The sequence below is a fragment of the Pygocentrus nattereri genome, chromosome 10, assembly GCF_015220715.1.
Source record: "Pygocentrus nattereri isolate fPygNat1 chromosome 10, fPygNat1.pri, whole genome shotgun sequence".
Lineage (NCBI taxonomy): Eukaryota > Metazoa > Chordata > Actinopteri > Characiformes > Serrasalmidae > Pygocentrus > Pygocentrus nattereri.
This window is the reverse complement of record NC_051220.1, coordinates 43,325,709-43,397,797: the sequence shown is the minus strand read 5'-3', so window position 1 is coordinate 43,397,797 and position 72,089 is coordinate 43,325,709. Positions and strand designations below refer to the sequence as shown.

The 72,089-nt window shown below is 41.7% G+C and overlaps 3 protein-coding genes across 4 annotated transcripts in view; 2 read left to right on the top strand and 1 right to left on the bottom strand.

Moving 5' to 3' along the window:
- emilin1b (elastin microfibril interfacer 1b) overlaps positions 1-9,742 on the top strand; it is a 55,163-nt gene extending 45,421 nt beyond the window's left edge. Inside the window, exons 3-8 of the mRNA XM_017686313.2 lie at positions 1,623-1,825; positions 3,933-6,119; positions 6,382-6,507; positions 6,715-6,732; positions 7,035-7,169; positions 7,827-9,742. Of these exons, the coding sequence (XP_017541802.1) occupies positions 1,623-1,825; positions 3,933-6,119; positions 6,382-6,507; positions 6,715-6,732; positions 7,035-7,169; positions 7,827-8,149 (2,992 nt within the window). The 3' untranslated portion in view covers positions 8,150-9,742. The remainder of the gene's footprint in view (positions 1-1,622; positions 1,826-3,932; positions 6,120-6,381; positions 6,508-6,714; positions 6,733-7,034; positions 7,170-7,826) is intronic.
- A 20,580-nt stretch (positions 9,743-30,322) lies between these two features.
- On the bottom strand, positions 30,323-50,698 carry khk (ketohexokinase). Of its 2 annotated transcripts, none has more exons than XM_037542302.1 (8): positions 50,467-50,698; positions 49,513-49,629; positions 47,759-47,893; positions 40,909-40,981; positions 39,627-39,773; positions 39,374-39,462; positions 31,582-31,739; positions 30,323-30,724 (listed from the first exon to the last, which is right to left on the bottom strand). In XM_037542302.1, exons 1-8 carry the CDS (start codon positions 50,562-50,564, stop codon positions 30,636-30,638), a joined length of 906 nt encoding a protein of 301 aa, XP_037398199.1. In that variant the 5' UTR covers positions 50,565-50,698; the 3' UTR covers positions 30,323-30,635. The 2 variants fall into 2 exon arrangements, with proteins under 2 accessions (XP_037398199.1, XP_037398198.1); XM_037542301.1 differs by lacking the exon at positions 47,759-47,893 and adding an exon at positions 46,601-46,735.
- Positions 50,699-54,651: 3,953 nt separating this feature from the next.
- ankef1b (ankyrin repeat and EF-hand domain containing 1b) lies at positions 54,652-68,028 on the top strand. The gene is made up of 10 exons (XM_037542235.1): positions 54,652-54,702; positions 56,730-57,099; positions 58,860-59,059; positions 60,185-60,334; positions 61,158-61,281; positions 61,387-62,224; positions 62,521-62,747; positions 64,898-65,058; positions 65,670-65,798; positions 67,539-68,028. Exons 2-10 carry the CDS (start codon positions 56,730-56,732, stop codon positions 67,695-67,697), a joined length of 2,358 nt encoding a protein of 785 aa, XP_037398132.1. The 5' UTR covers positions 54,652-54,702; the 3' UTR covers positions 67,698-68,028.
- The last annotated feature ends 4,061 nt before the right edge of the window (positions 68,029-72,089 follow it).

The window sequence follows — 72,089 nt, the reverse complement described above, 5'->3', positions numbered from 1 at the left end:
TTGACATGGCGTTGGCCTGTTGGGGTGTGTGTGTGTGTGTGTGTGTGTGTTTGTGTGCTGTTCTGCCGTCAGCAAGACCAACACATCATCACACACAGCTGGGCAGCAGATGGTTCTGCAGCACAAGTCCTACACAAACATAAAGAAGAATAAAGACTACACTGTATGCTGTTCACACAGGGAATTAGTTGAGAAATCTGTTTCCCGCTTGGCTTTCGGGGCAAAAAATTAAACTCTGCCTCCACAGTCCAGGCCAGTGGATGTGTATCAACAACATATTTGGCTGCTACGCTCCGTTTGGACAGACCCTGGGTTCTCAGAAAGGCAGCAGGGTCGGTTTATCTCAGAAGGGCTTTGCTCAAAAAAACTCAGAACAAAGAAATGGAGCGTATCAGTGTGGTGATAGCAAGGTCAGGTGAAAGGTGATCGGAGAGCATTTGAAAGGTTTGCGCTTCTTTTGGAGAACCGTGCGCTTCATGCTGGCACGGCATGCATCTGTCTTGTTCTTGAAGATTTTCAGATCCAAGGAAAGTACAAGAGCAACCTAAGAAGGCATGTTGTTGACCACGTGGCTAAAATTTGTTCTATGCTTGGGGTTTAACCTCTTTTGCTCTAAGCTATATTTTGGTTTTTCCATCTAAATTTACATGCTCAATAATAAAATAATAATGGAATAATAAAATTTGCCTTATGATATAAATGCAGTCGTGGGCTGGAGGTCAGGGAACCAGCCCTGTGATTGGAAGGTGGCCGGTTCGAACCCCTCAGCTGACAGTCCATGACTGAAGTACCCTTGAGCAAGACACCTAACCCCCAACTGCTCCCCGGGTGCTGTGGATAGGGCTGCCCACCGCTCCGGGCAAGTGTGCTCACTGCCCCCTAGTGTGTGTTCACTAGTATGCATGTATGTGGGTGTTTCACTGCTCGGATGGGTTAAATACAGAGGCCCAAACACAGTGACAAATGGTTGTAAATTCTATTCTATTAAATGTCAATTGTTTTTTTTTAAACTCCCCTCAAATGAGCAGAACGTGTGTTTTCTGATCTCCACATTTCACTACACGCTCACAATTTACTGCTAAAGTCCAAAAATCTGCGACGCTCTTTGTGTTGTTCTCTAAAAGTGATGTTTCCAGAGCAGATCACTGAAGAGACGCCGTCTGTTTATAGTTTAGAGCCCAGATTTGGGGAAAAACGGGTCGACTTTCAGTAGAAAAACAAACTGAGTTCAGCTTCTTTTATTATAAGGGTTTAAAATGACGTCACCGTCTATTAGACTGGAGAGAAGAGCTACAGCCTCACACGACGCCCAGCTTCTGAATGGAGCTTATGGAATATGAACGTTATGGAGAACATGACCAAGTGCGCTTTCGGACCACCGGTGGTCTCGAGGAGTTAAAAAGGTTAAATGGAATTATGGTCCCACTTTTAGATGACCCCCTGTAGCTTGTCTACAAATGCTCAAATTAGACTAAGATGTGTAATTAAGCATGAAGTTTAAAATATTACAGTGTCAAGATGAATTTAATGGCCGTTTAGATTATACAGGCATCTAATTAAGTGCCTACAATGTTGCCTGGTTGGCTTGCTTTTGTTCATACAGTACTTTCTGTGTGTTGAAGGTATCGAACTTACATGAGGCCCAGATATAAGGTGGCCTACAAAATGGTGACAGAAATGGAGTGGAAATGCTGCCATGGATTCAGTGGAGAGGACTGCAATGATGGATCTGCCACCCAGATATCCACAGCCAGACCATGGCCTAAGCCCTCAAACCCTGGACACACGGGTTCCAGCACAGGCACTGGGCAGAGCGGAGCAACTGGTAGGTATTTCCCACCCTGACTGTCTTCACAAAATACATAAATTAAGCAATTGAAGGTCTATTAGATTAGTATGCTGCAGGATAAACATTCTGGGGACACCATCTATCGGTCACCATTTAATTCTAATCCCATCTACAAAAGAAATCACCTCTTCATTTAACAACACTCTGTAATTGTTTGGGAGACAGTTCAGGGTCTCCTTTGTCATATATTTCATTTATACGCCAAATGTTTTCAATAGGCAGGTCAGTTTAGCACCCTAACTCTTACTACAGAGTCATGTAATACACGCAGAATGTGGTTTGACATTGTCTTGCTGAAATAATCAAGGCCTTCCCTGAAAATGCCATCATCTTGATGGCAGCATATGTTGCTCCAAAACCTGCATATATCGTTCAGCAGTAATGGAGCCTTCACAGATGTGCAAGTCGCCCATGCCATGTGCACTAATGCCCCCATCAATGATGCTGGCTTTTAAACTGTATGCTGATAATAAGCTGGATGATCCCACTCCTCTTTAGCTTGGAGGACACAGTATCCATGATTTCCAATAAGAATTTCCAGAACCGCCGGACACTTTTCCACTTCCCCTCTGTCCATTTTAAATGAGCTCCGGCCCAGAGAAGGTGGCAGCGTTTCTGGATCCTGTTTATATTTGGGTTCTTCTTTGTGTTTTAGAGTTTAACAGCGTTTGTGGATGCAGTGATGAACTGTGTTCACAGTCAGTGGTTTTCAGAAGTGTTTCTGAGCCCATGCAGTGATTTCCACTACAGAATCATGTCTGTTTTTAATGCAGTGCTGCCTGATGGCCCAAAGATCACAGCCAGCTAATATCAGTTTTCAACCATGTCCCTTGCACATAGATAATTTTCTAGAGTCTCTGAATATTTTAATGATATTACGTATGTTAGATGTTGAAAAGCACAAGTTCTTTGCTATTTTACTTTGAGAAACATTTTTCTTGAACTGTTGCACTACATGCCCTGCAGTCTTTCACAGAGTGGCGAAGCCCTCCCCGTCTTTACTTCTGAAAGACTCCGCCTCTCTGAGATGCTCTTTTAATACCTGAACTGTTGCCAATTAATCTAACTAGTTGTGAGATTTTCCTCCACCAGGATTTAGCATTAAGCAACTTTACCAGTCTTTTGTTGCCCCTGTCCCTACTTTTGAAATGTGTGGCTGGCATTAAATTCAAAATGGGCACATTTTTCAAAAAACAATCAAATTTCTTGGTTGCACTATTTTTAATTTAATTTACACATCACTGCATTCTGTTTTTATTTATAAATTGTACAGTGTCTCAACTCTTTTGGAAAAGAGGTTGGTAGTAATGTTCAAGGCCAGTGAATGTCTAGGAATGTACCGCTGTGGGTATTCTGGTCCTGGCCTGATGCTAATGCCCAATATTTTTCATACACATATCTGTTGATGCTGTTACATACACATTTATATCATGCAGGCATTGGGACCCATCTTACCTGGCTTAGCATTTCAAAGAAATGTACTATATTTTAAGGTTACAAATTCAGTACAGTGAATAAAATGCAGACATCTTAGAGCAGAAATCCAGGGATTTCAATAAGTATCTAAATCATCAAATATCAGTTTGAAATATTGGCCAAGTCTAAACATCTGACCGATACAGTTTTCTTTTTTAAAGCGATTATCTTCCCACATCTGTATGAGTCTGATATAATCAATCATCCCTACACACAACCCTTTTGTTCTTTGTTGTGATCTTAGCACTCAACCCTTTCAAAACCAGCTCCTTCTATCAAGGACTATGATGAAAATGAGGCTGTGTATGTGTGTGTGTGTGTGTGTGTGTGTGTGTGTGTGTGTGTGTGTATATGTGTGTGTGTGTATGTATATATTAGTATAGTATAACCAAACAGCTGTTTTTGTTCACAAGTCCTCTGCAGAGGTTTTTTGTCCCTCAACTGAAAACCGAGAGAAAATCAAGCATAAGTTTATATAAGAATATTACAAAAGAATGCCCCCCTAACTTTTCATGGACTGTATATCTATGAGTGGAGGAGAAACCTTTGTAAATCATGTATTACATGCCCTGTAAATAATGTAATGCTGGTTCTGATGTGTATTTAGGGAGAGGTGACAGTGAAAAGATGAAGCAGCTTGAAGACAAAATTCAGAGTCTGACAAAAGACCTCCACGACCTGCAATCAACTTTACGTGGCATGAACGAGAGGTTTCAGGAGGAGATGCGTAAGCCTGGCTTTGGTAACGGTGCCAAAACGCCAGCCGATGCAGCCCAGCCTGAGATGAAAGAGACCATTCACAACATCCAGACCAAGCTAGACCAGCTGGACAACAGAACTCAAGCTCACGATAAAACTCTGGTCAGCATCAACAACCACCTTGTGAATGGCAGAGGAGGAGGGAATGATTTGGATGTGGAAGGTGGTGAAGAAGGTGGTGGATTTAACACCATGAAGGAGGAGATTCTGCAAGAATTGGAGCACAGAGTCACTGTTTCATGTTCTGCTTGCCAGGCTGGGGTGGAAGATTTGAGGAAGCAGCAGCAGAGGGACAGAGAGCACATACTATCTTTGGAGAAGCAGATTAATGCCATGGACCAGCGGCACCGCCAATCTCTGGACAGCTTGCGTAGAGACCTGAGTCGATCTCAAAGCTGCTGTGATTCAGTCATGGACCTCAGAGAAAGACTTGGCGAAGTGGACAAAAAGCTAATCCAAACATCAGAGACTTGCGAAAGTCTGCAGGATCGCATGGACAAGAAGCTGAGAGAAACTGGAGTTGGTGGAAGTGTTGGAGGAGGAATAGGTGGAGGTGGGCTGGGGCCAAGAGTAACAGAGGACACCTTCAATGATTATTTGAGAGATCTAGAAAGGCGGCTTAACAACACTGTTCAAAGGACGGAAGAGAACTACGCCTACCTGGAGAATGACTTGAAGGATTTGTTCCACAATGAGCTGAGAAACCTGCGGAATGACATCAGCAATCGCCTTGATCACCAAGATTACAAGATTGCAGAAGTGGAATTGGACCTTGGGGTTGTCAAAGAGACTGTGTTTGATCTGGACAAGCGCTTGTCCCGGCTGGAGAATGTCACATCTCATCTAGACAGGAGGATAAGTGAATGCTCTTTGTGCTCTGGATCTGGGGGCGTCTCTGGAACTGGCACAGGTTCCAAACAAACCCCAGGAGGAAGTGGTGGCAGCAGCCCAGAGGATACAGTGAAGTCTCTGGAATGGAAGGTTATTGCCAATGAGCACGAGATCAAGAGGTTCGACACAAGACTAAAAGACCTCTCTGTGTCCGGAGACTCTCTCATGGACAAAATAATCGACCTCAGCCACGATATCCGCAAGATTAAAGCACTGACTGGGGACAACGGGGAACATTTCAACAGAATTGTAACTGAGATTGAGAACTGTGATCTTTGCAGGTCAGTGCAAGATGATGTGAAGAAACTGAAGAACATCACAAACCATGTTCTGGACAAGTGGCAAACTGATATGAACTACATAAAAGGGAAAGTCAATTCTGGACAGACAGTGTGCTCAGAGGTGTGCTCTAACCTGCAAGAGGAAGTCGGTAAACTGAAGGAAGAGGTACAGAAATGTGGAGGGCAGTGCAAGATTTCTTTGGAGACTCCCACTGGAACAGGAACCGAAAGTGGTCTGGATCACTCGCAGAAACCTCTCGATGGACATAGCGTCATCAGCAGCAACCATGGCAACCTCAGGTCTATCCAGGGACAGTTGTCTGAGGTCATCTTGACTTTTAGCTCCATCAATGACACTCTGAAAGGGTTGGAGCACAGCGTCCACAAACACGACAGCGTGATCACTGATCTGGGTAACACCAAGGACAAGATTATCTCAGAGATTGACAAGATCCAACAGGAGGTGACAGAGCACATAGAGGACAGCAAGCTGCGTTTTGACAACATGGACCAGGACGTGAAGCGCTTTGGGAACAACTTTGTGGTAGAGATGGGTGACTGCAAGAGAACCGGCGATGGCCTGGACAAGAGACTTTCCAAACTTGAAGGAATCTGTGGCCGGCTGGACTCTGTTTCTGACAACTTGCAGAAAATCAAAGAAGGCCTTAATAAGCATGTGTCCAGCTTGTGGAGCTGTGTCAATGGACTTAACGCTACAGTGACCTCCCACAGCAGTTTCATTGACACCATCCAGGACACCCATCTGGACGGCATCCACGGCAAGATCAAGCAGCTCAACTCTTCTCTGCTCCACATTCTCAAGCAGGTCCAGAGCATATACCTAACAGAACAAGACCTAACAGGTATGTCTCATCAGTATTATAACAAGCTGAATGCATATAGTTTTATAACAGCAGCAATCATAAACATATAGCCGCACTTTACTACTTGAAAAATCAAATGACCACATAGAAACAGCATTGTTCATCCAGCATCCCAAACTTTCTGCCCAATCCAGACAAAAATTCCCACATTACACTGGCTTCAAGTCTCTTTTAGGGTTGGGGTTAGGCTTCAGGATTAGGCCTCTGACAGACTAATTACCAGCGTGATGTCTAATTGCAGGTCTACCTGGCCCACCAGGCCCTCAGGGAGAAAGAGGATATCCAGGACTTCCAGGACCACAAGGGCCACCAGGAAAGGAAGGACCACTTGGTAAACCAGGTGTGGAAGGACCAAGAGGACCACAAGGTAACAGGCCTTCAGTACTCCGATAAGACTAACTTGTGGTGGATTAGTGCTTTGTTAACTTCACATATCATTAGTAAAACAACATTTTTTGGCCTCATATTATTGTCATATATCATTTTACTTTGCAATCTTTTAAGCTAAAATTAACTGACTTAAATGATCGTAATATAACAGACACACTCACCATTTGAACTTTCCTTTTTCCAGGTTCCACGGGGCCACAAGGTATGAGCTTTATTTTCCCCAAATTCCTCTGCCAGCTGAACTTTGGCTCGAGCCCTGAGGCTACTTTAAATCTAGCATATGGTGCCAATCTTATTACAACTGCTGGCGAGGGTCATTAGAAGCCAGTGGGATGTGGTTGCGTGTATTCAAAGGAGATTTGTTTGTGTGTGGCGGTCACTTAGTTCATGATCTGTTTGAACAGCTGTGTCAAACAGCTCGATGTTTTCATTTAGATGCCTGCATTGATTTATCAAATAATCTGCTATCATGTATTCACCTTTTGTGTTTTTGTAAATGTATAGGTCCTCCAGGTGAAGATGCCACCGTCCCGAGTATCTCCTTCTCTGCCGCTCTCACTAAACCCATGACTACTTCTGGAACTATAGTCTTTGATAAGATCTTTGCCAATAAAGGAGGTTTTTATGATCCAGAAACAGGTAAATAAGATAGTGGATTTAAATAACTTGGACAGGTATCTAACTATGTTATGATTGTGAGCTTGGTTTTTTCTGAGTACAAGGTCTGCCCTGAATCACTTAAATGCTCGCATATTCTTTTATTATTCTTTTTGTTCTTTTGTCATATTTGGGGGTTTTATCCTTTTTCAAGCCACAAAATTTCTGGCCTAAGTCCTGGGACGCACCAAGCCGTTGTTTATGAACCAACACTAACAAATGTCTATGTTTAAGCTAAAAAGTAAACCAGCATTAGTGGCAAGATATGGGTGAAACAGCTACTCAACCATTTGAACACAATTACGTAACAAAAAGTCAATGACACGCGTGTGTATTCCATGCTTTATTTTACTACGTGTTATATTTATTTATATGATATAATGCAATAATATATGATCATCATATTCCTTACCAAAAAATATTAGAGTAATACAATTTAAATAGAACAGTGATTGCAAATTCTATGTTTATTTTAATAACACCTTTGATTTTAGAGCACTTCATATACCAGTGGCAAAAAATGCTTTACAGATGAGCCTAATAGCCTATTAATAACAATAATAATAATAACAATAATAGGGGAATTTGACTATGTAATTAAAATCATGTAATGAATGTCCTTGTCTTTCCATCATGCAGGCATCTTCACAGCGCCTCGAGACGGGTACTACTTCTTCAGCGCCATCCTGACGGGCCACAAGAACGAGAAAATCGAGGCCGTCCTGTCCAAGGCAAACTACGGTGTGGCGCGTGTGGACTCCGCAGGATACCAGCCCGAAGGCCTGGAGAACAAACCGATGGTCGAAGCCAAACCGACGCCCGGCTCTCTGGCTGTTTTTAACATCATCCTGCCCCTGCAGGCGGGCGATCCTGTCTGTGTTGACCTGGTGATGGGTAAACTAGCCCATTCGGTGGAGCCTCTCACCATCTTTAGTGGGGTTTTGCTCTTTGAGGACAAGTAAGAAGCTCTGAACTCCTGGCTGGTAGGAGCAGAACTGCCTGCGTGACACAGAGGTGAACGACGACCAGCCAGAAAGAACGACGGGGCCAGAAAACGACCCACAGAATGACGTTTGCCAGCTGGAGATGCAGATGCACACTTGGTACTCTGCTTTTCTTCCCACTGAACCCTGTGAACTCCTTGGAGACAGAATATAATTTTAAAACAGAGGAACTTTCTCTTGATATGTTATCCTACCCCCCACCCCACAAGCTGGAGAAGTGTTTTATCAGATACTACTGCGAGTTTTTTCTTTCTTTTTTTTTTTTTTTTTGATGTTATTATTGATACGCCTCCATTTTATAGGACTCACGGGCATGGGTTATGAATTTGAGCTCATGCACCAAATCCTTTGACCATGAGGTCTGTTTGACTTCCCGTGTACGCCGCTGCCGACTACAGTATTCACCTGCCAAAGTGCTAAACTCACAGTCAAGGTTTAGGGCTAAGCTAACAGGGAGGTTTGAAGAGGTTAATTTGTTCTGATGAAGAATAAAGTCATATTGTGTTGTGAACGTTATTAATACTGTGTGCCTTTCAGACTGTACCTGTGCCTCAGTGACTTTTTTGGGGTAAAAGCTTTAAACCTGCACCTGCTTTATGGACCATGAGTCCCCTGTCTCGACACAATAAACCAAAACATTACTCAACGTTGAGTAACAGTTAATCCATTAATAGTTCAGCAATCAAAGCTGACCTACCTGCACTCCAGAAGGTGTTCTCTGCTGTGAGGTTGGACTAGTTTTACAGAACGCTGGTGTCAGTGTCAATATCCCATATGATCCATGTACATATCTGCTTTAAAAATCATAGGAACCATTAAAAGGTTCTGTTGGAACTGGTGGTGTCCAATAGTCAGTAATGGTATTCTGTTTTCCTGATGGGTTGATGTCACAGTGTAAAGATGCTCTGATTCCAGATGCATTTGATGGTTTCCTAATGAGATCTGCAGGTGTCCTTTAGCCAATTCCCATTAGAATCAACAGCATGAGGTTTAATCCTAGTGGATCTAATGGTCTTTTTTAGAAGGGCATGTCAATACATAAACATCTACAAAATGTAGGAATTGGGACCAAATCCTGGTTTAGCAATACAGAGAATATAACGTCATGTCTGCAGGTTTACAAGTGCAGTAATATGAATAAAATGCAGATATTGTTCTGCAGCAGCCCATAAACCTAATATTTCTCCTGCTGATTGCTGTAAGTTTAATTAAAGATTATTTAACCCATGTCTAGACACTTTTACTTGTTTTTAGTCATTTTATTAAGTAAAATGATCTCATTGTGTTGGCAGATTGTTTTGCTTGTTGCAAGAAATGAGCTTGAAACCAGCAACATTATTTATCAGTACAGTGAAATTTTCCATTTTACTTAATAAAATGACCCAAAACAGGTTAACAATGTCTAGAAATAAGCTAGATAGTCTAATAAGTGCACAACCAGCTCAAAATGGTAAATATGAGACATATTGACTAGGTTTAAGATCATTTCACTTGACAATATCAAATTTTTTGCAGTGTATTGGATTGAAATAAAGGTCAAATGCAATCATCTGTTCAGTGCTGATATGTATTTTTTAAGCAGATCTCAGACAACACCAGCGTGAGTCCAGTATCACTGTGAATTGCTAGTGAAGATCCCGTTCAGTATGAGAGAGTATAGAACACGGTCAGGACAGACTGTGTGGATGTCTGTCTGTTTTTAGGGATAAACATCCTGTTTACAGACGGTTCACTGGCTTTAATTGGTTTCACATTGCTAGCTACCAAAGCGTAGCTGAAGTAATCAAGCTACACGGAACTGAATCCTGAAAAGATGCAAATCCCTTTTCCTCTATTGTCACTGAGGAGCTTGACTTTATAGCTTGAGGCAATGCCACTATCTGTTTCTGACTCTAAATGTAGGCATTGTGATATAAACCGAGTCCGTTCTACAGTTTCTCGTTAGACTGAATGAATAACCGACTCTAAATGTAGGTATTGTGATATAAACCGAGTCTGTTCTACAGTTTCTCATTAGGCTGAATGAATAACCGACTCTAAATGTAGGTATTGTGATATAAACCGAGTCCGTTCTACAGTTTCTCATTAGACTGAATGAATAACCGGCTCTAAATGTAGGTATTGTGATATAAACCGAGTCTGTTCTACAGTTTCTCATTAGGCTGAATGAATAACCGACTCTAAATGTAGGTATTGTGATATAAACCGAGTCCGTTCTACAGTTTCTCATTAGACTGAATGAATAACCGACTCTAAATGTAGGTATTGTGATATAAACCGAGTCCGTTCTACAATTTCTCGTTAGGCTGAATGAATAACCGGCTCTAAATGTAGGTATTGTGATATAAACCGAGTCCGTTCTACAGTTTCTCGTTAGACTGAATGAATAACCGGCTCTAAATGTAGGTATTGTGATATAAACCGAGTCCGTTCTACAGTTTCTCATTAGGCTGAATGAATAACCGACTCTAAATGTAGGTATTGTGATATAAACCGAGTCTGTTCTACAGTTTCTCATTAGACTCAATGAATAACCGGCTCTAAATGTAGGTATTGTGATATAAACCGAGTCCGTTCTACAGTTTCTCATTAGACTGAATGAATAACCGACTCTAAATGTAGGTATTGTGATATAAACCGAGTCCGTTCTACAGTTTCTCATTAGACTGAATGAATAACCGGCTCTAAATGTAGGTATTGTGATATAAACCGAGTCCGTTCTACAGTTTCTCGTTAGACTGAATGAATAACCGGCTCTAAATGTAGGTATTGTGATATAAACCGAGTCCGTTCTACAGTTTCTCATTAGGCTGAATGAATAACCGACTCTAAATGTAGGTATTGTGATATAAACCGAGTCCGTTCTACAGTTTCTCATTAGGCTGAATGAATAACCGACTCTAAATGTAGGTATTGTGATATAAACCGAGTCTGTTCTACAGTTTCTCATTAGGCTGAATGAATAACCGGCTCTAAATGTAGGTATTGTGATATAAACCGAGTCTGTTCTACAGTTTCTCATTAGGCTGAATGAATAACCGGCTCTAAATGTAGGTATTGTGATATAAACCGAGGCTGAATGCCAGCGTCCTGTAAAACCTGTACAACTTCACAACAGTTACTGTGTAGCAACACATTTGTGGGTGGAGCCTGCATGGACCTCATCACTTAGGCTCTGAAGGGAAACCCTAGCAGAAGAGGAGAAGCTGCAGATGCAGTCTGTCCATCCAGCCAAAAGAAGAGAATTCCCAGACTTTTCCGCTTCTTCTTACTCCGGCACACGATAACCTGAAACTGTGCCAAGAACAACAAGAAGTGATCTTATCATAAACACGGCTTTCTGCTTTCTTTAAAGGACCGGATGCCATCATTGATGAAGAGTCACTACAGTGTTTACAAGAGACAGTATAAAACAGCCGCCGGACAATCAGGTTTTTCCTGCTTTTTTCCAGCTAATAGAGGCAATAAAGCCGAAGCTCAGACGGAGGAGTGTTTGATTATAATCAGAGATAATTGTCCTTAATGTGGATCAACTTCAAAGTGCCTATAAAGAGTAACAGCATGAAGAATAAATAGAGTTCTCTCTTATGACCAGGTATGTTTGATGGGCCTTGGGAAAACGGTGACTGTAGAAATGCCAAAGAATGTTCTGCTTTGCTAAAAGCTTTAAAAACTTGGTGAAAACACGGAGATAAAAATTTCTTTGGGAAGCAGATGGAAATCTGCTCTTAAAAACTGAACAGATTATTCGTGGTATATATTGAGGCTGCCATCTCAGCGCAACAAGCTGTTTTTTTCCCATTGGCCCATACTGCAAGGACTTTTAATTTGTAAAATAAAACCAGACCAAATGAGTGAATAAACGAACCAGCACCACCTTGGCTCATGTGAACTTCCTCTTCACGGTTTAACCTGTGACCTTGAATGTGATTGTTGGCAACACGTGTTTTAAATAAAGATATTTAATTTTACACATCTCCGTCTGTCCTCTGGTTCTGCTCCCAGTAGCAGCCAAAATGATTTGGATTGTAACTACACATGGCTCTCACATTTCACTCTGTGGAATTTCCCTCCAATTCCATGAATTTTATACCAGTTTCTCGGCTCTCGATTTCAAACATCACTTGAAGGACCCATAAATTCCAAAACCAAATGTTTCCTCATGTGTTTGGAATAAGAGAGTTTGATGTAGTATGTAAACAAAATTAAAGTGTCAAAACATACGGTTCATGATGCTTATACGGAAACTAGGCTGCAGGAACAGCAGAAGAGTTTGTGGTTTTTGTGATGCCATGAAAATTATTTATATGTACACTATATCCAAAAGTCTTCACTCCCCCATCCAAATCACTGAATTCAGGTGTTCCAGTCTCTTCCGTGGCCACAGGTGTATAAAGCCGAGCCCCTCGGCCTGCAGACTGCTTCTACAGACATTAGTGAAAGAATGGGTCGCTCTCAGGAGCTCAGTGAATTCCAGCGTGGTACCGTGATCGGACGCCACCTGTGTAGCAAGTCCAGTCGTGAAATTTCCTCACTACTAAATATTCCACAGTCCACTGTCAGTGGGAGCGATTGGGAACGACAGCAGCTCAGCCACGAAGTGGTCGGCCACGTAAAATGACAGAGCGGTCAGCGGATGCTGAGGGGCATAGTGCGCAGAGGTCACCGACTTTCTGCAGAGTCAATCACTACAGACCTCCAAACTTCATGTGGCCTTCAGATCAGCTCAAGAACAGCGTAGAGAGCTTCATGGAATGGGTTTCCATGGCCGAGCAGCTGCATCCAAGCCTTACATCACCAAGCGCAGTGCAAAGCGTGGAATGCAGTGGAGTAAAGCGCCGCCACTGGACTCTAGAGCAGTGGAGACGTGTTCTCTGGAGTGACCAATCACGCTTCTCCGTCTGGAAATCCATCGGACGAGTCTGGGTTTGGCGGTTGCCAGGAGACGGTACTTGTCTGACTGCACTGTGCCGAGTGTAAAGTTTGGTGGAGGGGGGATCATGGTGTGGGGGTGTTTTTCAGGAGTTGGGCTCGGCCCCTTAGTTCCAGTGAAAGGAACTCTTAAAGCTTCAGCACCAAGAGATTTTGGACAATTTCATGCTCCCAACTTTGTGGGAACAGTTTGGGGAGTTTGGCCCCTTCCTGCTCCAACATGACTACCCACCAGTGCACAAAGCAGGTCCATAAAGACGTGGATGAGCCAGTTTGGTGTGGAAGAACTTGACTGGCCTGCACAGAGTCCTGACCTGAACCCCATAGAACACCTTTGGGATGAATAAGTGCGGTGACTGCGAGCCAGACCTTCTCGTCCATCATCAGCGTCTGACCTCACAAATGTATGTCACATATACTGTTTACTGAAGTAGGAATATCAGCATCTTATACAGTCGACAGCTGAACATCAGACCAAATAAAGTCCAGTTCGGTCAGATTTCAACAACATTTACTGAACATCAGATCAAATAAAGTCCAGTTCGGTCAGATTTCAACAACATTTACTGAACATCAGATCAAATAAAGTCCAGTTCGGTCAGATTTCAACAACATTTACTGAACATCAGATCAAATAAAGTCCAGTTCGGTCAGATTTCAACAACATTTACTGTGAGTTTCCTCTTTTTAGATCACGTCATGTGGAATAACTTCCCTCTGACTCACTTTCTTCTCTGACTGCTGTTTCTCTCCTCATCCCTCCTGTGTGGAGCCACTCACTCGAGTCTCAGAGCTCATCGTAATGCACTGATCTGATTGGCTGAGCAGCGTCACGTGTGATATTTACAACATGCGATTGGTCTGAGAGTCTCCCGGGCCGCTACAGCTACCATAAAGGCTAGAAAACCTATGGCCAGTAAAGCAGGACCACCCCATCGAAATTAAATAATTCTCCATAGTTTATCTGTTATCGGTCCAGGTCAGCATAGGACAGCATCTGGGTCTGGACTCGGACCGCAGTCCACCTATTGCTGACCTTTGGTCTAGAAGATGAAGTATATTTAAATCCTTAATTTCCTCAAGCATGTAATCGATCTCGGAAGTCTCGGAAGTATTTTGCTGCGTCTCGCGGCGACGCTGCTGCTTATTTCCAGGACCGCCGTCTGTCTTGTACATGCTCAGACTGAGAAATCCGAAAGAAATCAGAGTAAGACCTCAGAGCACTGAGAAATCCGATCACTGAGCTAAAATCCAGCCTCTTGATCAGATTTCTAGACTTTACTCCGACCTAAGAAATCAAAGTGAGCTGTTCACACGACCGTTTGAGTAATCGGGTAACTGCAGAAATCCGATCATGATGGGATTATTAAGTGCTTTTAAATGCACTCAGTGATATCTAAGCTGAACATTTCTGTAGCACCTTTGTTTTGAGTTTTCAGGTTTCACGAGTGAGAATGTCACCCATGAGTATTTTGTGCATGGCTGTAGAGAAGCCGTGATACCTTCCCGAGTTTCCACACATGGTTGCCCCTGTGCAAAAGCAGAAAAGCTTAAAGTGAGGCTTTTTTCCAAAGATATACACTCAGTTTAGTAGAAATGCTATACTAATCCTGGGGTGACACTGGGGTGGGGCCTCTTTGCTCTGGATTCTACAAGATATTGGAAACATTCCTTTGAAATTCTGGTCCACACTGATGTGATTGCACCCTAAGCTGCACCGTTTCATCAGTTAATTCTTGTTGTTCAGCTAAAGCCAGAACAAAATGCTAACGCTACAAAAAATCCCTTAATCTTTAAGCTCTTTCTGCTCATCTTCTCTTTACCCCGTTGTTTAGTTCCAGATATGTACGTTCTGTTTTGACACACGATGAGAACTAGTTTTGTTTTTTCCCTCACTTGACTTAGACAACATAACGATACCGTAACAACCAGAAGTTGTGAGGAGGCCCCCTGGTGGCTGCGGGGGCCCTAAGCTGCTTATGTCGTTTATTAGGTAGAGCACTGGATCCACTAGTCCTATTGTGTCAGTCCATCGTCTGTATTATCATGGAGGAACTGCGTTTCTGCTCAGTAGATCTTCACCCTGAATGATGGACGAGTTTTGCAGCTTTCAATGTGCCTGTTTTTGTTTTAAGTAATGGAAAAATCCATATGAGCCTGTGGTTTGTTTGCTAAAGCATAACATGATTGAAAACATGTTTTCCATGGAAAAAATGTCTGGCTTGCTTTTTTCAGAAAGTGTTTTTGAGTTGTATGTTCTCGCAGACTCGTGTGCAGCGGTGAACGCAGCCCATTTTTCCGGTTTGCAGGCCAGGAGAGTTTTTCTGAGTTCGAGCCGTGAATTAATGGAAAGAGAAACATTGCTGGACGATTATCAGTCGACATGCTGGGATTTCATTTATGATCAACAAAGACTTTTTTTTTTCTCCTCACTGAAAATCTTTGACTACAGTTTGACTTTCAAAGTCTAGACGAGGCGTTTAAGCTCCTCTGCTCTGACGCTCTGGGGAGCTTTACTCGTTTCTCCAGACCTTTACAGACAGGTTATTCTTCAGCTCATCTTACCAATGAGCCCAGAGAGGAGAACAACAGTGTGGCTTTGGTTCCAGAAGTGGAGGGTTAATAAAGTTGGAGCCCCAAATAACCTCCTATTAAAAACATGATAAAAATATGATGATTTAAAAAACATCGATATTATGCAGTTGTATGTTACATATGGAGCAAAATTATAGAACTATGCATATCATAACCATTAAACTGGGTGTGGAATAACTGGGTGTAGCATTACCATGGAAAAGGCAGTAGTATAACTATGGAAATAAGTGTAGCGTAACCATGGAAATGGATGAAACGTTGGAAATAGAAGTAGCATAACTATGTAAACCATAGAAATGGGTGTGGCATAACAATAGAAACGGGTGTAGTGTAACAATTGGAAATAATGGTAGCGTAACTATGGAAATGGTAGTGTAACCATGGAAATGGGAGTAGCGTAATTATAGAAACAGGGGTAGCATAACCATGGAAATTAGTGCAGTGTAACCATGGAAATGGGTGTAATGTAAACATGGAAATTGGAAGAGTGTAACTATGGAAACGATGCATATGGCTGTAGCATAACCATGGAAACAGGTGTAGCGTAACTATGGAAATGGAAGTAGCCTACCTATAGAAATGGATGTAGCGTAACTATAGAAACAGGTGTAGCGTAACCATGGAAATGAGTGTAGTGTAATCATGGAAATGGGTGTAACGTAAGCATGGAAATTGGAAGAGCATTGTTGGCGACTGTCCAAAAACTTCAAAGTCGCCGAGCAGCTGAACAGGGGAAACTAATGCCCGACGCGCTAGCTGTTCAGAACGTAAGTCCAAGCTTCCGTTATCGTTTCTTTATTCTGTATCAAAAATCAAATATCCAAGCATTAAAAACTTCAGTGTCCACAGACACCTACCATCCACAGACAGCATAAAAGTCCAAAGGCAAGCGGTTCATAGGCAACGTTCACATCAGTAACTTACAGCGGTTAACGGTCAGCAAAAAGTCCCCCCCACCCACTCACTCTCACCTAACAAGTGAACAGGTGATATTACAAATCATTACCGCCACCAACACCACGTGACCTACATCGTGCACGTCATTACCCAGGTGCACACAAAACCTAAACCCAAGCCTACGCCTGTCTGCAACAAGCATAACTATGGAAACTATGGAAATGGCTGTAGCACAACCATGGAAACGGGTGTAGCGTAACTATAGAAATGGGTGCAGCACAACCATGGAAACGGGTGTAGCGTAACTATAGAAATGGGTGCAGCACAACCATGGAAACGGGTGTAGCGTAACTATAGAAATGGGTGCAGCACAACCATGGAAACGGGTGTAGCGTAACTATAGAAATGGGTGTAGCACAACCATGGAAATGGCTGCACTGCAAAAAATACTATCTTGTCAAATTAAATTATCTTAAATATAATCAAAGGTTTAATATTTCTCACGCTGAGATTGTTGTAAACTTAATTTAGGATTGTTTTCCTTACTTCTATCAATTTCTTACTTGTTTTAAGTACATTATCTCGCTATATTGGCAGATAATTTTGCTTAATTTAAGAAATGTGATTGAAACCAGCTCAATGATCTGCCAGTATAGTGAGAGAATTTACTTCATAAAATGACCTAAAACAAGTGAGACGTGTCTAGAAATAAGCTACATACTCTATAATAAGAGCACAACTATCTCTAAATGGGAGATATTAGATACTGACTACATTTTAAGATCATTTCACTTGACAAGATACTGTTTGCAGTGTGTAGTGTAACCATGGAAATGGCTGTAGCGTAATCTTCATGCTTCGGATGGATGTTAATCAGTCAAACCATGATTCTATTTCTATTATCATCACTAGGTGAGCTGGGCAGTCAGAGTAGATCTGCACTAGTTACAATTTCCCCATAAAAGTTTTGGGGGCAGTCGTGGGCTGGAGGTTAGGGATCTGGCCGTGTGACCGGAGGGTCGCTGGTTCGATCCCCAGGGCCAACATTCCATGACTGAGGTGTCCTTGAGCAAGACACCTAACCCCCAACTGCTCCCCGGGCGCTGTGGTTAGGGCTGCCCACTGCTCCGGGGAAGTGTGCTCACTGCCCCCTAGTGTGTGTGTTCACTAGTGTGTATGTGTGTATTTCACTGCACAGATGGGTTAAATGCAGAGGTGGAATTTCCCCGTTGTGGGATCAAAAAAAAAAAGTATCATTTAATAACCTCAGTTTGAAAGTTGGTGGACAAAACGAGTCCCTCAACTGTCACCAGTGGAAACTACAAGTCCAGAAAAGACAGAAGAGCCGCAACTGAGGCTAATAAGAATGTAATGCAATAAAAGCTGCGATTTTTCTAGCAGCCACAGTAAATCGCAGTGTTCTCTTCTCTGGAGAACGAATCGGAAACCTGATGATGTTCTGCAGAGGGAAAAACGGACCAGCTTGATTTCTCATTCTTTGATCTACAGGTTATATTACAGAATTAGTTTCTGTGTTTTTGATAAAGGCAGAGTTCAGAATGCAGTGGGAGAGCAACTTCCAGAAACAGCTTTAATAAACCACATCTGTGTTACTGTAAAAATGAAATTATTCAAGCAGATTAAAGGTTAGTGCTGACAAACACTGGGCGCGTGTTAGTGTCCAGCTGTCAGGCAGAGTTTGGGTGGGATAATGTCACGTATCCTGTTTACCTTTTATCTGGACTCACTGTTACTCTGTTCACACAAACATGCTGTGCGGCGACGCTGCTCAGCGAATCACACCCCAACATCACTCCTCACAAACACAATCTACTCACACTAATTTTGTAAAATCTCAGATGCTGTACTGAATGGAAGACATTTCTGAGCCCTATTGGAGCTGGATTAGTTTCACCTGGAGTGTTTAAAGCGTCTGGATCCTACAGCGTCACGCAGTTTAATTATTTTTCCTCTTACGTAGCTGCAGTGTAAATGGGCAGGGTTAAACTACTGGTGTATGTAAATGTTTTGGTTTTAGATATAAAGATTCGAAGATCATTTCAAAACAACTATGATTTTAATCCAGTATGAATCTGCAGCGTGTAGTTTTACAGTCTGACTGTAATAATTGTGGAGTGATTTTAATCCAGTGTGAATCTGCAGTGTGTAGTTTTACAGTCTGTCTGTAATAATTGTGGAGTGATTTTAATCCAGTATGAATCTGCAGTGTGTAGTTTTACAGTCTGACGGTAATAATTGTGGAGTGATTTTAATCCAGTATGAATCTGCAGTGTGTAGTTTTACAGTCTGACTGTAATAATTGTGGAGTGATTTTAATCCAGTATGAATCTGCAGAGTGTGTAGTTTTACAGTCTGACCGTAATAATTGTGGAGAGATTTTAATCCAGTATGAATCTGCAGTGTGTAGTTTTACAGTCTGACTGTAATAATTGTGGAGTGATTTTAATCCAGTATGAATCTGCAGTGTGTGTAGTTTTACAGTCTGACTGTAATAATTGTGGAGTGATTTTAATCCAGTATGAATCTGCAGTGTGTAGTTTTACAGTCTGACTGTAATAATTGTGGAGTGATTTTAATCCAGTATGAATCTGCAGTGTGTAGTTTTACAGTCTGACTGTAATAATTGTGGAGTGATTTTAATCCAGTGTGAATCTGCAGTGTGTAGTTTTACAGTCTGTCTGTAATAATTGTGGAGTGATTTTAATCCAGTATGAATCTGCAGTGTGTAGTTTTACAGTCTGACGGTAATAATTGTGGAGTGATTTTAATCCAGTATGAATCTGCAGTGTGTAGTTTTACAGTCTGACTGTAATAATTGTGGAGTGATTTTAATCCAGTATGAATCTGCAGTGTGTGTAGTTTTACGGCCTGACTGTAATAATTGTGGAGTGATTTTAATCCAGTATGAATCTGCAGTGTGTAGTTTTACAGTCTGACTGTAATAATTGTGGAGAGATTTTAATCCAGTATGAATCTGCAGTGTGTAGTTTTACAGTCTGTTTGTAATAATTGTGGAGTGATTTTAATCCAGTATGAATCTGCAGTGTGTAGTTTTACAGTCTGATGGTAATAATTGTGGAATGATTTTACTCCAGTATGAATCTGCAGTGTGTAGTTTTACAGTCTGACAGTAATAATTGTGGAGTGATTTTAATCCAGTATGAATCTGCAGTGTGTGTAGTTTTACAGTCTGACTGTAATAATTGTGGAGTGATTTTAATCCAGTATGAATCTGCAGTGTGTAGTTTTCCAGTCTGACTGTAATAATTGTGGAGTGATTTTAATCCAGTATGAATCTGCAGTGTGTAGTTTTACAGTCTGACTGTAATAATTGTGGAGAGATTTTAATCCAGTATGAATCTGCAGTGTGGAGTTTTACAGTCTGACTGTAATAATTGTGGAGTGATTTTAATCCAGTATGAATCTGCAGTGTGTAGTTTTACAGTCTGACTGTAATAATTGTGGAGTGATTTTAATCCAGTATGAATCTGCAGTGTGTAGTTTTACCGTCTGATGGTAATAATTGTGGAGTGATTTTAATCCAGTATGAATCTGCAGTGTGTAGTTTTACCGTCTGATAGTAATAATTATGGAGTGATTTTAATCCAGTATGAATCTGCAGTGTGTAGTTTTCCAGTCTGACTGTAATAATTGTGGAGTGATTTTAATCCAGTATGAATCTGCAGTGTGGAGTTTTACAGTCTGACTGTAATAATTGTGGAGAGATTTTAATCCAGTATGAATCTGCAGTGTGGAGTTTTACAGTCTGACTGTAATAATTGTGGAGTGATTTTAATCCAGTATGAATCTGCAGTGTGTAGTTTTACAGTCTGACTGTAATAATTGTGGAGTGATTTTAATCCAGTATGAATCTGCAGTGTGTAGTTTTACCGTCTGATGGTAATAATTGTGGAGTGATTTTAATCCAGTATGAATCTGCAGTGTGTAGTTTTACCGTCTGATAGTAATAATTATGGAGTGATTTTAATCCAGTATGAATCTGCAGTGTGTGTAGTTTTACAGACTGACTGTAATAATTATGGAGTGATTTTAATCCAGTATGAATCTGCAGTGTGTAGTTTTACAGTCTGACTGTAATAATTGTGGAGTGATTTTAATCCAGTATGAATCTGTAGTGTGTAGTTTTACAGTCTGACGGTAATAATTGTGGAGTGATTTTAATCCAGTATGAATCTGCAGTGTGTAGTTTTACAGTCTGACTGTAATAATTGTGGAGCGATTTTAATCCAGTATGAATCTGCAGCGTGTGTAGTTTTACAGTCTGACGGTAATAATTGTGGAGTGATTTTAATCCAGTATGAATCTGCAGTGTGTAGTTTTACAGTCTGACGGTAATAATTGTGGAGTGATTTTAATCCAGTATGAATCTGCAGTGTGTAGTTTTACAGTCTGACGGTAATAATTGTGGAGTGATTTTAATCCAGTATGAATCTGCAGTGTGTAGTTATACAGTCTGACTGTAATAATTGTGGAGTGATTTTAATCCAGTGTGAATCTACAGTGTGTAGTTTTACAGTCTGTTTGTAATAATTGTGGAGTGATTTTAATCCAGTATGAATCTGCAGTGTGTAGTTTTACAGTCTGATGGTAATACTTGTGGAATGATTTTACTCCAGTATGAATCTGCAGTGTGTAGTTTTACAGTCTGACAGTAATAATTGTGGAGTGATTTTAATCCAGTATGAATCTGCAGCGTGTGTAGTTTTACAGTCTGACTGTAATAATTGTGGAGTGATTTTAATCCAGTATGAATCTGCAGTGTGTAGTTTTACAGTCTGACTGTAATAATTGTGGAGTGATTTTAATCCAGTATGAATCTGCAGTGTGTAGTTTTACAGTCTGACTATAATAATTGTGGAGTGATTTTAATCCAGTATGAATCTGCAGTGTGGAGTTTTACAGTCTGGCTGTAATAATTGTGGAGAGATTTTAATCCAGTATGAATCTGCAGTGTGGAGTTTTACAGTCTGACTGTAATAATTGTGGAGTGATTTTAATCCAGTATGAATCTGCAGTGTGTAGTTTTACAGTCTGACTGTAATAATTGTGGAGTGATTTTAATCCAGTATGAATCTGCAGTGTGTAGTTTTACCGTCTGATGGTAATAATTGTGGAGTGATTTTAATCCAGTATGAATCTGCAGTGTGTAGTTTTACCGTCTGATGGTAATAATTATGGAGTGATTTTAATCCAGTATGAATCTGCAGTGTGTGTAGTTTTACAGACTGACTGTAATAACTATGGAGTGATTTTAATCCAGTATGAATCTGCAGTGTGTAGATTTACAGTCTGACTGTAATAATTGTGGAGTGATTTTAATCCAGTATGAATCTGTAGTGTGTAGTTTTACAGTCTGACGGTAATAATTGTGGAGTGATTTTAATCCAGTATGAATCTGCAGTGTGTAGTTTTACAGTCTGACTGTAATAATTGTGGAGCGATTTTAATCCAGTATGAATCTGCAGCGTGTGTAGTTTTACAGTCTGACGGTAATAATTGTGGAGTGATTTTAATCCAGTATGAATCTGCAGTGTGTAGTTTTACAGTCTGACTGTAATAATTGTGGAGTGATTTTAATCCAGTGTGAATGTGCAGTGTGTAGTTTTACAGTCTGACGGTAATAATTGTGGAGTGATTTTAATCCAGTATGAATCTGCAGTGTGTAGTTTTACAGTCTGACGGTAATAATTGTGGAGTGATTTTAATCCAGTATGAATCTGCAGTGTGTAGTTTTACAGTCTGACGGTAATAATTGTGGAGTGATTTTAATCCAGTATGAATCTGCAGTGTGTAGTTTTACAGTCTGACTGTAATAATTGTGGAGTGATTTTAATCCAGTATGAATCTGCAGTGTGTAGTTTTACAGTCTGACTGTAATAATTGTGGAGTGATTTTAATCCAGTATGAATCTGCAGTGTGTAGTTTTACAGTCTGACTGTAATAATTGTGGAGTGATTTTAATCCAGTATGAATCTGCAGTGTGTAGTTTTACAGTCTGACTGTAATAATTGTGGAGTGATTTTAATCCAGTATGAATCTGCAGTGTGTAGTTTTACAGTCTGGCTGTAATAATTGTGGAGTGATTTTAATTCAGTATGAATCTGCAGTGTGTAGTTTTACCGTCTGACGGTAATAATTGTGGAGTGATTTTAATCCAGTATGAATCTGCAGCGTGTGTAGTTTTACAGTCTGACTGTAATAATTGTGGAGTGATTTTAATCCAGTATGAATCTGCAGCGTGTAGTTTTACAGTCTGACGGTAATAATTGTGGAGTGATTTTAATCCAGTATGAATCTGCAGTGTGTAGTTTTACAGTCTGACTGTAATAATTGTGGAGCGATTTTAATCCAGTATGAATCTGCAGTGTGTAGTTTTACAGTCTGACTGTAATAATTGTGGAGTGATTTTAATCCAGTATTAATCTGCAGTGTGTAGTTTTACAGTCTGACTGTAATAACTGTGGAGTGATTTTAATCCAGTATGAATCTGCAGTGTGTGTAGTTTTACAGTCTGACTGTAATAATTGTGGAGTGATTTTAATCCAGTATGAATCTGCAGTGTGTAGTTTTACAGTCTGACTGTAATAATTGTGGAGTGATTTTAATCCAGTATGAATCTGCAGTGTGTAGTTTTACCGTCTGATGGTAATAATTGTGGAGTGATTTTAATCCAGTATGAATCTGCAGTGTGTAGTTTTACAGTCTGTCTGTAATAATTGTGGAGTGATTTTAATCCAGTATGAATCTGCAGTGTGTAGTTTTACAGACTGACTGTAATAATTATGGAGTGATTTTAATCCAGTATGAATCTGCAGTGTGTAGTTTTACAGTCTGACTGTAATAATTGTGGAGTGCTTTTAATCCAGTATGAATCTGCAGTGTGTAGTTTTACAGTCTGACTGTAATAATTGTGGAGTGATTTTAATCCAGTGTGAATCTGCAGTGTGTAGTTTTACAGTCTGACTGTAATAATTGTGGAGAGATTTTAATCCAGTATGAATCTGCAGTGTGTAGTTTTACCGTCTGATGGTAATAATTGTGGAGTGATTTTAATCCAGTATGAATCTGCAGTGTGTACTTTTACCGTCTGATGGTAATAATTATGGAGTGATTTTAATCCAGTATGAATCTGCAGTGTGTGTTGTTTTACAGTCTGACTGTAATAATTATGGAGTGATTTTAATCCAGTATGAATCTGCAGTGTGTAGTTTTACAGTCTGGCTGTAATAATTGTGGAGTGATTTTAATCCAGTATGAATCTGCAGCGTGTGCAGTTTTACAGTCTGACTGTAATAATTGTGGAGTGATTTTAATTCAGTATGAATCTGCAGTGTGTAGTTTTACAGTCTGACTGTAATAATTGTGGAGTGATTTTAATCCAGTATGAATCTGTAGTGTGTAGTTTTACAGTCTGACTGTAATAATTGTGGAGCGATTTTAATCCAGTATGAATCTGCAGTGTGTGTAGGTTTACAGTCTGACTGTAATAATTGTGGAGTGATTTTAATCCAGTATGAATCTGCAGCGTGTGCAGTTTTACAGTCTGACTGTAATAATTGTGGAGTGATTTTAATCCAGTATGAATCTGCAGTGTGTGTAGGTTTACAGTCTGACTGTAATAATTGTGGAGCGATTTTAATCCAGTATGAATCTGCAGTGTGTGTAGGTTTACAGTCTGACTGTAATAATTGTGGAGTGATTTTAATCCAGTATGAATCTGCAGCGTGTAGTTTTACAGTCTGACGGTAATAATTGTGGAGTGATTTTAATCCAGTATGAATCTGCAGTGTGTAGTTTTACAGTCTGACTGTAATAATTGTGGAGTGATTTTAATCCAGTATGAATCTGCAGCGTGTAGTTTTACAGTCTGACTGTAATAATTGTGGAGTGATTTTAATCTAGTATGAATCTGCAGTGTGTAGGTTTACAGTCTGACTGTAATAATTGTGGAGTGATTTTAATCCAGTATGAATCTGCAGTGTGTGTAGTTTTACAGTCTGACTGTAATAATTATGGAGTGATTTTAATCCAGTATGAATCTGCAGTGTGTAGATTTGCAGTCTGATGGTAATAATTGTGGAGTGATTTTAATCCAGTATGAATCTGCAGTGTGTAGTTTTACAGAGTGACTGTAATAATTATGGAGTGATTTTAATCCAGTATGAATCTGCAGTGTGTAGTTTTACAGTCTGACTGTAATAATTGTGGAGTGATTTTAATCCAGTATGAATCTGTAGTGTGTAGTTTTACAGTCTGACTGTAATAATTGTGGAGCGATTTTAATCCAGTATGAATCTGCAGTGTGTGTAGGTTTACAGTCTGACTGTAATAATTGTGGAGTGATTTTAATCCAGTATGAATCTGCAGCGTGTGCAGTTTTACAGTCTGACTGTAATAATTGTGGAGTGATTTTAATCCAGTATGAATCTGCAGTGTGTAGTTTTACAGTCTGACTGTAATAATTGTGGAGTGATTTTAATCCAGTATTAATCTGCAGTGTGTAGTTTTACAGTCTGACTGTAATAATTGTGGAGTGATTTTAATCCAGTATGAATCTGCAGTGTGTAGTTTTACAGTCTGACGGTAATAATTGTGGAGTGATTTTAATCCAGTATGAATCTGCAGTGTGTAGTTTTACAGTCTGACTGTAATAATTGTGGAGTGATTTTAATCCAGTATGAATCTGCAGCGTGTAGTTTTACAGTCTGACTGTAATAATTGTGGAGTGATTTTAATCTAGTATGAATCTGCAGTGTGTAGGTTTACAGTCTGACTGTAATAATTGTGGAGTGATTTTAATCCAGTATGAATCTGCAGTGTGTGTAGTTTTACAGTCTGACTGTAATAATTATGGAGTGATTTTAATCCAGTATGAATCTGCAGTGTGTAGATTTGCAGTCTGATGGTAATAATTGTGGAGTGATTTTAATCCAGTATGAATCTGCAGTGTGTAGTTTTACAGACTGACTGTAATAATTATGGAGTGATTTTAATCCAGTATGAATCTGCAGTGTGTAGTTTTACAGTCTGACTGTAATAATTGTGGAGTGATTTTAATCCAGTATGAATCTGTAGTGTGTAGTTTTACAGTCTGACTGTAATAATTGTGGAGCGATTTTAATCCAGTATGAATCTGCAGTGTGTAGTTTTACAGTCTGACTGTAATAATTGTGGAGTGATTTTAATCCAGTATTAATCTGCAGTGTGTAGTTTTACAGTCTGACTGTAATAATTGTGGAGTGATTTTAATCCAGTATGAATCTGCAGTGTGTAGTTTCACAGTCTGACTGTAATAATTGTGGAGTGATTTTAATCCAGTATGAATCTGCAGTGTGTAGTTTTACCGTCTGATGGTAATAATTGTGGAGTGATTTTAATCCAGTATGAATCTGCAGTGTGTAGTTTTACCGTCTGATGGTAATAATTGTGGAGTGATTTTAATCCAGTATGAATCTGCAGTGTGTAGTTTTACCGTCTGATGGTAATAATTATGGAGTGATTTTAATCCAGTATGAATCTGCAGTGTGTGTAGTTTTACAGAATGACTGTAATAATTATGGAGTGATTTTAATCCAGTATGAATCTGCAGTGTGTAGTTTTACAGTCTGGCTGTAATAATTGTGGAGTGATTTTAATCCAGTATGAATCTGCAGCGTGTGCAGTTTTACAGTCTGACTGTAATAATTGTGGAGTGATTTTAATTCAGTATGAATCTGCAGTGTGTGTAGGTTTACAGTCTGACTGTAATAATTGTGGAGTGATTTTAATCCAGTATGAATCTGCAGCGTGTAGTTTTATAGTCTGACGGTAATAATTGTGGAGTGATTTTAATCCAGTATGAATCTGCAGTGTGTAGTTTTACAGTCTGACTGTAATAATTGTGGAGTGATTTTAATCCAGTATGAATCTGCAGCGTGTAGTTTTACAGTCTGACTGTAATAATTGTGGAGTGATTTTAATCCAGTATGAATCTGCAGTGTGTAGTTTTACAGTCTGATTGTAATAATTGTGGAGTGATTTTAATCCAGTTTGAATCTGCAGTGTGTAGTTTTACAGTCTGACTGTAATAATTGTGGAGTGATTTTAATCCAGTATGAATCTGCAGTGTGTAGTTTTACAGACTGACTGTAATAATTATGGAGTGATTTTAATCCAGTATGAATCTGCAGTGTGTAGTTTTACAGTCTGACTGTAATAATTGTGGAGTGATTTTAATCCAGTATGAATCTGTAGTGTGTAGTTTTACAGTCTGACGGTAATAATTGTGGAGTGATTTTAATCCAGTATGAATCTGCAGTGTGTAGTTTTACAGTCTGACTGTAATAATTGTGGAGCGATTTTAATCCAGTATGAATCTGCAGCGTGTGTAGTTTTACAGTCTGACGGTAATAATTGTGGAGTGATTTTAATCCAGTATGAATCTGCAGTGTGTAGTTTTACAGTCTGACTGTAATAATTGTGGAGTGATTTTAATCCAGTGTGAATCTGCAGAGTGTGTAGTTTTACAGTCTGACGGTAATAATTGTGGAGTGATTTTAATCCAGTATGAATCTGCAGTGTGTGTAGTTTTACAGTCTGACTGTAATAATTGTGGAGTGATTTTAATCCAGTATGAATCTGCAGCGTGTAGTTTTACAGTCTGACTGTAATAATTGTGGAGTGATTTTAATCTAGTATGAATCTGCAGTGTGTAGGTTTACAGTCTGACTGTAATAATTGTGGAGTGATTTTAATCCAGTATGAATCTGCAGTGTGTGTAGTTTTACAGTCTGACTGTAATAATTATGGAGTGATTTTAATCCAGTATGAATCTGCAGTGTGTAGATTTGCAGTCTGATGGTAATAATTGTGGAGTGATTTTAATCCAGTATGAATTTGCAGTGTGTAGTTTTACAGACTGACTGTAATAATTATGGAGTGATTTTAATCCAGTATGAATCTGCAGTGTGTAGTTTTACAGTCTGACTGTAATAATTGTGGAGTGATTTTAATCCAGTATGAATCTGTAGTGTGTAGTTTTACAGTCTGACTGTAATAATTGTGGAGCGATTTTAATCCAGTATGAATCTGCAGTGTGTAGTTTTACAGTCTGACTGTAATAATTGTGGAGTGATTTTAATCCAGTATTAATCTGCAGTGTGTAGTTTTACAGTCTGACTGTAATAATTGTGGAGTGATTTTAATCCAGTATGAATCTGCAGTGTGTAGTTTTACAGTCTGACTGTAATAATTGTGGAGTGATTTTAATCCAGTATGAATCTGCAGTGTGTAGTTTTACCGTCTGATGGTAATAATTGTGGAGTGATTTTAATCCAGTATGAATCTGCAGTGTGTAGTTTTACCGTCTGATGGTAATAATTGTGGAGTGATTTTAATCCAGTATGAATCTGCAGTGTGTAGTTTTACCGTCTGATGGTAATAATTATGGAGTGATTTTAATCCAGTATGAATCTGCAGTGTGTGTAGTTTTACAGACTGACTGTAATAATTATGGAGTGATTTTAATCCAGTATGAATCTGCAGTGTGTAGTTTTACAGTCTGGCTGTAATAATTGTGGAGTGATTTTAATCCAGTATGAATCTGCAGCGTGTGCAGTTTTACAGTCTGACTGTAATAATTGTGGAGTGATTTTAATTCAGTATGAATCTGCAGTGTGTGTAGGTTTACAGTCTGACTGTAATAATTGTGGAGTGATTTTAATCCAGTATGAATCTGCAGCGTGTAGTTTTATAGTCTGACGGTAATAATTGTGGAGTGATTTTAATCCAGTATGAATCTGCAGCGTGTAGTTTTACAGTCTGACTGTAATAATTGTGGAGTGATTTTAATCCAGTATGAATCTGCAGCGTGTAGTTTTACAGTCTGACTGTAATAATTGTGGAGTGATTTTAATCCAGTATGAATCTGCAGCGTGTAGTTTTACAGTCTGACTGTAATAATTGTGGAGTGATTTTAATCCAGTATGAATCTGCAGCGTGTAGTTTTACAGTCTGACTGTAATAATTGTGGAGTGATTTTAATCCAGTATGAATCTGCAGTGTGTAGTTTTACAGTCTGACTGTAATAATTGTGGAGAGATTTTAATCCAGTATGAATCTGCAGTGTGTAGTTTTACAGTCTGACTGTAATAATTGTGGAGAGATTTTAATCCAGTATGAATCTGCAGTGTGTTTAGTTTTACAGTCTGACTGTACTAATTATGGAGTGATTTTAATCCAGTATGAATCTGCAGTGTGTAGTTTTACAGTCTGATTGTAATAATTGTGGAGTGATTTTAATCCAGTTTGAATCTGCAGTGTGTAGTTTTACAGTCTGACTGTAATAATTGTGGAGTGATTTTAATCCAGTATGAATCTGCAGTGTGTAGTTTTACAGACTGACTGTAATAATTATGGAGTGATTTTAATCCAGTATGAATCTGCAGTGTGTAGTTTTACAGTCTGACTGTAATAATTGTGGAGTGATTTTAATCCAGTATGAATCTGTAGTGTGTAGTTTTACAGTCTGACGGTAATAATTGTGGAGTGATTTTAATCCAGTATGAATCTGCAGTGTGTAGTTTTACAGTCTGACTGTAATAATTGTGGAGCGATTTTAATCCAGTATGAATCTGCAGCGTGTGTAGTTTTACAGTCTGACGGTAATAATTGTGGAGCGATTTTAATCCAGTATGAATCTGCAGTGTGTAGTTTTACAGTCTGACTGTAATAATTGTGGAGTGATTTTAATCCAGTGTGAATCTGCAGAGTGTGTAGTTTTACAGTCTGACGGTAATAATTGTGGAGTGATTTTAATCCAGTATGAATCTGCAGTGTGTGTAGTTTTACAGTCTGACTGTAATAATTGTGGAGTGATTTTAATCCAGTATGAATCTGCAGTGTGTGTAGTTTTACAGTCTGACTGTAATAATTGTGGAGTGATTTTAATCCAGTATGAATCTGCAGAGTGTGTAGTTTTACAGTCTGACGGTAATAATTGTGGAGTGATTTTAATCCAGTATGAATCTGCAGTGTGTGTAGTTTTACAGTCTGACTGTAATAATTGTGGAGTGATTTTAATCCAGTATGAATCTGCAGTGTGTAGTTTTACAGTCTGACGGTAATAATTGTGGAGTGATTTTAATCCAGTATGAATCTGCAGCGTGTAGTTTTACAGTCTGACGGTAATAATTGTGGAGTGATTTTAATCCAGTATGAATCTGCAGTGTGTAGTTTTACAGTCTGTCTGTAATAATTGTGGAGTGATTTTAATCCAGTATGAATCTGCAGTGTGTAGTTTTACAGTCTGACTGTAATAATTGTGGAGAGATTTTAATCCAGTATGAATCTGCAGTGTGTAGTTTTACAGTCTGACTGTAATAATTGTGGAGAGATTTTAATCCAGTATGAATCTGCAGTGTGTAGTTTTACAGTCTGACTGTAATAATTGTGGAGAGATTTTAATCCAGTATGAATCTGCAGTGTGTAGTTTTACAGTCTGACTGTAATAATTGTGGAGATATTTTAATCCAGTATGAATCTGCAGTGTGTAGTTTTACAGTCTGACTGTAATAATTGTGGAGAGATTTTAATCCAGTATGAATCTGCAGTGTGTAGTTTTACAGTCTGACTGTAATAATTGTGGAGAGATTTTAATCCAGTATGAATCTGAGAAGGTTGGTGGTGTGCAGTGATTAGCAACATGGCTAATACATTTTGTTTATTCGCTCATGTAATTCACACTTTTCATTTCTTTGCCACGTTTGAATAAAGACATGTTGTTAATTACAAAATCCACCTTAATTATCTAGACATAAACTCAGTGTTATTCAATCACCTACAGCTGCTGATCAGCTGAGAGAGGAATCTGGAATGTTAGGCTTCCACAGAAAGAGGACTTTTAACGGCCACTCTTAACAGCCACGTTTCCCTCATTTAATCAGCCGGTCCTGGGTTTAGGATCTGCTCTGCTTCACTGTTCTTCTCTTTTGCACCACGTTCACGGCAGAATCCCATCGTATCCATGGATACCGCACTTTTTGCCGGCAATCTGGCAACCAAATGTGAGCGCTTCCTGTAGAGTCCCACCTGCAGCAAGGAGAACGGAGCAGATTTGAGCTGACGCTTCACAGTTATATGGCACAAAGTCAAAGGCCTGCTTTAAGAGTGGAAAGATTTTGGTAGTTTATTAACGCCACAGTCAGGAAAAGCTAAAGCCGAGCTTCACGCAGGACCTGCTCTGAATACAGCAAAGACAGGAACTGTGTGTTAAGCAGGCCGGTGTGGTTCAAAAAGGCTTTAAACACACTCGTAACTAGAAGTGTGTGGTATGGACAAACATTTAAATCATAGTATAATTCAAATTACGGGCACTTTTGGATTATACTAGAGTATATATTTACAAATAAAATCATTTTAGATGATTAACTAACCCTATTTTTGTAGGTTACTGTCATATTTGTAAACAGCGCGAAACGACTCTGCATAACCGCAACAGGACTGACACGCCAAGTCTCAAGTCTCCGTCTCTGTCATGCAGTGTAACCACATAATCAGGTCTGTTAGGGAGTTCTGAACAACACACTGTTTGAAACTAGCGTATCACTGCTGTCGACAGAAAACCTAAAATCATCTCCAAAACGGGAACTTTACAGGAGAAGGAAAAACATGCTTTACTTTTAATGGAAGTCAATGGAACCAGACGTCTTTCCAAGCCATTTTGGGCCGTTTCTTTTGGTCCATTCATCATGAAATTTCCACACAATGTAAAGGACAATAGACATTTTCACATTATGACAAAAACTGAAAAACGTTTTCTTCCGACAGCAGCGATATATCGTATGTGTGTGTGTGTGTGTGTGTGTGTGTGTGTGTGTGTGTGTGTGTGTGTGTGTGTGTGTGTGTGTGTGACGGACGTATATATCATACATGACAGGCAGGATTACCCCTTGATAGACTGTAGATGACCGATGCATTAAATGTGTCCCCTGCGCCGAGTGTGTCTACAACTTTCTCAGGGGGAAAAGCATCAGAGTGGACCACAACTCCATCTGGACCCATCGCGTCCGCACCCTTTTCTGCCCAGGCACAGATCAGCACAGCCCTGGAAGATTGATATGAAACTTGCATGAATGTTTATCTCTGCAGAGCAAAAAGGAAGAAAAGCAAAGTCAACTATCAATGTGGCGGCACTGAAGTCTGAGATAAATCTTGTAGAGCAATGGCGTCATCTAGTGGCCGCTTCTATACAGAGTCCATATGCTTGCATGCATAGTGTACATGGTTAAGGTGTATAAGTGGCCACTTAGTCAAAAACACTAACCCTGGACATTCACTCACTGGCCACTTTAATAGAAACGCTAACCCTGGACATTCACTCACTGGCCACTTTAATAGAAACGCTAACCCTGGACATTCACTCACTGGCCACTTTATTAGAAACGCTAACCCTGGACATTCACTCACTGGCCACTTTAATAGAAACGCTAACCCTGGACATTCACTCACTGGCCACTTTAATAGAAACGCTAACCCTGGACATTCACTCACTGGCCACTTTATTAGAAACGCTAACCCTGGACATTCACTCACTGGCCACTTTATTAGAAACGCTAACCCTGGACATTCACTCACTGGTCACTTTATTAGAAACGCTAACCCTGGACATTCACTCACTGGCCACTTTATTAGAAACGCTAACCCTGGACATTCACTCACTGGCCACTTTATTAGAAACGCTAACCCTGTATATTCACTCACTGGCCACTTTATTAGAAACGCTAACCCTGTATATTCACTCACTGGCCACTTTATTAGAAACGCTAACCCTGTATATTCACTCACTGGCCACTTTATTAGAAACGCTAACCCTGGACATTCACTCACTGGCCACTTTATTAGAAACGCTAACCCTGGACATTCACTCACTGGCCACTTTATTAGAAACGCTAACCCTGGACATTCACTCACTGGCCACTTTATTAGAAACGCTAACCCTGTATATTCACTCACTGGCCACTTTATTAGAAACGCTAACCCTGGACATTCACTCACTGGCCACTTTATTAGAAACGCTAACCCTGTATATTCACTCACTGGCCACTTTATTAGAAACGCTAACCCTGGACATTCACTCACTGGCCACTTTATTAGAAACGCTAACCCTGTATATTCACTCACTGGCCACTTTATTAGAAACGCTAACCCTGGACATTCACTCACTGGCCACTTTATTAGAAACGCTAACCCTGTATATTCACTCACTGGCCACTTTATTAGAAACGCTAACCCTGTATATTCACTCACTGGCCACTTTATTAGAAACGCTAACCCTGGACACTCACTGGTCACTTTATTAGAAACGCTAACCCTGGACATTCACTCACTGGCCACTTTATTAGAAACGCTAACCCTGGACATTCACTCACTGGCCACTTTATTAGAAACGCTAACCCTGGACATTCACTCACTGGCCACTTTATTAGAAACGCTAACCCTGTATATTCACTCACTGGCCACTTTAATAGGAACGATAACCCTGGACATTCACTCACTGGCCACTTTATTAGAAACGCTAACCCTGTATATTCACTCACTGGCCACTTTATTAGAAACGCTAACCCTGGACATTCACTCACTGGCCACTTTATTAGAAACGCTAACCCTGGGGGGGCGCTAGTGAGCAGCGTATGGAGTAGACGTGATTGAGGGAGCTCCTCTGCGCCAAACCTTTAAAAATTCTTTTTTTGCGCCATCTGTCAATAAATTATCAGTATTTGTTTAGCTCACGTTGAAAGTGAACATCTGCTGCTCTACGGAACTAAAATGCCACCAAAAGCTTCGAAACAACCGAAAGAATCTCTGCAGTCGGCTACAGGCATGGAGGACTCCATTAGCCGCGAAGCTAGCCAAGCAATTAGCGACGAGGCTCTGCCTCTGGTCTGGGAAAAAGTGTCTAACAAGATCTTGAAGACAATAAATGAGAGGTTTGATAAACTTGAACTGTCCTTCCAGACTTTGCAAACCACGCTACAGACAGTCACGGAGAAGATGAATGCCGCTGAGGAGCAAATTCAAGAACACGAGGCTCGCATTAGCTCGCTTGAAACGGCACTGACGGAGACCCAGAGGAAGAACGAACTCCTCAGGTTAAAACTCGACGACTTGGAGGGCCGGTCACGCCGTAATAACATCAAAATAGTCGGAGTGCCAGAAGGAGAGGAAAAGGGAAAGCCAGTGGAGTTTGTCGCCGGGCTACTCCCCAAGTTGCTTGGAGCTACGCACTTCGCGGAGCCACTCATCGTTGACCGGGCCCATCGTGTGCTCCAGCCCAAACCCCCAGAAGGAGCAAAACCCCGCACGATCATCGCTCGTGTTCATTTCTACACCGAGAAGGAGCGGATTTTGCGACTTAGAGCCGGACGCAACCTCGACTACAACGGTCACAAAGTATACATCTTTCCAGACTACACGGCGGAGGTGCTGAGCCAACGGAGGAGCTTCAGGGATGTCATGCAAGCGCTTCGAGCGCTACAGGTGACTCACACGCTCCGTTTTCCCGCAAAACTCTGTGTCCAGCATAACGGTCAGCTCAAGAGCTTCACCTCCCCTGCTGAAGCGGCTAGATTTGTGGAATCTGACCTTAAACAAGTCTGAACAAGGACTATAATACTATAGTCACTGGCTGGTTTCAGCGGTAATGCCGTTTAATAGCGCTTTTCGGGGTTCATTATAGATGGTGCTATTTTATTTTCTTTACATACTTAAATAAGGCGCGGAGGAGCTGAGGAGGTAGTGTAACTTAGCTGTAGCTTCATCAGAGATTTGTTTAGGTCTCTGTGCACTTAGTGTTCCTGTCTTCAAGGGTTAATACAGTGCTGCTCCTCTGCAGGAGCTTACTGAGTTGGGGTGGAATGTTTTACTGGGTGTTGACGTTGGGTTATGTTATTTTTCCCCTTTCATTCCTGTTTTGTCCTGTTTTTTTTTTTTTTTTTTTTTTTTTTTTTTTCAGGCTGTCGCCCTACTTTTTCTTTTTTTATCCCTTAGACTTAGATGTCTGTAATTAACAATGCTGGGGCGGGGGTCACTATTGCCTCTTGGAATGTGAGGGGGCTGGGTCACCCAATTAAAAGAGGTAGGGTTTTCTCACATTTGAAATCCCTTAAGGCTGACATCATCTTCCTCCAGGAAACCCATATTGCTAAGACACAACAAAGTAGACTCAGAGTTAATTGTGTGTCCCAGGTCTATCAAGCAACATTCACTTCCAAAGCTAGAGGTGTTGCTATTCTCTTCCGTAAAAACATCCCATTTCATCTAGAAGCTATAGTTTCTGATCCTCAGGGTAGATATGTTATAGTCTCGGGTCACATTAACTCTTTTCCGTTGACTTTGGTTAATGTTTATGGCCCAAATTTTGATGCACCTGATTTTTTTTGTAAATTGTTTGATGCTGTTCCAGAGGATAATTTTACCAACATTGTAATGGGCGGTGATTTTAATTGCTTCCTGGATCCTTATATGGACAGACTTTCTCAAAGGCCACCACCTGTGCTATTGTCAGTTAATGTGTTAAAAAATCTACTGAATTCTAGGAACCTGGTAGACATATGGAGATCGCAGCATCCAACTCAGAAAGAATTTTCTTTTTATTCTCATGTACACAAGTCATATACCAGGATTGACTATTTTTTGGTGAATTCTGAACTTATTTCTAATGTGGAAGACACCAAGTGTCATAATATTTTGATTTCAGATCACTGTCCAATTACTCTCCAACTTAAATGTAATATAGCTAAAGAAAAATATAGTTGGCGTTTCAACCCTCTTTTACTTAAAGATCCACTATTTAATAAATATATTATGTCAAAACTAAACGAATTCCTAGAAATTAATGACAACGGTGAGGTTTCAGATTGTACTCTCTGGGAGTCCCTGAAGGTAGTCATGAGAGGTTATGTTCTCATACGAAGCACAAAAAAAGAAAACGAACAGCGACAGACTTTTAGAAATACAAAGGGAACTTACATTAATTGAACATGCACATAGATCATCTCTTGCACAGTCAGACTACAATAAAATATTAAAACTAAAAGATGAATATAATTCAATTCTTAGTAAATGTGTGGAAACTTCTTTACTTAAAATGAAACACAAATATTTTGAACTGGGAGATAAGCCTGAGAGATTATTGGCCAGACAATTAAAAGGAATACAATCCAAACAAGCTATTCATAGGATCAAAGCGAAGTCTGGTGACGTACTTACAGATCCAAAGCAAATAAACAGTTGTTTCAGGGAGTTCTACTCTAATCTATATTCTTCTTCTTTGGAGGTAAATGAGGAAGATTCTAACCTTTTTTTCGATAAACTTGTAATACCACAGTTACCTGAGTTCTGCAAAATTGAATTGGATGCTCCAATATTAGAAACTGAACTTATGGAAGCTATTCAGGCTTTCCCTTCAGGCAAAAGTCCCGGCCCGGATGGATTTGGGTCTGAATTTTACAAGGCTTTTAGTAAACAACTTGTCCCCTATATGCTAAGGATGATAAATGATTCGGTTAGGAATAAAAAGTTGCCCAGCTCCCTGTACGAAGCAAATATTATCTTATTGTTGAAAAAAGGAAAAGAAGACTCAGACCCTGCTTCTTATAGACCAATAGCACTCTTAAACTTCGATCAAAAAGTTCTAACTAAGGTTATGTCGATTAGACTTGGAAAGCATATCTCTAAGATAATTCACACAGATCAGACTGGGTTCATACCAGGTAGATTCTCATTTGCGAATACACGTCTCCTCCTCAACATTTTATACTCTGACAAAATTAAAGATAAAGAGGCTGCAATTATATCACTGGATGCCCAGAAGGCTTTCGATCAGTTAGAATGGCCCTATATGTTTGAGGTGCTCAAAAGATTTGGATTTGGTGATTTTTTCATTTCACTGGTCAAGATGCTTTATCTTTGTCCTGTGTCAACTATATCTACTAATAGGGAGCGCTCCAGTCCATTTGAACTACACCGTGGGGTCCGGCAAGGGGACCCTTTGTCCCCTCTTCTTTTTGATCTAGCTCTCGAACCACTGGCAATAGGGATCAGGAATCATCCACAGATTCATGGCATTAAATGTGGAGACACTGAAAGTCTTGTGAATTTATATGCAGATGACTTGCTGATTTTTATATCTGACCCAGAGCTGTCTGTTCCCAACTTATTAAATTATATAGATGCTTTTAGTAGACTTTCAGGTTATTCAATCAATTGGAACAAGAGTGAATTTATGTGCATTACTAATAACCTTAGTCCTAGTTTCTTGAGATCATTGCCATTTAAAATAATTGATGATCATTTTACATATCTAGGCCTTAAGATATCAAGAAATCCTAAACACCTCTTCAAACTAAATTTTCTACATATGGTTGGTAAACTAAAAGCGAATATTGAATGCTGGAAGCTACTTCCTTTATCAATGATTGGACGTATTAATGCTATCAAAATGGTGACTTTATCACGATTCTTATATCTCTTTCAAAACATACCAATTTTTCTCCCTTCATCATTTTTTAGGCAATTAGACTCAATTATTTGCTCATTTGTCTGGGCCTATAAGCCCCCTCGTATTTCAAAAAGACATTTGCAAAGGCCGACAGCACTCGGGGGCCTAGGCCTGCCGGTGTTTAAGCAGTATTACTGGGCAGCCAATGCTAGGGTTCTTACCTATTGGCAGAAGGGAATCATAGATCACTCACTACCTGATGGGGCTCCACTGTGGTTAAGTATAGAGGCACAGTCATTAACTAATACCTCTTTACCAGTTTTACTGTTTTCCACGACGAAATCTCTCAAGAGAACAATTGGTAATAATTTTATAATTAAAAATTCCTTAAGGATTCTGAATCAAATTAAGAGGTTTCTTTCTCTGCCTCCAGTCTCCAGCTATACTCCTATAGCTCATAACCATTTTTTTGTTCCAGGCCAGTTAGATAATGTGTTTCTTACATGGAGAGAGAAGGGTTTACAATGCATCAAAGATTTTTATTTTGACAATAGCTTTGCTTCCTTTACTCAGCTTAAAATTAAATATAGTCTTCCTTCTTCTCACTTTTTTCGATATTTGCAGGTTAGACACTATGTTCAAAAAAATGTACCCTCTTTTTCAATTAAACCAAAAGAACCTGTTTTATACGACTTGCTATTTTCTCCGCCTGACGCTGGACACTTGGTGTCCAAATTTATTGCTGCATTATCGCCATCAGACAATACTACCCCCCTAAAGGTAGGGTGGGCCAATGAGTTGGGTGCTGCAATTTCTGATGATATGTGGGAGGAATGTTTGTCCAGTATTCATCGTTGCTCAGTCAACTCCAGGTATAGACTCATACAGTTTAAAGTATTACACAGGTTTTACTTTTCTAAAATCAGATTGAACAAAATCTACTCCTCTGTCTCTCCTTTGTGTGATCGATGTCAAACCTCCGAAGGATCCTTGTCTCACTTAATCTGGTCCTGCCCTGTATTGCATGACTATTGGGTTCATATCTTTCATTGGTTCTCTGAAGCATTCAAGGTGGATATTGTTCCAGATTACAAACTTGCTATCTTTGGTTATTTTGACAGTTCTGTTTCTCTTTCATTTGCACAAAAGCAAGCTCTTTTGGCGGGTATGGTTGCAGCTTAAAAAGTCATACTTTTATCTTGGAAATCTCCAGTGGCACCATGCTTTAAGAGGTGGTTAAATGAGATGTTATTCATTATACAAATGGATCGGTTACATTGTAATGACACTAAATCATGTAAACGCTTCCAGAGTGTTTGGGGAATGGTTTTGAATAGTCTGGAGGGGTCCTAGTCTGACACCAGTCCCAGTCTGATATTGGATATACCCCAGCTTGATCTATTGTCATTTAGTCTTTGTAATGCTTGAACTCGACAGCCTGTATTGTATTTTTATTTATTTATTTATTTTTATTTTTTATTTATCTTTATTTATTTTCTTTTCCTTTTTCTTTTTATCTTTCCCTTTATTTGTTCTTGATGCTTTGGTGCTAGTTATTATTTCTGATTGCGTATTGTCATTATTAGCATGGGTTGTGTTTTTCTGTGATTCCTTATAAATAAAGTATATAAAAAAAAAAAAAAAAGAAACGCTAACCCTGGACATTCACTCACTGGCCACTTTATTAGAAACGCTAACCCTGGACATTCACTCACTGGCCACTTTATTAGAAAAGCTAACCCTGGACATTCACTCACTGGCCACTTTATTAGAAACGCTAACCCTGGACATTCACTCACTGGCCACTTTATTAGAAAAGCTAACCCTGGACATTCACTCACTGGCCACTTTAATAGAAACGCTAACCCTGGACATTCACTCACTGGCCACTTTAATAGAAACGCTAACCCTGGACATTCACTCACTGGCCACTTTAATAGAAACGCTAACCCTGTATATTCACTCACTGGCCACTTTAATAGAAACGCTAACCCTGGACATTCACTCACTGGCCACTTTATTAGAAACACTAACCCTGGACATTCACTCACTGGCCACTTCAATAGAAACGCTAACCCTGGACATTCACCCACTGACCACTTTATTAGAAACACCCGCCGTCTAGCTGCACTATGTAGGTGAACATTTACAGACTGCCCATCTGTTGATGTACAGTTTATCTTTATTTGAATGGTTTAATGCAGCTTTAATTGACTTTCTCGTTTGTCAGCGAGACTTACCCCTTCCTCACTCGGCTATAAAAACCCTTCAGAGCGCTGGCGGCTGACTGGAACCCAAAGTGTATAGCCACATCCTTACTGACAAAAACCTGCACAGCAGAAGCATAAAACTCTTTCATCTATGTAGTAAATCACAAAGCCACACGACTCAATCTGAAGCCATGAAAGCCACAGAACAGTGTTTCAAACCAGTGTGCATAAATAAAATGTCCTTTAATAAATTTCTCTCTCTTTCAATAACATTGTGTCCTACCAGGTCTCCGTGAGGGAAAAGCTGGTAGAGCGGCTCTCGGGTTTTCTCTATCTCCACCGAGATGGTGATCTGGTTGCTCTTCTCCTGCTTTCTGTTATACTCCCTCACCTTTTCGATCATCTTCACCTGCTCCGCTGCATTACGACCCTACAGAGGCACAAACAACGAGCTACGGCTAACCAGCTGGGTCAAAGTACAGCGCAGTCAGTTTTGGATCCAGGCCTAATTAATAGGGATTTACCAGTCTGTTCATCTGACACAGGGTTGTGCACAAGGTCTAAAGTTGCCCCAGCAACAGCCCATCTGCCCTCTTTTGCTGGGCTGCCCCCCTGGACGACGATAATATAAAAATACTAATGATAATAATCAGTTCTGCTGTTGGGACCGCAGGAACACAAGTAGCCCATAACTGGACAGAGATGAGGTGGCCCAAAGACATGAAAAGAAAGTAAGCAAGAAAAGGCCCAGTCCCATTTCACCCCTCGGCCCTACCACTGTTCTCGTCTGGGTGTAGGGTCTCCCGATTCCTGTTGAGATAGAGGGGTGGGGTGCAGTGTTGGGGCTACATGACCCTCCAAACGGAGGTTTTTCAGAGACTCCAGACAGAGAGATGAGAAAAAAGAGAAACCGGTGAGACGGAGAACAAGAGACCAGAGAAATGTGAGAATTTACCGTTAAAAAATTACAATAACCCTGTTTTATCTCAAACAAGAATCTGGAGAATCTCTGACTTCAGCTTCATATCACTGAAGAATTAGGGGGGGTGATAATAAATAACTGCCCCCCTCTTTGAAGGCGTATGATCCCTAAATGTAACTAAAGCCCAGCAGTGAGGAGCTGAACTTTCCCCTCCTCTGCTGTCCCTGCAGACGGGCAGGGTCGCCTACAGAGCGGCGCTAGTAGCTGTTAATGAAGTGATGCTCTTTTATTAGAGGGGCTCATTTCAGAGGGAAGATCTCAACCACTGCCCTGTAGCTCAGTTCAGAGGGGTTAGAGTGACACTCTAAATGAGGGGTAGGAGTAGAAATAGGAAATGGGACGGGGCCCAAGTGATACTTTGATGAAGTTTTTTGGTCTTAAAATCCATTCATGGTGGAGGGATTATTATTGTTATAATTATTATTATTATTTCAGATTTTCCACTATTTTCCCACCATCCACATTCCATATAAACAGTCAGCAGACACGAGTAGATTCACTAGTGGTTTTGATGTTGAATAACTGGCTTTGACTGCAGGAATATGTGAACGTTTCTAATTAAAAGCTCACGCTCTGCTCTCACCTCCCAGTGAATCCACTGATACTGGCTCAGGTCCAGCTTTGAGAAATCCTCCGCCGTCACATCCGGCAGGTTGCTGATCAGACAGAGAGCAGATAGGAGCAATTACATTCAGCACTCACTCCGCACTCAGCACTCACTCCGCATTCAGCAGACACTCCGCACTCAGCACTCACTCCGCATTCAGCACTCACTCCGCATTCAGCACTCACTCCGCACTCAGCACTCACTCCGCATTCAGCACTCACTCCGCATTCAGCACTCACTCCGCATTCAGCACTCACTCCGCACTCAGCACTCACTCCGCACTCAGCACTCACTCCGCATTCAGCACTCACTCCGCATTCAGCAGACACTCCGCACTCAGCACTCACTCCGCATTCAGCAGACACTCCGCACTCAGCACTCACTCCGCATTCAGCACTCACTCCGCACTCAGCACTCACTCCGCATTCAGCACTCACTCCGCATTCAGCAGACACTCCGCACTCAGCACTCACTCCGCACTCAGCACTCACTCCGCATTCAGCACTCACTCCGCATTCAGCACTCACTCCGCACTCAGCACTCACTCCGCACTCAGCACGCACTCAGCAGACACTCCGCATTCAGTACTCACTCCGCACTCAGCACTCACTCCGCACTCAGCACTCACTCCGCATTCAGCACTCACTCCGCACTCAGCACTCACTCCACATTCAGCACTCACTCCGCATTCAGCACTCACTCCGCACTCAGCACTCACTCCGCATTCAGCACTCACTCCGCACTCAGCACTCACTCCGCACTCAGCACTCACTCCGCATTCAGCACTCACTCCGCACTCAGCACTCACTCCGCATTCAGCACTCACTCCGCACTCAGCACTCACTCCGCACTCAGCACTCACTCCGCACTCAGCACTCACTCCGCATTCAGCACTCACTCCGCATTCAGCACTCACTCCGCACTCAGCACTCACTCCGCATTCAGCACTCACTCCGCACTCAGCACTCACTCCGCACTCAGCACTCACTCCGCATTCAGCACTCACTCCGCACTCAGCACTCACTCCGCACTCAGCACTCACTCCGCATTCAGCACTCACTCAGCACTCACTCCGCATTCAGCACTCACTCCGCACTCAGCACTCACTCCGCATTCAGCACTCACTCCGCATTCAGCACTCACTCCGCACTCAGCATGCACTCAGCAGACACTCCGCATTCAGTACTCACTCCGCACTCAGCACTCACTCCGCACTCAGCACTCACTCCGCATTCAGTACTCACTCCGCACTCAGCACTCACTCCGCACTCAGCAGACACTCCGCATTCAGCACTCACTCCGCACTCAGCACTCACTCCGCACTCAGCACTCACTCCGCATTCAGCACTCACTCCGCATTCAGCAGGCACTCCGCACTCAGCACTCACTCCGCACTCAGCACTCACTCCGCACTCCGCATTCAGCAGGCACTCCGCACTCAGCACTCACTCCGCACTCAGCACTCACTCCGCACTCCGCATTCAGCAGGCACTCCGCATTCAGCAGGCACTCCGCACTCAGCAGGCACTCCGCATTCAGCAGGCACTCCGCACTCAGCACTCACTCCGCACTCAGCACTCACTCCGCATTCAGCACTCACTCCGCATTCAGCAGACACTCCGCACTCAGCACTCACTCCGCATTCAGCAGACACTCCGCACTCAGCACTCACTCCGCACTCAGCAGACACACCGCACACAGCAGACACTCCGCACTCAGCACTCACTCCGCACTCAGCACTCACTCCGCATTCAGCAGACACTCCGCACTCAGCACTCACTCCGCACTCAGCACTCACTCCGCATTCAGCACTCACTCCGCACACAGCAGACACTCCACACGCAGCACTCACTCCGCACTCAGCACTCACTCCGCATTCAGCAGGCACTCCGCACTCAGCACTCACTCCGCACTCAGCACTCACTCCGCACTCAGCACTCACTCCGCACTCAGCAGACACTCCGCACACAGCAGACACTCCACACGCAGCACTCACTCCGCACTCAGCACTCACTCCGCACTCAGCAGACACTCCACACGCAGCACTCACTCCGCACTCAGCACTCACTCCGCATTCAGCAGGCACTCCGCACTCAGCACTCACTCCGCACTCAGCACTCACTCCGCACTCAGCAGACACTCCGCACACAGCAGGCACTCCGCATCCAGCACTCACTCCGCATCCAGCACTCACTCCGAATTCAGCACTCACTCCGCATCCAGCACTCACTCCGCACTCAGCACTCACTCCGCATTCAGCACTCACTCCGCACTCAGCAGACACTCCGCACTCAGCACTCACTCCGCATTCAGCACTCACTCCGCACTCAGCAGGCACTCCGCACTCAGCAGACACTCCGCACGCAGCAGGCACTCCGCACTCAGTAGGCACAACGGCTCAGACTCTCTGATAATCAACACCAACTAGGCCATAAATTATACTTATGTAACTTTATTGCGCCAAGAAGCAAAACATTTCTGTGTTCGTTGCATAATCCTGACTGTGATTCTTCTCTTCTATTAGAAAGAAGTGCAGTGAATCTCACAGTCAGAATAAAAGAGAACACAAAGTCTGAGAGAAGCTTAAATGGCCCATATATATTAATATACAAACCCAATTCCACAGAGAATTTAAGTCCGTGTGTGAAACGGTAATGAAAACAGTGATCAGTAAATTCTGCTTGAGCTGTTTTACAAAAACACAATATTTGCCTGTTTTATTGCATGAACAAATTTGATGCCTGCAATATGTTCCAGAAAGGTTGGGACAGGAGCGTGTTTACTTCTGTGTTGCATTAGCTTTCTTTTCAGCAGCACTAAAATGGGAACTCAACTGATTTGGAGTTCTAAATTCCCCCATAACTCAGTGTGTGAGGTGTTCAGAGGGTCTGGTGTGAAACGGTTCAGACGTCTTTACAGTGGTGGTGATGGGAACCAGGCGTCACCATGACTACAACACAGATACATACAATTTATTTACCATCCAGAACCACCAGAGAACCTACACGAGTCTTCTGAGCTTATATGGAATGTTGATGCTGGAAAAATAGTGGAAAATCTGGAATAAAAAGTTTTCTTTTATTTTGCATTAGATCATGTTTCATGTACCTTTCTACCATGAATTGATTTAAATAAAATGAATGAATTTCTTAGACCAAAACTTTCACATACCCACCATAAAACAATCAGACATCAGGCAGTGCATTCATAACCACTTCATGCAATATGTTTTTGTGAGGGAGCTTTTAGTTAAAATCCTCAGACGTCTGGTTCCTATAACCATAAACTGATGCGAAGTGTGACGAGTGATGCTGGACACTGTTTTACTCAGTTTAAATGAATAGAGTGTAGAAATTAACTTGAACCTGGCTATTATCAACTCTCTCTGCCGGCGTTCTATAGCAGCGCAGCATCGCATTGCGTGGTTCGTCCGGTGTGCCGTGGCCTGTACAGGTCCTTCATTCTCATATTTTGAGCTTAATAAGACGATGTGTTTTTAATGGGAGACAGTTTTGGACTCCATGCAGGTCAGTCTAGCACCCACACTCTCTGATTACGCAGCCATGCTTCTGTCACACGCGCAGGACGTTTTAAATAAACTTGGATATCTCTGAAAAAGACGGCGTCTAAAAGGCAGTATTATGTTGCTTCGAAATGTGATCAGCGTTAATGGTGCTTTCACAGATATGAGAGATAACCCACTCACCACCCCCCCCCACCCCCCCACACACACACACAGGATTCTGAACCTTACGCTGGTAACAGTCTGGATGGTCCTTTTCTTCTTTGGTCTGGAGAACACAACATCTGAAAGGTCGACTCGTCAGACCACAACACATATCAGTCCATTTCAGATGAACTTGAGCCCAGAGGAGTCGGCGGCGTTTCTGGACGTTTCAGCTGATATACGACGTTGACATGACTTTCACTGTGCAAACTGCATCATTTGTGTTATTTTTAAACAGTTGGATTTTCTGCTGATGTATTTTTGGCAAAGTGGTCTCGACACTCATAAAGGACTCTTCCTTTCCTGGCTGCTCCTTTTATATGCAAGCAAGACCTGTTTTTAGATGTTTTTTTGAAAATTTCACAATGTTCCTAGTCCCAAATTGTTCATGTCCCAACTTTTCTGTAATGTGTTGCAGGCAACAGTTTCAGAATAAACATATAAGAATATTTTGGTTTGAACACAAGACACAGAGGATTTATAACTCACTGTTTTGCATTTCATCTACTCAACTTTTCTGGGTTTGGGTTTTTAGCATGAATATATTTTATACCTTTACTTCACCGTCCACACATGGAAACTAAGCTCGCCTTGAACTATTTCTGTTTTTGTGATGTCATAATGTAGCCCCATCCCGACACACTGAAGTTACAAGGAGTGTTTCAGCTCAGGCAGCTTTTTTGAATGAGGCGCAATACAGGGCAGCCAATCAGAGCAGAGCTAATTAACATATTGCTGTTGTCAGAAGAAAACCTCATATCTACAAAACGGGAACTTTACAGGAGAATGAAAAAAAAAACTACTTTACTTTTAATGTAAGTCAATGGAACCAGAATTGTTTGGTCATTTCGGACCGTTTATTTTAGTCCGTTCATCATGAAGTTTACAAACAATGTAAAGGACAGCAGATATTTTTATGTCAAAAACTGAAAAACAACAAAAATTAAGATATGAGGTTTTCTTCCGACAACAGTGATATGTCAGTCTTACAGGTACAGTAATAAAAGCGGTCTGTTTAATTCTAAATGTGGTCATGTAAACACAAATAATTACATAAAACCACACAAAAATAAAATTAAAATACAAAAATATTAGCTGTATGGGCCCTTTAATAACTACACCTACCTACACAGTCTATATACAGTCACAGACTCAGTTTAAATTGGCTATATTAGTCCTATTAGCGTGTGCGTTTGTGTTTGACATAATTTAAATTATCATACATACTTATGATAATTTATCCAATTCTAATCACATTTGGAATTAGAGGGAAATTATTTGTAGTTCAATTACGAACATATGCAACCAATTTCTGCATGCAGGGTCACAGGGTGGGTCAGAAAGCCATGATTTGTTAATGCCATCTACTTGAACACTGAATTAGTCTGATTATTACAGAGCCACTGCAGAGAGACTTTAACAGCAGTGCTTTAAAGAGGCCACATCTCAGAAAACACAACTTCACATCATATATACATTATTTTGCTGCTTTTGTCTGAATTCATCATGTCTGTGATGTCACATCCATGAACACATTTCCAGATGACCACCCATTTAACCTCCAGCTATTTAGCCCCACCCATTCATCCTACAGCAGTTTAGCCCCACCCATTCAGCCTACCGCGGTTTAGCCCCACCCATTCAGCCTACAGCAGTTTGGCCCCACCCATTCAGCCTACAGCAGTCTAGCCCCACCCATTCAGCCTACAGCAGTTTAGCCCCACCCATTCATACAGTGGTTATACAGAGTGTTTGTAGAGTATGGCACCTTTAAAGTTACATCAAAGACCCAAAACATTTTTGTTGATCAGATTTATCAATTATCTGAGCCCCGAATAACATTCTGAAATTCCATGTGTTCGAGGCGTCTGCAGTGGACTGGTCATCACACACTGAATCTGACGGTCAGGCGACATTTGAGACCCGGCGTTACAGCCTTACGTGTCTGAGAGAACGACAGTGCGTGACCCCGCGCTGGGACTCACAACACAGCAAGCACATGGTGTCTCGCCCCACGGCTGCCACGTAACGCCCGAAACGTCCACCCCACGCCGGACAAAATCACCCACGATGAAACTAGCACAGCAAAGAGAGAAGCACACGGTCCAGGCTTTAGAACCACGGGTCCTGGACGTTTCTGAACCACAGGTGGAGACGTGGAGAGAGAGGAAAAGGCCGGTTTCTAAACAGAACCTGTGAACGTAAACCAGACATGCACCTGCTTCAGGACACCAACAACCCCCTGCAGGGGCAGTTAGTGATCACATCGCCACCTAGTGCTCACAGTGCACAGTGCAGGCAGTGATATAGTGATGACGCACACAGGAGAACGTGCAGTCGCTGTCAGTAGAAAACCTCGTATCTCAGACATGATAGCGTGAAAACCTGCTGTGTGCATTAATATTCTCGATTTACTCGGCATCAGCGTAGATTTCGAATTAAATCCCAGTTCATTTTGGAACAATTCTATCAACCAATTCAGCATGAAGTATTTAACCAATTCACTTTAACCAACAGCAGTTTAGCCCCACCCATTCAGCCTACAGCAGTTTGGCCCCACCCATTCAGCCTACAGCAGTTTAGCCCCACCCATTCAGCCTACAGCAGTTTAGCCCCACCCATTCAGCCTACAGCAGTTTGGCCCCACCCATTCAGCCTACAGCAGTTTGGCCCCACCTATTCAGCCTACAGCAGTTTAGCCCCACCCATTCAGCCTACAGCAGTTTAGCCCCACCCATTCAGCCTACAGCAGTTTGGCCCCACCTATTCAGCCTACAGCAGTTTGGCCCCACCCATTCAGCCTACAGCAGTTTGGCCCACTGAAGTGAACTGGAGTGTTGTTCCTGCTGCAGTTATTGGAATGTGTTATGAGGCACAGTAAAGGGCAGCCAACCCAAGCAGAGCTCATTTGCATAATAGTCTTAAAGGCACAGTAACAGAAACAGCCTGTTGAAATGCAAAAAAAGCAGCTGGAGTTTTCAAATAATAATAAAAAAAAACAACCAAACATAAATGTTACACGTTTTTGCTCTGACAGCAACAATATGCAAATGTGCAAATATAAAACCTCCCAGATTTCTCACTCAGACCCTCACAAACCTGTTCGTGTGCAGGATGGTGCGACTGCCCGTGGTTTCGCTGCTGATAACTACAGATGTTGGAACGGAGCACTTGGCGTGCTCCACGATGAGAGAGATGTCAGTCTCGTACATTTTAAAGTCATTCATGATGAAGCTAAAAGAATAAATCATTATAAAAGAAAACATACAAACACTGAACATGACGAGAGCAAAGAGCGAAACGAGGAACAGATGATTAACGCGCACTGCGCTTATTAATAATAGCGCAACATAACGATTGTGTCACAGCCCCAGACTAGATTCCAGCTCCGAAAGGGGTCATAATCGGAGGTGCGCAGTGATTTTTGTATGACAGGTATAATAACACAGGGTCTCAATAGAGAAGACAACTTCTTATTCAACAGTTTCTAATTACAACTTTCAGTTCCACCTTAAATGGCACAGCTGTTACATTCAGGTGCCCGAGGCCTGTGATAGGAACTATGAGGCTGAAACTGGCTTCTTATTCAAATTTTCCATTCTACCTTAAATGACGCAGCTTTATATTCTAAATGTAACGGCTGCGCCATTTAAGGTGGAACTGAAATTTCAGGACTCAGGCTCCTGAAAGGTAATAGCTGCTCCATTTAAGGTGGAATTGAAATTTCAGGCCTTAGGCGCCTGAAAAGTAATTGCTGTGCCATTTAAGGTGGAACTGAAATTCAGGACACAGGCACCTGGATGTAAAAGCTGTGCCATTTAAGGTGGAACTGAAATTCAGGACTCAGGCACCTGAATGTAACAGCTGTGCCATTTAAGGTGGAACTGAAATTCAGGACTCAGGCACCTGAATGTAACAGCTGCGCCATTTAAGGTGGATCTGAAATTCAGGACACAGGCACCTGAATGTAACAGCTGCGCCATTTAAGGTGGAACTGAAATTCAGGACTCAGGCACCAGAATGTAACAGCTGCGCCATTTAAGGTGGAACTGAAATTCAGGACTCAGGCACCAGAATGTAACAGCTGCGCCATTTAAGGTGGAACTGAAATTCAGGACACAGGCACCTGAATGTAACAGCTGCGCCATTTAAGGTGGAACTGAAATTCAGGACACAGGCACCTGAATGTAACAGCTGCGCCATTTAAGGTGGAACTGAAATTCAGGACACAGGCACCTGAATGTAACAGCTGCGCCATTTAAGGTGGAACTGAAATTCAGGACACGGGCACCTGGATGTAAAAGCTGTGCCATTTAAGGCGGAACTGAAAATTCAAATAAGAAGCCAATTTCTGCCTCGATGTTCCTCTGCTGATAAATGCTGGCAGTTCTATAGGGGGACTATAGGGGGATATAAGGTTTTTGGACCTCTTTATCGGTAAATGAACGTTACATCACAGGTGCTGTTACCTTGACTTACTTAACACTGCTATACAGTTCAATGGTCTGGTGGTCATTTTATACTCAATACTCAGGATCAGTAAGCATGATAAAATCATATTTGTATCTGCAGAAATTTCAAAAAGCTTGTATTCTATTCATTTTACTGCATTTGTAGCCCTACAGAAATAAATTATATATAAAAATATAAAATAAAATAATACTAACGCAGGTACGCTCTTTAAAAAGGTTCTAAAGGCAACTGTTCTACATAGAACCATGAGTTTTATTTATGCTTAAATGGTTCTTTGCATGTGAAATGGTTCCTCATACTGATGGTTTTGTATATGGTTCTATATGGGACCAAATAGGGTTCTGCTATAACTGTGATGTCATTATAGAAATGTTACTTACTCAGCTACAGGTCCATGAGCTACAGAGCCCATGAAAGCACAGGGCGCCCCCAGCTGGGCAAGTATGGTGCAGGAGTTTGATGCGTTTCCCCCTCTCTGCCATCGCTGGGACAAACACCTACCAGCATTCACAAATACACCCATCAGCCACTTCATCAAAACCAACTTGTTTCTACCCTCACTGTCCACTTTATCAGCTCCACTTACTGTATAGCTGCACTCTGTAGTTCTACAGTTACAGACTGTAGTCCATCTGTTTCTCTGATACTCTGTTACCCTGTTCTTCAGTGGTCAGGACCCCCATGGACCCTCACAGAGCAGGTACTATTAGGGTGGTGGGTCATTCTCAGCACTGTGTGTTGCACTGGTCTGAGTAGATCAGACACAGCAGTGTTGCTGGACTGAGAATAGTCAACCAACCAAAAATCTCCAGCGTCCTGTGGGCAGCGTCCTGTGACCACTGATGAAGGACTAGAGGATGACCGACACAAACTGTGCAGCAGCAGATGAGCTGTTGTCTCTGACTTTACATCTACAAGGTAGGAGTGTCTAATAGAGTGGACAGTGAGTGGACAGTGAGTGGACACAGTGTTTAAAAAGTCCAGCAGCACTGATCCAGTGTCTGATCCACTGAAGAACAGGGTAACAGAGTATCAGAGAAACAGATGGACTACAGTCTGTAACTGTAGAACTACAGAGTGGAACTGTACGGTCAGTGGAGCTGATGAAGTGGACAGTGAGTGTAGAAACACTTACAGTAACACTGCCTGGAGAATCAGTCAGTAAACCTGCTGTGCGTCTATAAAGCCCGAGTTTACTGTAATGCATCCACAGACGGCGGTGCAGACTGCTGCATCAGCCCGACTCCGCACTCAGCATTACTGAGCACATTCTCTCCGCAGCGCAGCGCAATAAGCGCAATAAACCCGCTTTACTGTGAAAACCTGCAGCAAACCTTTTGTCCGTGTCCTCTTCCGGATATTTATCCACCACATTTATGATGTCCAGACACACCAGGCCGATGCACAGGATCTTTTTGTCCGTCTGCTCCATGCTGTGGTCAGTACCGGTGGACTGTGGACCCAGAGCGAAGGGCAGTAAGGCGCTGGTGTAACACCGGGTTAGCCCGGGCTGGGGGCACTACCGGAGTTAGAAACATGTCGGACTCGGCTTCGGCTTCCGATGTTTACCGAACACAGACGAAAGCCTCACGGAGCTGTTTATGCAGAGCAGTGAATGGCCGCCAGAGGGCGCGCTGATACAGCTCCAGCAGGCTGCGTTCACTTTTACTCTAAAAGTCCTTTTCTTTTCTTTTCTTTTCTTTTCTTTTCTTTTCTTTTCTTTTCTTTTCTTTTCTTTTCTTTTCTGTCCTTTTCTTTTCTTCTCTGTCCTTTTCTTTTCTGTCCTTTTCTTTTCTTCTCTGTCCTTTTCTTCTCTGTCCTTTTCTTTCCTATCTACTGCTGTTTGAAGCTGTAATCTACTGCCGGCTGGTGCTGTAATCTACTGCCAACTGTAGCTGTAATCTACTGCGGGCTGGTGCTGTAATCTACTGCTGTCTGAAGCTGTAATCTACTGCCGGCTGGTGCTGTAATCTACTGCCGTCTGAAGCTGTAATCTACTGCCAGCTGGTGCTGTAATCTACTGCCGTCTGAAGCTGTAATCTACTGGCGGCTGGTGCTGTAATCTACTGCTGTCTGAAGCTGTAATCTACTGCCAGCTGGTGCTGTAATCTACTGCTGTCTGAAGCTGTAATCTACTGCCGACTGAAGCTGTAATCTACTGCTGTCTGAAGCTGTAATCTACTGCCGTCTGAAGCTGTAATCTACTGCTGTCTGAAGCTGTAATCTACTGCCGTCTGAAGCTGTAATCTACTGCCGGGTGGTGCTGTAATCTACTGCGGGCTGGTGCTGTAATCTACTGCTGTCTGAAGCTGTAATCTACTGCCAGCTGGTGCTGTAATCTACTGCTGTCTGAAGCTGTAATCTACTGCCAGCTGGTGCTGTAATCTACTGCCGGGTGGTGCTGTAATCTACTGCGGGCTGGTGCTGTAATCTACTGCTGTCTGAAGCTGTAATCTACTGCAGGGTGGTGCTGTAATCACATTGTGTAATGTAAAACAGATTAGCGAAACCAACAACAGATTATCTGAAACTAACAACAGATTAGCGAAACTAACAACAGATTATCTGAAACTAACGACAGATTAGCGCAACTAACGACAGATTAAGGAATTCTTTACTCCTCCAGACGAGCATGAAGCCACAGGCACTGCTGCAGGACGGGCCCCCGAGTGTGAGGCGGGCCGAGCGGCGGCCCGTGCGGCGGCGGGCTGGTCAGCTGTTATTGATATTTACTGTGTGGAGAGTCCGGCGTTAGCTTAGCTACGCTAGCTAGCGCTATTAGCATCTACGCTAGCGGCCTCGGAGCAGCTTCTTCGCTCTCACTTTAAAAACCGAGAGAAATAAAAGATGATCTTAATTTTACACGAGATCCTACACGAAATCTACTGCCAGCTGGTGCTGTAATCTACTGCCGTCTGAAGCTGTAATCTACTGGCGGCTGGTGCTGTAATCTACTGCTGTCTGAAGCTGTAATCTACTGCCAGCTGGTGCTGTAATCTACTGCTGTCTGAAGCTGTAATCTACTGCCGTCTGAAGCTGTAATCTACTGCTGTCTGAAGCTGTAATCTACTGCCGTCTGAAGCTGTAATCTACTGCCGGGTGGTGCTGTAATCTACTGCGGGCTGGTGCTGTAATCTACTGCTGTCTGAAGCTGTAATCTACTGCCAGCTGGTGCTGTAATCTACTGCTGTCTGAAGCTGTAATCTACTGCCAGCTGGTGCTGTAATCTACTGCCGGGTGGTGCTGTAATCTACTGCGGGCTGGTGCTGTAATCTACTGCTGTCTGAAGCTGTAATCTACTGCCGGCTGGTGCTGTAATCTACTGCCGGCTGAAGCTGTAATCTACTGCCGGGTGGTGCTGTAATCTACTGCTGTCTGAAGCTGTAATCTACTGCCAGCTGGTGCTGTAATCTACTGCTGTCTGAAGCTGTAATCTACTGCCGACTGAAGCTGTAATCTACTGCCGGCTGGTGCTGTAATCTACTGTTGTCTGAAGCTGTAATCTACTGCCAGCTGGTGCTGTAATCTACTGCTGTTTGAAGCTGTAATCTACTGCCAGCTGGTGCTGTAATCTACTGCGGGCTGGTGCTGTAATCTACTGCCGGCTGAAGCTGTAATCTACTGCCGGGTGGTGCTGTAATCTACTGCTGTCTGAAGCTGTAATCTACTGCCAGCTGGTGCTGTAATCTACTGCTGTCTGAAGCTGTAATCTACTGCCGGCTGAAGCTGTAATCTACTGCCGGCTGGTGCTGTAATCTACTGCTGTCTGAAACTGTAATCTACTGCCAGCTGGTGCTGTAATCTACTGCTGTCTGAAACTGTAATCTACTGCCGGCTGGTGCTGTAATCTACTGCTGTCTGAAACTGTAATCTACTGCCGTCTGAAGCTGTAATCTACTGCTGTCTGAAGCTGTAATCTACTGCCATCTGAAGCTGTAATCTACTGCCGGGTGGTGCTGTAATCTACTGCGGGCTGGTGCTGTAATCTACTGCCGGGTGGTGCTGTAATCTACTGCTGTCTGAAGCTGTAATCTACTGCAGGGTGGTGCTGTAATCACATTGTGTAATGTAAAACAGATTAGCGAAACTAACAACAGATTAGCGAAACTAACAACAGATTATCTGAAACTAACGACAGATTAGCGCAACTAACGACAGATTAAGGAATTCTTTACTCCTCCAGACGAGCATGAAGCCACAGGCACTGCTGCAGGACGGGCCCCCGAGTGTGAGGCGGGCCGAGCGGCGGCCCGTGCGGCGGCGGGCTGGTCAGCTGTTATTGATATTTACTGTGTGGAGAGTCCGGCGTTAGCTTAGCTACGCTAGCTAGCGCTATTAGCATCTACGCTAGCGGCCTCGGAGCAGCTTCTTCGCTCTCACTTTAAAAACCGAGAGAAATAAAAGATGATCTTAATTTTACACGAGATCCCGTGTAAATACAGACGTTTGAGTGTGTGTGTGCGCGGATCAGTGCACTAACTAACCACGGTAACGCTGGCCGTTATCAGATTAGCCCAGTTAACCTGATGCCTTGGAGTGACCATTAAATGACCAAAGGCCATTAAAAGGTGGGAAATGAACTACAGCTATTATGGGTTATACAGGATAATAACTCGAGGATAATAACTCGAGGATAATAACTCGAGGATAATAACTCGTGGATAATAACTCGGGAGTAGTAACTCGGGGATTATAACTCGGGGATAGTAACTCGGGGATTATAACTCGGGGATAATAACTCGTGGATAATAACTCGAGGACAATAACTCGGGGATAATAACTCGTGGATAATAACTCGGGGATAGTAACTCGGGGATAATAACTCGGGGATAGTAACTCGGGGAAATTAACTCGGGGATAGTAACTCGGGGCTGGCTGTGACATGACGCTGAATCGCTCAACTACGCGTCAAACAGAACAATAGACGACCGTAACAATAGCAGGAGGTCAGCCCGGCTCGGTCCACTGTTGCTGGGAGATGATGGGGAAACACGCCGCGGAGCTGCTGCGCCTTCCCTGAGGAAACTGCGTGGTGGACTAATCTGCCAGAAGCTGCTCTGATTCCTCTCTGACCACTGAAACGTGCTCTGACTCTCGGACCTCTGAGGGTGAGTAGATCCTTCAAGGCTTCAGACAGAGCCAAAGCAAGACGCGCGGTAACCGAGCGGGATCTTTTCGAGGTTAAGTAGCTCCTAGTGGTTTATACTGGCACTGGTTTAGACTTGGCCAGCCGGGAGGCCAGTGCTCCTCAGCCCTGGTCCACATTCCAGTGCCTTTCCTGCTTCAGCAGCTGCTTTAACTCAATAATGGGCAGTTAATGAGCTGATTGACTGGTTCAGGAGTGTTGGGAGCAGAGAAAACACTAAAAAAGTGCAGGGCTGTGAGCCTCCAGGACCAGGGCGGAGAAACACTGCTGTAGGTCGGTCTTTGGATTGTCTGGGGTTATTAGACCAGGCGTCCAGGCGTCCAGGCGACCAGGCGTCCAGGCGACCAGGCGTCCAGGCTTGTGCCCCTCATCACGGCTTCATCAATGCCATTTCTAGTGGGAACATCTTCAGCTGCAGTGCAAGGTGTGATAATGATCCAAACAGATTTGAAAACAAGAGACAAATCAAGGAAGCAGGATTTAAAGGGAAATTTTTCTAAATTAGATATTTAAGAAATAATTAAAAAGCTCCAGAGGGGTTTGGTGTGAAATTCTGTGATCTACACAACCGGAAAATTTTTCGCAGTGGTGGTCATAGGAACCAGACATCCACCTGTACCATTTTAATTGCTATCCAAAGCCACCAGTGAACCTACTCATATATATAAATATATGTTTATATATATATATATCTTGTTGCTGTCAGAAGAAAACCTTGTATTTCCATTTTTGGCATTTTTCAGTTTTTGACATAATCTGAAAGTGTCTGTTACTCTTTCCATTGTTTGTAAATTTTATGATGAATGGCCTAAAAGAAATGACCCAAAATGACATGGGAAAAATTCTGGTTCCATTGACTTCCATTGAAGGTAAAGTATGTTTTTCCCTTCTCCTGTAAAGTTACTATTTTGGAGATACAAGGTTTTCTTCTGACAGCAGCGAATATATTTAAACTACTTGACTTTTAGTGTAAGTCATTTAATGTAATGTTTTTTTTTTCAAGTCATTTTGGGTCATTTAATTTGGTCAGTGCATCATGAAACTTACACACAGTGTAAAGGATGAAAGTGTTTTTCAAATTATGTCAACAACAAAAATGAAGATACGAGGTTTTGTTCCGAGCAGCGATATTTTCTACATTCTACTATTATGCCCACTTTTTTAATCTCTCCATAGGAGTCAGGGGTGTTACCGAGCCTCATTAGTGTTACACATGACAAACTTACGCCAGAGACGTTTTTAATGAAATGTATTTTAGAAAAATGGCTTTTTATGGAATTTAATCATTTGTTTTTCATTATTTTCACAATGACCTCAGAATAAAGTCGGTCACACCAGTGACGTCAGCTAGAAGCTTCGTATGAGATCATGAGCTGAATGAGAAGATCTCTGAGAACTGAGAGACACAGTGGACTCACCATGAGCTTTTCTCCATAGATCCTCAGAAAACAGGTCAAAGGAGGTCGAGTGACGTCATCGGCGTGACTTTTATTTCAAAATAAGAGATTTTCTGTTACGCAGTAACACCAGAGACACGACTCCTGGGGGACTTTCATTACATATTTTATAATATTTATTTGGCTTTTGTTTTCTTTATTTCACTCAAATCATATATTTCATAGTCATGTACTGATTATTGCAGTTACAATTGCAGAGAAACGTGTTTTTTACCTCAAATTATGGCCTCAGCCTTCGCACACGACTGTGAATGAGCTCTTCTGTGGTGTCTGGAATTCTAGATAATTGATTATTACTAAGTTGATGGATCAAGTAGGTGTAATTGATAAAAAAAAGTATTTAAAATATTAATAAATTGTAACCCTAACATGTTTTTAAGTGTAGTATATCTGTAAACGCTAGGGACACACACACACACACACACACACACACACACAGACACACACACACACACACACACACACATATATATATACACACACACAGTACTGTGCGAAAGTCTTAGGCACCGAAGACACATTTTCAAAATCTATTTATTTGTGCAGTTTGTGTTTATTTGCTGAGGTGAATTGTTTAATGAGAGAGAGAAACACAATGTTCAACACCCAGCAGGGAATTCAGAACCAGTTCATGTAGGAACTTTCTGTGAGGAGCTTTTAGAGGGACGTCTGGTTCCCATCACCACCACTGTGAGCAGCTCTGACTCGGTCAGTTTATCTAGAACAGAGCGTTTCACACCAAACCACTCAGAACCGCTCTGTTTACACTCTAACCACTAAACTATGGAGGAATTTTGAAGAATGGGTGGAATACCCCTTTAATTTAGTAAAATATACTAGTATATGGCCAAGTCTACAAGCAGGGAGAGGCATTAAATACGAAGACCTAACCTACATGGTTTGACCCGGGGTTTGCTGTGATCTAAGCAGATCTCTGCAGATCAAGAACTTGGTGCAAGACTCAGAGCTCTAGTTCCTCTTCTGTCTTCTACAGATGGTTCCTGGAGGGTTTGTGAAGCCTGCGGTGGCTGAGGGGCGTCTAGAGGTTCTCCAGGTTTATAAACTCCTGCAGTTCGTGCGAGAGGGGGATAAACCGCAGATAGAGAAGCTGACCCGCCTTGGGGTCCAAAACCTGATCAACTTGACCGAACCGGCCGAGGGGAACGGGGCCGTGCACCTCGCCGCACTGACCAACGACCTGGACATGGTGCAGTTTCTGCTGAGCCTGGGGGCAGACCCCAACATTCAGGACAAAAGAGGCCGAACGCCAGCCATACTGGCCACAGAACTGGGCCATGACGGCATGGTGGCCCTTCTGGCCCGACATCACGCAGATATGAACGTGGTAGACAGCGAGGGGAAAGGTGAGCTCGTGTTCCACTGCGAGTAGAATAATAGCACATTGGAGCATTTAACTGAATTAGTCTAAGTATTTAAATCTTAGATGTTTACAAGGATTATATTATGATCCATTTTAACCCAAGACATTAATAGAAATGGTAATAAGCAAAATATTCATTTATAGGGTACCTTCTGTTGGGAGCTGTCTGTCCCAAACCCTAACCATTCAGTTTACTGTAACGGGACGGTGGGGAAGTGGACCCAAGTGCAAAGATGAAAACCCGTGAAAAAGGGTGTTAAATACATTTATAGAAGCAATGGAGTGTTAAGTTGGCATGTTGGAGTTGAGGTGACCCAGAGCCAGGCTCGAGCTACCGCTACGCCACCGGGACGCACAGGCGGCAACAGGAAAAACACCTAAAGGAACCAAATAAATAAAATAAAAAGGCGGGAAAAGGGCAAACAAAGGAAATGCAGTGTGCTCAAACAAAGGCTGAACTATATGTACTGTACCAGTCACCCCTCTACAAAGGTGTGGCAAAGGATCGCTGTTTGCCACAGCCTTGAGTAGAGGAGTCCACAGGTCTGTCAGGTTTGGCCTATTCAGCATGAGGGCTTCTGGGAATTGGAGTTTCCTGAAGTTATGGCACTTTGCCACTGTCGCCCCCTACTGGCAGGCTGGACCCTTACATTTACCCACATTTACCCTTAAAAATAATACTTTTTTGTTTTTTTTTAAATGTTTTTTTAAATCATGTTGATTTGCTTTAAAGTGATGCTAAAAAATTTGATTCATTTATGTTTTAAACAATAAATTCCGTCCCATTTTTTTCACATCACTACTGAAACAGTTTGCCTGTAGGCGGAGCCATACTGAGCCACGCCCCTGCGTTGTAGAGCAGGAAGTGAGGCTGCATCCCTGTCCCTCATGGCCACATGGGGAGCAGTTAGTTTATAATATTTTAATTTACGCTGTGTAAGTTATCATATTGATCAAGCAGTTATTAATATTCAACAGCAATTATTAATATTCATCAGTGTGACTTTTGAACTGTAACAAATATAAATTTGTAGTCAAAGTAGTGCTGTTTTTATTAGCCTGTGTAAGATTAAATGCTTTGGCAACCGTGTAACTTGTAACATGTTCATGCCAACAAACTGTCGTTGAGTTCAGCAGAGCTGTTGTCACTAATAATAATAATAATAAATTAATAATATAATAATTTAAATTTAAATATAAATAACTTCAAAGGCAAAAAAATGAAAGATAATGGAGAAAAAACTGAGACAGAATTACACATTAAAACTAAGCATAATGTGGCAGATCATTTATAAGGTACATATACTTAATTCTCTAAATGTGGGATTAGGGTAAAATATCCTTACAGTGTAAATATTTTAGCTTTTATTTATTTATAGTCCTTTATATTGTTAATTTTTGTGGAGGATAGAGTTTATACTTTTATCTCATTGTTTAGTGTTAGTATTATATATATTGTTTTTAAAGTAACAAGTGACAAACTGTAAAAACCTTAAGTAATTAATAAGGTTAATTACTTGCTTGTTATTTCTTATCTTGTTACTACTTTTCTTGAGTGGGTTTCTCTCCCTTTGCTGCTGTAACACTGAGAATAAAGGATTATCTAATCTCTCTGATGTATTTGTGATTTTAGAAGATAATATTCTGCTTTTATAACGTTATCTAATACTAATCTACTATCTAATCTAATCTAAAATCTAATGTTTTGCTCTGTGTTCTCTCTGATATGCTCCTGTAACTCAGGAGTGCTGTTCTACTGCATATTTCCCACTAAGAGGCACGCACGCTGCCTGCAGGTGGCGCTCAACAGCAACGCAAACGTCAACAACATCTCCAGCGCTGGAAAGCCTGTGTTCCTGCAGGCCTGTGAACACGCCGACGAGTGTGAGAACATGTGCCTCAGTATCTTGGAGAGGGGAGCTGATCCTAACGCCACCGATCAGGTGCGACTCTTTGGGTTTTAACACCATTTTAACCATTAAAACCCCACACTGTTAAAATTCAGCCTATCAGAAAACGGTTCTGTAGAGCAGGACCATAGAACAACCAATTTGGGGTCCCTTCAGCACCTTATAGTGGTTTGTTCTGTAAAGACTGCGTTTATTAAATGAGAGATGTGAGTGTAAAGAACGTTTTTTTTTAAGTTTAAAGAACCTTAATTTAGTTATATTTCTATATCAATTAATGTTTTTACCTAGAACTGTGCGTCCAAGCCAAGAACCCTTTAGGAGCCTTGATTTTAGAAAGTGCCAAGTTGTTTGTGGGTCCGCATTTGAGTTCTTCACTCTTCTAAATACAGAACTTGCACGTTAATTTTATAGTGGAGACAGAATAATTTATAGTAGATGTTGAAAAAATCATAGTAGTTCATTGATTTTTTAAGTATCTATGAAATATTATAGTTAATTAATAATTCTTGGTAGATGCTTAAAAAATCATAGTAGTTGATTAATAATTAACAGTAGATGTTGAAAAAATCATAGTAGTTAATTAATCATTCATAGTAGATACTAAATAATTCATAGCAGTTACTTAATAATTTAAAGTAGATGCTGGAAAAAAATCATGGTAGTTACTCAATAATTCATGGCAAACACTTAATATTCATAGTAGTTACTGAATAATTCAGAGTAAGTACTGAATACTTCATAGCAAATACTAAATAGTTTATAGCAAACACTCAATATTCATAGTATGTACTAAATAATTTATAGTAGATATTGATACTGCATCTCCACAATTGTTGCCGAAAGTGAAGTGAAATTTTAAATAGTGCCGATAATTTTTGTTCATATGAAAATTATGTATTTGAGTAAATTGACTGCAGCTGTTCTATCGTGAGTCCTGCTATAAATTGAAATGAGGGATACTGGACGTGTGTGTGGATGATATTAAGTAAGAATCCTCCAGTATGAATATCCTCTACATCTTCTCCTAGTGGACAAACTTGAACTGAGCTGAAATTCCTGCTTTGTGAAAAAACCCACTGGACAAAAAAGTGTTTAAAGATGATGAAAGCGCCCTTGTCCGTCCTCTGGAGATCACTAGGGGTGGTGTTTTGCCTGCAGGCCACTGGCCGTACGGCCCTGATGGAGGCGGCGAGGTTTGGGGCGGTGGGGCTGGTCAGGGCCATCCTGCAGAGAGGAGGGAACCCAAACGCCGTCGACAAGAGGAGACTCCACGCCGCACACCTGGCAGCACACGGAGGATTCTTTGAGGCACGAGAGACTCGTTTACAGATCAGTCGTATGCAAATGTTTGAAGTCTCTGGTCAAATTCCATGTTTTAGATCTTCTCAGTGTAAATATGTTGAACATCCTTTACAGAAAAACGTTTCAATACACTCTTCACTTTCTGGGAAAATAAAACAAAATCTGACCAGTACCAACGATTTTGCACGTTTTATATTTTAAGTTAATGTTAAAATCAGCAAATAAATAAATAAATAAAAATATGTAATGAATGAATAAATAAAGAAAAATGCCATATTTAAGTATTTTACTCTTCATTCTCTCATTGAGGGCCTTTCATTTGGAACCATCTCATCTGCTTCATACTAACCAACCTAAACGTAAAACACACCCAGCTGTGTGTTTGTGGTTTTTGTGATCGTTTTTGTCTGTTTTTTATTTCATTTAATTACATCATCTTCTTTTCTTTTGAGGCGAGGTACTTTGCTCAAGCATGTTCTGGGCTTTTTTCACTTTCCTTGCACTTTTGGGTGCAAATACTAAAAATCTTCACTTGCAAAATCTATAAAACAATCTGACCAAGGAATTCAAGCTTTTGCGTCCGACTCTATAGACAGTCATTGGTTGACACGTGCAGACACTGTTGCTCTCACTGGACGTCAGCGATAAAAATGGGAAACTTTTCATCCTGAACGCAAGTGATTTTATATTCAGATTCAAGTTGAATTATTAAAAGTAAAACGCATCTTTAAAGCCATATTAGAGCAAATACCATAGTGCAAATAATCACAGTTAAGTACACAAGCTAATGCGATTAATCCTGTCTAATTATTTTATATTAATTATTCAGGTGATCCAGGTGCTCTCTGCCAATTCCGCGGACTTCAGCGCTGTAGATTTGAACGGAAACACAGCCCTCCACCTGGCTGCTGCTGGCGGATACACGGACTGCTGCAGGTTTCTGGCTCAGAGAGGTGAGCTGTGCCCTTCCTGGGGTAATTAATTTGTAGATAAAGTGCAAAGGAGAACAGGAAGCTAAGGTTTTAATGTGAAAATATATTGCATATTTTTTATAACAGGTTGCAACCCAAAACTGAAGAACCTGGAGGGTCTGCTTCCTCGTCAGATTGCGAAGGACAACGGCCACAAAGCTGCTCTGAAGGAGCTGAAGAAGGCAGAGAGACTCCACGCCAAGTTCTCCAAACCTGAAGCCGATAACCCCAATGGACTTTGGGCCCTTAGGCTGCATGACTGGTCCTGTGAGCATGAGAACGTCCTCAGAAAAGCCTTTGAGATGGTGACGGAGGCAGACGGACCTGTAGAGAACATCTCCAGGGATGTGTTTGTGTCTGTGCTGCAGGAGCACTCTGCACCCATAGACCAGGACAACCTACAGAAGATCATAATGGACCATGACAAGAAACGAGAAGGTGTTATCAACGTTGACCAATTCTTCAAGGGCCTGATGTACCTCCAGAAAGCGTTCGTCCTGTCCTCCTACGCCCCTAAGAAGAAGAAGAAGGCTGGAAAGGGAGGCAAAGGAAAGAAAAAAGGTAAATTTGTCCTCCCTCTGCCCATCTGCACCGTGCCTCCTGAGCTGATGCCCAGAAGAGAGGACGGTGGACCACCGAACTTCATGATTGAAAGTTATCAGCAGTACACGGACACCAAGCGCTTTAACAGGGACTGTCCTCCGAGCCATCCGGTGGAAGACGATTCGGCCTGGTACATCGAGGAGCCAGAAAAAATCTACACAAACATCAACTACTGCATCAAAACCGGAGACTTCGAGTCCCTCTGCTTGGCCTTCAGCCAGCAGGTTCCTGTGGACGTCAAAGACCCGTTCTACAAAACACCCCTGATGACGGCCTGCAGCAGCGGCAGCTACCAGATGGCAAAATTCCTCATCACGCTGGGGTAAGAATACTAAACATTTACACCCCCGTGAGCAGGGTGTAAGTGTGAGGAAGAGTGAGGAGACCTTCAGAAACCACAGAAAACACAAACAAGACCAAAAACATGACTTTTTTTTGTTAACCAAGCTAAAAATTCCGATACGATATACAGATAAACCTTGTTGTGAAAATCTAATTTATACAGTTTTCCCCTTATCCCAAATGCAGTCGATGTTCCATGTCCACAGGGAATAAGGAATGTTTGTAAATGTAGATTATTCGATATCTATGCTGTGCTTCCCTTCTGCCAATATACAGGGCCGACGTAAACGCCTGTGATCAGTTTAACTGGACCCCTCTTCACCATGCCTGCCACGCTGGACAGGTGGATATCATTGACCTCCTGGTGCAGTCCGGTGCTGTGGTGGAGGCTCTGGCTTTAAATGGGGCCACTCCACTCATGAGGGCCATAGAAAGCTGCAGGATCAGCTCTGTGGATTACCTCATCAAAGCTGGAGCCAAAGTGCAGGCCGAAAATAAGAAAGGTACTAGACCAGAGTGAGAGAGTGTTGGTGTATTTTCTTAATCCAGTGCCAACGGAAATGTTCTGTAGGTGGTACCGTTCTCATATACATGCATACATGCACTACAGGCAGATAGTTTGGAAGAAACACTGCCTTCGTCCTTCGACTCTGAGGATCTTCTGCTTTCTGTCCTTACTTCAGTGCCTTGGAGAGTTTATCCCTTTTCACACTTAAGATGGGGGGTTATTGTGATACTGATACTGACACTGATTATTGTGTTACTGTACTGGTTGTTTGAGCGCTGTGCTGTTCACACATCCTGCCTTCAAATGGTATTTTATTACGATGCACAGGATCATACCTGCCATGGGTCATGGTAAACAGGGTGTGATATCCCCTGTATGAACTCCTTCTGTGCTTTTCTTTTGCAAAATCTTAAAACGCCGGGTCTACATGAGTCAGACAGTAATCAGATAATGGGGAAACTCCAGGTCTACAGGAGTCAGACAGTAATCAGATAATGGGGAAACTCCAGGTCTACAGGAGTCAGACAGTAATCAGATAATGGGGAAACTCCAGGTCTACAGGAGTCAGACAGTAATCAGATAATGGGGAAACTCCAGGTCTACAGGAGTCAGACAGTAATCAGATAATGGGGAAACTCCAGGTCTACATGAATCAGACAGTAATCAGATAATGGGGAAACTCCAGGTCTACATGAGTCAGACAGTAATCAGATAACGGGGAAACTCCAGGTCTACAGGAGTCAGACAGTAATCAGATAATGGAGAAACTCCAGGTCTACATGAGTCAGACAGTAATCAGATAATGGGGAAACTCCAGGTCTACAGGAGTCAGACAGTAATCAGATAATGGAGAAACTCCAGGTCTACATGAGTCAGACAGTAATCAGATAATGGGGAAACTCCAGGTCTACAGGAGTCAGACAGTAATCAGATAATGGAGAAACTCCAGGTCTACATGAGTCAGACAGTAATCAGATAATGGAGAAACTCCAGGTCTACATGAGTCAGACAGTAATCAGATAACGGGGAAACTCCAGGTCACATGCGTCAGACAGTAATCAGATAATGGGGAAACTCCAGGTCTACAGGAGTCAGACAGTAATCAGATAATGGAGAAACTCCAGGTCTACATGAGTCAGACAGTAATCAGATAATGGGGAAACTCCAGGTCACATGCGTCAGACAGTAATCAGATAATGGGGAAACTCCAGGTCTACAGGAGTCAGACAGTAATCAGATAATGGGGAAACTCCAGGTCTACAGGAGTCAGACAGTAATCAGATAATGGGGAAACTCCATGTCTACAGGAGTCAGACAGTAATCAGATAATGGGGAAACTCCAGGTCTACATGAATCAGACAGTAATCAGATAATGGGGAAACTCCAGGTCTACATGAGTCAGACAGTAATCAGATAACGGGGAAACTCCAGGTCTACATGAGTCAGACAGTAATCAGATAACGGGGAAACTCCAGGTCTACAGGAATCAGACAGTAATCAGATAATGGGGAAACTCCAGGTCTACATGAGTCAGACAGTAATCAGATAATGGGGAAACTCCAGGTCTACAGGAGTCAGACAGTAATCAGATAATGGAGAAACTCCAGGTCTACATGAGTCAGACAGTAATCAGATAATGGGGAAACTCCAGGTCTACATGAGTCAGACAGTAATCAGATAATGGGGAAACTCCAGGTCTACAGGAGTCAGACAGTAATCAGATAATGGAGAAACTCCAGGTCTACATGAGTCAGACAGTAATCAGATAACGGGTCAACTCCAGGTCTACACAAGTCAGACAGTAATCAGATAACGGGGAAACTCCAGGTCTACATGAGTCAGACAGTAATCAGATAATGGGGAAACTCCAGGTCCACAGGTGTCAGACAGTAATCAGATAACGGGGAAACTCCAGGTCTACAGGAGTCAGACAGTAATCAGATAATGGGGAAACTCCAGGTCTACATGAGTCAGACAGTAATCAGATAATGGGGAAACTCCAGGTCTCCAACACTCCAACACACTCATTGTTTTGGGAAAATGTCAAACTAGATGTCAATAAACATTTCTTTGAATCAATATGTGCTTCCGTACTTGTGCTCTGTTGTGCACATCTGTGACCACAACATATGTTTTCCTTTGCAGAGCAGAACTGCTTGGACATTGCCAGGCAGTACGGAGATGAAAGAATCATTGACTTGGTCAAAATGAAGTTCGACAGCCTGCCAAAGTGCAAAGACGGCAAGAAAGGAAAAGGAAAAAAACAGCCTCCAAAACTGAAGACGATCGTTCCCTTAGCGGTGAAGGTGAAACATTTTGCTATCACTTTACTGTGGGGTGCAGTTCATAAGGCTACATGACGCCTACATTAGCTTATCATGACAGCTGATATAACCCTACATAAATGTTTATTAATGCTTATTCCAATTGGAGTTATTCTCTATAAAGGTTACATTTGCCAATTTTGATCACAGTAGCCTTTATGATAAATGATGCAAATTGGAATAAGCATTAATAAACATTTATGTAGGTCTCTGTCAGTTATCAGGACAAGCTTATCGGAACAAAACCTCGTATGTCCATTTTTGAAGTTTTCCAGTTTTTGACATATTTTGAAAGCACCTGTTGTCCTTTACATTGTGTGTAAACTTCATGATGAGTGGACCAAAAGAAATGACCCAGAATGACTTGGGGGAAAATTCTGGTTCCATTGACTTCCATTAAAAGTACAGTAGGTTTTTTCCTCCTCCTGTAAAGTTCCCATTTTCGTGATACAAGGTTTTCTTCCCACAACAGAGATGTGTAGGTGTCATGTAGCCTTATGAACTGTACCCTACAGTAAAGTGTTACCAACATTTCATTCGCTGTCTCTGTCTCCAGTCAGTAGTGACTGATACGCCGTCTCTGTGGGCTGCAGGTAGGTCCTGCTCCACCAAACACATTGGAGAAGAACGTGAACCTGAAAGAGAGCATCATAACCATGAACCCCCAGAGCACCATCCCAGCTTCCGCTGACAAGTTCGACATCCGCTTTGTACCGAAAACTGTGAGTCACTTTCAACAGAATAGTTCAGCAATAAATCTTCAGTTTTCCTCCTTTCATTTACAGCAGATTGTAAACAGTTTTATCAATAGAGGGCGTTTAATCATGTTTCAGAGAAAGACAAACGTTGTGTTGAGAGTTTTGGCTCCTCTACATCAGATGTACATCACACCGTACCGTTACCCACCGTGCTGTCTAATCGCTATGAGCCTCAGAGTTTAAGAGCTCCCAGAGTTCAATAACGGTCCTTACTGCCGGTTGTCGGTTGTTCAAAATAACCAATTAAGACACTTTCTGACGGTGATTATTGGTGCTTTATTGCTGGTATTTCCAGCATCTAAATCATCTCATTCTTGTCTGAGTGTGTGGAGGGGTTCAGTATCTGTCTTAGACTTGATTGTGATTCTGACTGTATGGGCAACATGTTGGCTTCCAGATGGCTGCGCCTGGTTTCATTGACAGTTTCTCCATTTAAGCTATTAGACCGACATGTTTTCTCTACGCATCAGTGGATCCTCTGAATTACGAGGTCTGAATCTATGCTGCTAGAGCTGCACAATGAAATGACATAGCATAAAATTAAGTTGTTATATTTCCGCACTGGTATATGGGCATACATGCTGCCCATATATGCCCATGTATACACTGGTATACATGCATTTTTCCATTATTTTCCCCAAACATAATTTCATAAATACATGACATGCATCAAATTGTTCTGCAGTTCCTCTTTCATGTGTAACAATTTTCACTACATCCATATAAAATTCATTTTGGTTTTTTTCCTCTCAAAACTCTCAAAATTTCTGAAGATCCAAATGTCCAAAAACATATGTTGACTATGAAAACTACCACAAAAGGCCATTGCGTTTTATAAAATTATAATGAAATGGTTTGGCATGATGTTCTGTTTGAAACCTTTAAATGAAAACGGTGTAAATTAAGGCAGTTTTCAAAGAGCTCAACTCACTGACTTCCTCAAATATCAGGCAGCACAACCAAAAACAAAGGAATTTTAGTTTGACATGCTTTTACGGAAGGGGGGCTGGGGTACTGCATCATAAAGAAGACCCCAAGTGTCCTTCATGGTGCAACGCTAAAGTGGGTTTTTCAGGGATTCCAAACTGTGTGACGGGGAGACGGAGCGCAAGAGGCCGAAGAAACCCACACGTGAGAATTTTCTCTCTTAAAAATGACGATATTATGGTGTATTATGGTCTTTTTCTTCCCAACAAGCATAAAATTCGCTAGTAGTGCTGACGTCTTGGTAGCTGGGTAACTTTCCCATTCCACCTTAAATGCGGTTCTGATGTCTGAGCCCCCAGACTGTAACTGCTGCACTATTTAAGGTGGAACAGGAAAATAACAAGAATCTGGAGAATCTCTGACTTCAGCTTCACATCACTGAAGAATTAGGGGGGGTGATAATAAATAACTGCCCCCCTCTTTGAAGGCGTATGATCCCTAAATGTAACTAAAGCCCAGCAGTGAGGAGCTGAACTTTCCCCTCCTCTGCTGTCCCTGCAGACGGGCAGGGTCGCCTACAGAGCGGCGCTAGTAGCTGTTAATGAAGTGATGCTCTTTTATTAGAGGGGCTCATTTCAGAGGAAGATCTCAACCACTGCCCTGTAGCTCAGGAACAAGGGGCAGCACTCCAAAACAAGGGGTAGGGGTGAAGTTAGAAATGGGACTGGGCCTTGGATAAAGTCTACATGTTCTTCACTCTCTGTATGTGTGTCATAGGTGTGGGGACGGCGATTGGCTACCTCCGCCCAGCACATGGAGAGAAGGGGGGACAGAAGGAAGCGTCTGACTCATGAAGTGGACTTCAAGGACTTCGTCATGCCCTTCAATAAGAACATCATGCAGAAGACTCTGGAGCTGGCAGGAGTCAACGGATGATGAGAAATAAGCCAAATAAATGATGAGAGTCAGTGTAGCTCTCGCTCACACACCAACTCGCTTTTCATTTAACCTTAGAGCTCCACGCTGTCAGCCGCCCAGGCTCCAGCTTCTTTTTCCATGATGTGAAGAGCATTATATTACTATAACGTCTGTGCCGGTTCCCTTTACACCCGTCTGCACAGCACATGCAGTACAGAACATTGACTGACTGTAAGCCATCTCCACCTGAAAGTAATTCAGCTGCACAGGCTTTGAATGTAATAATCACCCTGCTGTAAAAATGAGCTGATGTCAGACAGAGAGGAGCTAAATAAAGAAAAGGAGCTTATGATTCTTCCTTTCCTGAGTAAAAATAATCTGTGCTAAAATGACCTTTGATAATCGGTCATTGATGAGCCGGATGGTCAGCGCTGTGCTTTGGCAGTGGACAGACAGTAGCTGGAACCCCTGAGTGAGTGCACCTGCTCGAGAAGCTATTTTTCCCATCATCCTCCCTGCAGGGTCACTCTGACTTGGTGGTTTTCGCCGGTTCTCACAGCACACAGGAAATAAGACCTAATGGGTCTGAGTGTCTCTCAGAGCAGAGAACAGAGAGCTCTCCAGATAACAGAGCTGTTTATTCTGAGGAGCAGAAACAACGGTCAGATTAACCCCTTCATTAACTCTCAGATTAACCCATCCGTAACCACTCATTAACACTCAGATTAGCCCAGCTATAACCACTCATTAACACTCAGATTAGCCTAACTATAACCACTCATTAACACTCAGATTAGCCCAACTATAACCACTCATTAACACTCAGATTAGCCCAACTATAACCACTCATTAACACTCAGATTAACCCATCCGTAACCACTCATTAACACTCAGATTAGCCCAGCTATAACCACTCATTAACACTCAGATTAGCCCAACTATAACCACTCATTAACACTCAGATTAACCCATCCGTAACCACTCATTAACACTCAGATTAGCCCAGCTATAACCACTCATTAACACTCAGATTAGCCCAACTATAACCACTCATTAACACTCAGATTAGCCCAACTATAACCACTCATTAACACTCAGATTAGCCCAACTATAACCACTCATTAACACTCAGATTAACCCATCCGTAACCACTCATTAACACTCAGATTAGCCCAGCTATAACCACTCATTAACACTCAGATTAGCCCAACTATAACCACTCATTAACACTCAGATTAACCCATCCGTAACCACTCATTAACACTCAGATTAGCCCAGCTATAACCACTCATTAACACTCAGATTAGCCCAACTATAACCACTCATTAACACTCAGATTAACCCAGCTATAACCACTCATTAACACTCAGATTAACCCAGCTATAACCACTCATTAACACTCAGATTAACCCAGCTATAACCACTCATTAACACTCAGATTAACCCAGCTATAACCACTCATTAACACTCAGATTAGCCCAGCTATAACCACTCATTAACTCTCAGATTAAGCCACCCATAACCACTCATTAACACTCAGATTAACCCAGCTATAACCACTCATTAACACTCAGATTAACCCAGCTATAACCACTCATTAACACTCAGATTAGCCTAGCTATAACCACTCATTAACACTCAGATTAGCCCAACTATAACCACTCATTAACACTCAGATTAGCCCAACTATAACCACTCATTAACACTCAGATTAGCCCAACTATAACCACTCATTAACACTCAGATTAGCCCAACTATAACCACTCATTAACACTCAGATTAACCCATCCGTAACCACTCATTAACACTCAGATTAGCCCAGCTATAACCACTCATTAACACTCAGATTAGCCCAACTATAACCACTCATTAACACTCAGATTAACCCAGCTATAAACACTCAGATTAACCCAGCTATAACCACTCATTAACACTCAGATTAGCCCAGCTATAACCACTCATTAACTCTCAGATTAAGCCACCCATAACCACTCATTAACACTCAGATTAACCCAGCTATAACCACTCATAAACACTCAGATTAACCTAGCTATAACCACTCATTAACACTCAGATTAGCCCAGCTATAACCACTCATTAACTCTCATATTAAGCCACCCATAACCACTCATTAACACTCAGATTAACCCAGCTATAACCACTCATTAACACTCAGATTAACCCAGCTATAACCACTCATTAACACTCAGATTAACCCAGCTATAACCATTCATTAACACTCAGATTAGCCCAGCTATAACCACTCATTAACACTCAGATTAACCCAGCTATAACCACTCATTAACACTCAGATTAACCCAGCTATAACCACTCATTAACACTCAGATTAGCCCAACTATAACCACTCATTAACTCTCAGATTAAGCCACCCATAACCATTCATTTACACTCAGATTAGCCCAACTATAACCACTCATTAACACTCAGACTAAACCAGCAATAACCACTCATTAACACTCAGATTAACCCAGCTATAACCACTCATTAACACTCAGATTAAACCAGCAATAACCACTCATTAACACTCAGATTAACCCAGCTATAACCACTCATTAACACTCAGATTAAACCAGCAATAACCACTCATTAACACTCAGATTAACCCAGCTATAACCACTCATTAACACTCAGATTAAACCAGCTATAACCACTCATTAACACTCAGATTAGCCCAGCTATAACCACTCATTAACACTCAGATTAACCCAGCTATAACCACTCATTAACACTCAGATTAGCCCAACTATAACCACTCATTAACACTCAGATTAGCCCAACTATAACCACTCATTAACACTCAGATTAACCCAGCTATAACCACTCATTAACACTCAGATTAACCCAGCTATAACCACTCATTAACACTCAGATTAGCCCAGCTATAACCACTCATTAACTCTCAGATTAAGCCACCCATAACCACTCATTAACACTCAGATTAACCCAGCTATAACCACTCATTAACACTCAGATTAACCCAGCTATAACCACTCATTAACACTCAGATTAGCCCAGCTATAACCACTCATTAACACTCAGATTAGCCCAACTATAACCACTCATTAACACTCAGATTAGCCCAACTATAACCACTCATTAACACTCAGATTAGCCCAACTATAACCACTCATTAACACTCAGATTAGCCCAACTATAACCACTCATTAACACTCAGATTAACCCATCCGTAACCACTCATTAACACTCAGATTAGCCCAGCTATAACCACTCATTAACACTCAGATTAGCCCAACTATAACCACTCATTAACACTCAGACTAACCCAGCTATAACCACTCATTAACACTCAGATTAACCCAGCTATAACCACTCATTAACACTCAGATTAGCCCAGCTATAACCACTCATTAACTCTCAGATTAAGCCACCCATAACCACTCATTAACACTCAGATTAACCCAGCTATAACCACTCATAAACACTCAGATTAACCCAGCTATAACCACTCATTAACACTCAGATTAGCCCAGCTATAACCACTCATTAACTCTCAGATTAAGCCACCCATAACCACTCATTAACACTCAGATTAACCCAGCTATAACCACTCATTAACACTCAGATTAACCCAGCTATAACCACTCATTAACACTCAGATTAACCCAGCTATAACCATTCATTAACACTCAGATTAGCCCAGCTATAACCACTCATTAACACTCAGATTAACCCAGCTATAACCACTCATTAACACTCAGATTAACCCAGCTATAACCACTCATTAACACTCAGATTAGCCCAACTATAACCACTCATTAACTCTCAGATTAAGCCACCCATAACCATTCATTTACACTCAGATTAGCCCAACTATAACCACTCATTAACACTCAGATTAAACCAGCAATAACCACTCATTAACACTCAGATTAACCCAGCTATAACCACTCATTAACACTCAGATTAAACCAGCAATAACCACTCATTAACACTCAGATTAAACCAGCAATAACCACTCATTGACACTCAGATTAACCCAGCTATAACCACTCATTAACACTCAGATTAGCCCAGCTATAACCACTCATTAACACTCAGATTAACCCAGCTATAACCACTCATTAACACTCAGATTAGCCCAACTATAACCACTCATTAACACTCAGATTAACCCAGCTATAACCACTCATTAACACTCAGATTAAACCAGCAATAACCACTCATTAACACTCAGATTAACCCAGCTATAACCACTCATTAACACTCAGATTAACCCCTTTAGAAACACTATACATACATAATTGCAGTTTATTGCTTTATAGCATTTACTGTTGTTTATCATGGCATAACTTCTCATTGTTCTCAAAATACTTTGCAGTGTGAGTAAAGCACTGGTTTACGTTTTGGTGTCTAATAAGATTTCAGTCT

Bases quoted from the DNA above. Each gene is read 5' to 3' on its own strand.
- khk (XM_037542302.1), bottom strand. From the start codon at position 50,564: ATGGAGCAGACGGACAAAAAGATCCTGTGCATCGGCCTGGTGTGTCTG. The intron at 49,630-50,466 runs GTTTGCTGCAGG...GAATGCTGGTAG, and splicing joins GAAGAGGACACGGACAAAAG to GTGTTTGTCCCAGCGATGGC. The intron at 40,982-47,758 runs GTTTGTGAGGGT...CTGTCTGATCAG, and splicing joins ACCATCCTGCACACGAACAG to CAACCTGCCGGATGTGACGG.
- ankef1b (XM_037542235.1), top strand. From the start codon at position 56,730: ATGGTTCCTGGAGGGTTTGTGAAGCCTGCGGTGGCTGAGGGGCGTCTA. The intron at 57,100-58,859 runs GTGAGCTCGTGT...CCTGTAACTCAG, and splicing joins GGTAGACAGCGAGGGGAAAG to GAGTGCTGTTCTACTGCATA. The intron at 59,060-60,184 runs GTGCGACTCTTT...TTTTGCCTGCAG, and splicing joins ATCCTAACGCCACCGATCAG to GCCACTGGCCGTACGGCCCT.